Below are 72,089 nucleotides of genomic sequence, written 5' to 3'. Positions count from 1 at the left end.
ATGAAATGCTATTAATTCTTTTGTTAAAGATCTATTACTTTAATTCAAATATATAGAAAGCACATATTCCTGCAAACATACACACACACACACACACACACACACACACACACACACACATTCATTGCAGTAGAGTCACTTGACCAGTAAATATGGTTGATGAACGAGGTCCTGGCAATGCATAAAAGAACAAGCTGTGGGGATTCTCATTAATCTTCTATTAGTTTCTGCTGTCCTCCAGCTCTAACGTTCCTTGCCTTGTAAAGTATTTGTGGTTAAGTGGAAAAGTTTTTCTCTCCATGAAGCAATGAAAGCAATGTCATCTAGCCAGATCCCAACAAAAGCCACAGTTCCTTTTAAAACCTTTCATCCTTAGCTGTATCATTGGCCAGAGTCCGAAGTGATGAAAGGGAGATACTATTTGTTTAACTGTGCTTCATAATGCAAACAAGTGGGAAATACAACAACCTGGCCTTCTTTTGTGTCTGCTGAGAGTAATATGGTTTTACTCTTAGTGACTGCAAAATTACTTTGCAAACAGATGTTCAGCTTCTTTTTATGAAGATTGCATATTCCTTTAAATACTGTACTTTGATAATGTAGATGCGCTTAGATTTTAAGACTAAAGAGAATTTGTTACTTCATACCTAAACAATACCATTCCAGCAGCCCGTAAAAATGAAGTCCCTAGACCAAGTGGGGTTGGCTGTAATTAAAAATTAACAAATGATTTAAAGAAAAATGACTTCCAATTAGCTTTTGGCATGATTCCTCTTCAGAATAGCAATTAGAAAACATCTTTCATTTTAAGGTTAAGTTTACAGATTTTTCTTCACTGAAAAGGAAAGGCATGTCTAAATATCATCAAAAAGTTTATTCTCAAATCATCACGGCAATTTTCGTATACAAAATTTTATTTACACCAGTAAATGTGACAATTTATAAATGACAAAATAATTGGATTCCAACAATGCTTCAGTCATTTGTATAACCTGCAGGTTCTCTGTAAACCTGAAGTTCGAATATTACTCCTTTAGAAACATCAACTTTAAATATCTAATTTTTCTTGACTGAAAACAAACTGCATTCATTTTTTTGAAAAAATACTTCCTAAAATTGGTGGTAATGGCCCAAGAGAGAAGAGCAATCACACATGAAGAAATGGTGTGAACTTATAAACAAACTTTATTATAATATGTATATATGTACACAGACATATATACACACATATGTACACACATATGTACACACATGCACACATATACACACAGACATTTGTATATGAAATACCAATTGAAGACTTGAAAGAATATATGGGTAAAGCATATAACATATGCAGATCTGTGACTTTCAAAAAATAGGCCACACATACCAGGGTTTATTCACCTGAAGAAAAAAATAAACTAGTTAAAACTTCAGATTTTTTAAAACCATACAAGACCCACTGAAACAAACTCTAGATGCTAGGGTCTCCATTAAGCTGTTTTAACAAGCCACCAGGTATCTGGTAAGCGCTAATGTTTGAGATCTGCTTTATACAGCACTCAGTTGATAGGAAGCATTTCTGAACCTCCATCAATGTAGTCCTAGATTTTAAATCCAGCAAAAGTGAGAGCTAAACTTTGGTTACTTGACAACATGAACATAAGGGTCTCTTGCTTCATTATCCATCTTGTCTTCCTCACCAATCATGATGTTTTGAAAGTTATATGAAGAGAGCAATTATGGTTATTTTGAAAATCTGTAAAATAAAGGGTGACCCAAGAACAAAATTTGTTCTTTTAAGACCACGTTAGCAAAATATGGCATTAATGCTGTTCAAAAAAACAACAACAAAACACAGGGACATTAAAAACATGAGAGAGAATGCAGAGAGAGAGAGAGAGAGAGAGGCTCAGAGACAGAGACAGAGAGACAAAGAGAACATATGAGCATATCCTCAAGGACTGATATCAAAGCTATCCGACAGAAATAACATTGATTGCTCCTACATAACTCTGGTTATCAAAAATTCAGCTAATAAAGACTTAATATCTTCCTTCAGAAAACCTCACGCTTTAGCAATACTTGTGTGAAATTTCAGTAAAGAATCAAAGTTGGATCAGTATTTTTGCATGTATGTCTATGTTTTGTTTTGTTTTTTCTTTCTTTTCGGCCAGTCCTGGGGCTTGGTCTCAGGGTCTGAGCACTGGCCCTGGCTTCTTTTTGCTCAAGGCTAGCACTCTGCCACTTGAGCCACAGCGCCACTTCTGGCCATTTTCTGTATATGTGGTGCTGGGGAATCAAACCCAGGGCTTCATGTATACAAGGTGAGCACTCTTGCCACTAGGCCATATCTCCAGCCCATGTATGTCTATGTTATCTTCTCCCACCAAAAGGACCACTCATACCAATATATTAATACAGAAATGTCTCAGATTTCTCCAGTTTCTGTAACTTGTTTATTTTAGTTAAGTAGCTATGACAGAAAAAGCAAAATATCACATTTTAAACATGAATTTCTGGTAACTGTGAGAAAATACTGGGGATATTATATACTGAGAGATTTTTTATTATCATCTCTACTTCTGGTAAATAAAAAAGGCAAATAATGAAAAATAAATTTAAAAAACACCTAGTTTTTACTATATAGACATACATTTAATTATTTCCTATCTTATTGATGATTAAATATTAGTTTGCCATCTATTGACTTACCTATAACTTTTAAGAACTTAAACAGGTTTAATTTATTTGGGCTTGGTTTTCTTACCTAAGAATTGATGATAAATTTACTCAAAAAATTTATTTTCTATAATTGGTGATATTGAACACACTTGTCATTAAAAGTATATAGTGCTTAAAATAATACCTAGCTCATGAAGATTATTGTGTTATTATTGTTAATATTATTCACCAGTGAAATAAACACAAAGTCCTCAACTGGCAAGAAAAAAAAAAGAAGTATCTAGCACCCAATTTAATATTGCCGAAGTATCTAGCACCCAATTTTATATTACCAGTTGCTATTATTGTTTATGTTTACCTTTTCAAAATTATCTGTTTTAAAATCAGGTACTGTAAAAAGTCTTGTTGTGGAATAATATTGTAAAAATGCATTTTAAATTCTGGAAACAGCCTTTCTTTATGCTGGATTTTAAAAATTTATGACCTCATACTTACTAAATTGGAACTCTGGGATTTAAACCACATCTTCAGTCTTGGTTTCTTTCTCTTTTCTTTTCCTGATTATTTTCTACACAGCTATTATGAACTTTCTTGCCTGGGCTAGCCTTGAACCATAATCCTTGTATTTGCAGCCCCCAGAGTAGCTACAAATATTTGTGTGAGGCCACAAGCACTTAGGTGGATTTTGATTCTTTAAAAAAAATAGACTGTGTTGTGAAATTTATTTATAGATAGTGGTTCCTGGAATAGTCATTTGTTCTACTAGACATTAATGTGCTTTTTTTTTTTTTTTAAGTAGTCCTAGGATATGCTGGAAAGAGCTAGGAATGCCAATAGTTAAAGAATTCTGCACAAAGTAGTCTTTCTCTGAAGATGCAATTTACACACCTACTGTTCATTTTTGGAATGTGTATTAAGTCTTTCTTTGAAAGTAGTATAATAAAATGCACATCAGGAGTGGGAATGAGTCCATTCTCACCATCTGTTCCTAATTTTTTGAGCTAAAGACTCTGTATTATTAAACCACTGTGTAAAATATAAAAATGACATTAGAAATCTCCGTTAAATCTAGAAGAGTTCAGAGAATTTCAGGTTATTTGAAAATATATTGATAGTTGTATTACAATAATAGGGAAAATAAAGCCTGCTCCCTATCTCAGGTAACCTTGAAATTCATTCCCCTAACTTCACACAACTCCAATGATCTTCTAAATACATTTTTGGCTTAATTTAATACATATTTAATTTCTATGTAGGCCTGTACATTTTTTGTGCCCTACTTCTTTTATCCTCATTTTACATAATAAAAATATGAACATATCTTGAGTCCTCAGATTATCAAACTTTAAGGCTCAGATGATGCCTTGAAAGAATTTTGAATTTTGGTGTCTCTCTCTCAAAACCTCCCAAATCCAGACCAATTGATCCACAAATAGTAATTACTTTGACTTACTTTCCCCAGGGAATATGAACTGCAATGTTTGTATTATTTTTCTTTTCTTTTGGTAAGATCCTAGACAACTCCAAGAATCATGTAAAAAGAAAAAAGTCTCAGTGTTGAGAATGCATCATAAGCATACACAGGTTTCAGTGGGGTTTTAAAAGATGCAAAAATCTGTGTGGAATCAAAATATCTCCATCATTAGTCCTGCCAATATAGTACAAACTTCCCCATCAATCATTATTCTATATTGGGATGTAATATGCAAATTTGTACTGGCTTACCTACAGTCAATATTTATTCAGCCTTTATACTGAGACAAGCATGGCAGGAAGAGAGTTCACATAAATGTAAAGGCTCTCACTTAAGTAGGGTCTGCACTGCCTTATCTCTAATCAAAGCATGGTCAGATGGATATTTAATTATTTGGAGGATATGTTGTTTATCTTCTAAAGAGATAAAGGCATAAATGAATTAAGTAAAAGAACTTTGGGGAAATGTTTTACATCTTGATCTGTTTGAAAAATCCTTCTTGGTAGGTTAGGATATTTTATTGATTATATTACTCACCATTTTGTCTCCATTACATTGGTTTTAATGAATATACTTTCTCTCCATCTCCTTTAATGACATCACAAAACCCAACTAGGTTTTCTTTTTGCCTTAATGTTAAATCTATGTTTGAACTAATAAATAACAATTGAACTAAGGGTCATAAAATTACTCACATAACTGAGTACTTAAATATGTAACATATTGATTATACTGTTTTTCTCTTACCGTACATAATTTTCACAACAGCCTTGGGAAGATGATGGCATTTTTGTGCTTATCATAAGGAAAATGTAGTATGACTTGTTTGACAGGATTGTTCTTCTTCTTGATAAGACAAATGGAACAAAAGGAGAAAAATTTTTCTAAAATTAATCTTTCAGTAACCTGCACTATTTCAACTGTGATTATCTGTTGACCACCCTAATGTGTTTCTGTCTCTCCTTCCCCCTTCACTCTCCTCCAAGACTTTCACTCCCAGTTTAGAAGGGACTTACTCAGTTATTCTCAGAATAACTTTCATCATAAAAATGAATGGAATTTGTTTGTGTGAGTGCTCCATATAAATTCACCATTTGCCTTCATGGAGGAATATTATTGCAGATATTTCTCTAGAGCATGATTAAGGAGATGAGGGCATGAGAATGGGATCCTTTATATTGTTTTATCATAATAGCAATAACAATTTAATCAAGGTCGCAAAATGTTCTGTTTGCTTCACGAAGGAAATGGGGAAGAAAAGAGGAAGTTATTTTCTATCTCATTTTGAGTCACAAGATGTAGATGCCTTGATTGTGAAAGCTGCTGAAGTGGATTTGCCAGGTTAACACCTGGAGTTCTTAAAAAAAAAATCAGTGGGAGAGAGAGTGGAGTTGGGAGGGAGAGAATAGGTAGAGGAAAGGGGGAAAAAGGAGAGTGAGAGGGCGGAGGGCGATTTCATATAGAGACTCTTAGGTTCTGGAACTTTCCCCAGAAGTCCACTCACAGGAATGTCCACCTCAGGATGCAGTGCCTAAACTGCTGAGTCAAATCTGGAGAACTGGGGTAGGGAGATGGGACCTGGAGCCTGCTCAGCTGCAAAGCTGTTTAGAAGAGGCTTCTATTCCAATTTATTTTTGGTCTCGTTTTGCATATTTTCCCCACAGATGAAAGGGTACACCAGCTGATTAGTTTTCATGGTATCACAATTTACTAGAATGCATAAAAAGTAGTCTCTAGGCAGGGGTGACTCATATTTATTCAGGTCTTATTCTATATGTACTTTGCAACCATGAACCAATATAATCTATGCAATCACCTGTATGAGGTAGGGATTTCTGAGTTCTGAGTGATGAGGGAGCTTAGTTTAGCTATTTGAATACTTTGTCTGAGATCACAGTTACAGTAAGGCAGAATGTGTCCTTGGTCTTTTATGAAAAAACCTGCATTGCTTGTTAATGCCCCAGTAGCTCTCCATTCTTTTTTATACTATAGCATGGTTTTGAATATCAGAATTTTTGACAGCATGCTCAAAGTTATTAAAAAGATTCAACAGAACACTAAACATGTTAGCAGTAATTACAAGGCCATCACTATCTCAGAATAACAATGTCTATAAAAGGACCTACTGTTCTCTCACACAGGCCAGTGCTGGAATGGGACTGTTTACTGCCCATCTAAACAAGCACTGTTATATACTCACCAGGGAAAGTTCTCAGACGTTACGCTTAACCTGAGCTTGCTCTTTTATCTTACACTTAACATTAAACTCTAATTAATTCTTCCAAAGCACATCTTGTACTCAGCCAGGAACTGTAATGAAAGACTCTCTCATTTCCATGTCCACACAATAGACCATGTGTAGCAGTATGTACACTGTGTGTTAACAAAAATTAAACAGAGTTCATTGATCAAATATATCAGTATTATAGAGCTTCCAAGCATATTGTGGTTGAGTGACAGGTATAGAGTAAGTAAAAACTTCAGAGGGTTAGAGAGGAGTCATAGAAATCTTGACAGAAGCAGTGACTTTGGCTCTTGGCCATGAAGAAGGAGTAGGATTTTGCTTTATGAGTGAAATGAGGAAAGCCATTTCTTATCAAAGAAGCAATTTAGAATAACAGACAGAGAAGGCCATAAGAAAGCACTCTTAGGATTTGCTGAGTAGGTTATATTAAATAGAGGCAAGTTTTCAGATGAAAGGGTTGAAAAAAAGAGAAAAAGATTCAAATTAGTAACAGATAATTTGTAAATACACCGATAAGATATTCTTGAGTGAAGGCTTTAAGAATAAAAGAGATGCTCTGAGTAAATATACAGAGACAATAAGCATGAGCTAGTATTTTCCTGAACAAAACTGGCATATATCTTATGAAGATTACTCTAGATGTCAAGATGTGCAGTAGAAACAAGTCTTCATAAAGAAGTGGGAATGGAAGGAACCCATGTGACCACTAGGGATTCTTTATTTCCCTCACCTACATTTTGAATCTCTTATCTTTCCAAGGAGCATTATTTCATCTTTTTGAAGTCTTCAACGAGTCCATTCTTCTAGTTTGTGAACCTCATGAAGAAAAAGAAAATAAATGAGCAAATAGGAACCAAAATATCTCCTTTATTATCAAGAAAGCCTGGGTTGAAAATGTGGCTATTTTTTTTAGGCATATGATCTTTTTTTTTTCTTTTGCCAGTCCGGGGGCTTGGAGACTCAGGGCCTGAGCACTGTCCCTGGCTTCTTTTGCTCAAGGCTAGCACTCTGCCGCTTGAGCCACAGCGCCACTTCTGGCCGTTTTCTGTATATGTGGTGCTGGGGAATTGAACCCAGGGCCTCATGTATACGAGGCAAGCATTCTTGCCACTAGGCCATATCCCCAGCCCAGAATATGATCTTAATATAACATTTGAAGTCATAGTCAAGGGCAAAGCCAACTTTCAGGAGATGAGGCCTGCTCCCAGATAGGCAACTTGCTCTCAAAAGAGGGTAAGTAAAGCACGCTCAAAATTTCCACTGAAAGAAAACACTCTATTCGCAGGAGCTTGGAGGAGTGCAGGCAGCAAGTGAGGACAGGATAAAGTACCACTAATGGTACTCACTATATTGTAAATACTGGGAGTGGAAACAAAACTCCCACTTACTAAGTCTTTTAGCTTTTAAGTTCTTTTTGAAACTTCATGTACCATTCACTGTCACTTTAATTATTAGACATTTTGCTATTTACATTTGTATGGCACTACTTTCCTTTATGCATATTTCTATTCTAATTATTATATTTGTTTTAAGAGCATGTTTTCCATAAATACAAGAACATATCTAAAGTTAGGTGATTTATAAAGAGAAGAGGTTACTTATTTCATAGTTGTGACTATTCAAGGGCCTGCACCTGTAGCATGGTTTGATGAGGTCCTTGTAGCTAGGGAAATTACTGTGGTGAACGTGTATAAGCTAGGAAATGCTCACATTATGGAACAGAAAACCTAAAATTAAGACCAGGGTGTAACTAGAAACATTTGTGAACTATGATAGTCTTTTCTGAGGACAAGCTTCAATGATTTAAGGATTTCCTGTTAGCCCCACGTTTGAAGCTTCCAATAACACTTCAGTGTCACATTGAGGACCTATCTTCTAATGCATGAATAATTAAGAGACAAAATAAAATGATATTAAAATCAGCACCTATTTTTATGGGAATATGTGATCTTTACCAGATTAGAGGATTTTTTGTCAAACTTCTGCCATAATTTTTCACATAGGCCACACTGACCTTATTTTCTTCACAATTAATATTCTTCACCTTCTCCTTATTAAATTTTCACCGGTGAGTAACAAAATTCATCTTGCAATGATAGCTAAACTCTACAAGAAGATATATCTTGCAAACAGGTGAGCACAAGCATTTAAGTTTCAAATATATACTTATGTTGAAATGTAATGCTTTGATTTTACCAGTAATATTTTGGTGAAATATAATACACACGTATGTGGTACATGCATTCACACACACACACATATATACATATATGCCTATATATTCACAAAAGTAGATACATAAAATGTTTTTGTGGAGAGGAGAACCATTATCATTTACGAGAAATTTTTATATGTGCAAGATACTGGTGAGAGTCTGAAAATAATCTTTTCTGCCTGAAACCATTCACTGATGAGAATACTGTAGAGGTAACACACTATCTTTAATCCCAAGTGGTATAGAATATTCACAAGTTTAATAGGACCTCCAAGACATAAAGGAGGAATGTTTTAATTTGAAAAAGTACATTTGTATTCTATGATTCCCTTTATAGAACAGTAAATTATGATTTCATCTTCTTATGTTTGTTCTTTATAAATACTTTAAAGGTTAAGTAGAAAATTATTTGAGATTGTGTGATAGTACTTAGGAAAAGAGTAAAAAGTTTTATATATGGAAAGTATTGTGTGTATGTGTGCTCATGCATCCTTGTAATCATTACATAGGTAATAAGTATTGGGATTAAATACCTCAGAGACCCAAAATAATTATATTGAAGTGTGAATGATAAGTAATTTTTTTGTTCTGCTGTTACCAGGTCTGAGGATATTGGGTTATATTACATTTATATTTTAAAATAATGTAAACAACTTTTTATTATTCTGGGTAGAAAAAACGTTAGCTCTGGCCATTTCTTTATATAAGAGCTGAGTGCTCTGGCAAATTTTATAGCTGGAGCCTGTCAGAATAACTTTTGACATTAAGGACTAAGATTAACCAGTGTTTCTGCTTGCGAACTATTATGCTCCTTGGCTCATTAGGAAGATACTGGGCTCCAGGCTTGGGAGCATTCCTGAACAGTGTTGTTTCTGCTCTGATTCTGCATTAACCTCAGAGTTTCAGTTGTTCTTTTATAGAATTATAGATGTAGACTGAATTATCTAAGAGTCATTCCAACATCAACATTATATAATGATATTCTTGAATCATCAGTGCTAGGGATTTTCAGAGTATCAAGATATTTTTCCAGAATATTACTCATAGATGATTGTTAATCTTCAGTTTGAACATCTCTAGAGAGAGAAAATTGGAGTTTGCTCCTAATATTTATTGAGTACTTAAATTCTCATAACATTATTAATGAAAAACTTTGTAATATTTAAAGTGATTCTCCTTACTTTGAACTTCTGATACATGAACATACATTTTTTACATAGTGATAGTCATTTCAATTTTCTGAAGCTATAAATTAGTTGAGTTTTTATGATTTCTAAGTTCAAAATACTCAGAAAACTATTATTAGTTTCATTTTTCTGAAATGCTTGTCTTATCTGAGATAAAATATTTTAGATTTGACTTGAATTCTATTACTTTGGGTATTCACTGGGTAGATATTCATTGTCCACTTTAAATTCTATCACACAGAAAACATTAACAAAATTTAAAAAAATTACTTCATTATAGGATCACCATTGATTCATACAAAGAATGCAATATAGCAGCTAGAAATGGCGGGGGGGGGGGCGGTTGCTCTGTAGTCCTGTATAGAGTGAAAGGTTACTGCTACAAGCCTCAATTAGATTTTCCCACCTTGTTAATTTGAAATGCCCCAGAATGTACAGAATTACTGGACCAGAATCATTCCAATAGCTAAAATAATGAAGACCCCACAATTCCTATATCTGATTCCTGAGAGTTTCTCAATTAAGGATGTATTTTCTTTCCTGATATGATTCTTGCATTTATCCTTTCAATTATCTTTCATTTTTATTTGAGGCCTTAGCTTTGTGTTATGTGCCATATTTAGACAAAAAACCATATTACTTGTACACATGGATATTGCCAAGTACAATGAAGAAAGGTTGCTGATTTTGCAATGAATAGATCATTAAACTTTGAAAATGAAGTTTCAGAAAACAAAAAGACACTATAAAATTAAATATCAAAGTGTGTCAAGAGGAAGTACTTTATATATCTGATGTAAATGTGTATAATATTATATTTATGAGTTAACAATTTAAAATAGTCTCTCTAATAGAAGTTGTAGTTCAGCACTCATGTAGCTCTTTTCTCCTGCTGTGGGGACTGAATAAAGACAAGTAAAGAAGTATTCAACAAACTAGGTTTTGGAAAACCAGGAGATCATGAAATTAGTAACCTGACAATGATCTTAACTGGGAAAAGAAGTGAAGGAGGAGTATGTCATGATTGTACCTACCAATTAATTTTAGGTGATGAAGGATAGACCTGGAGATCCTACCAAAAGTACATAATTATCTTCATTTAAAATCACATCTACTATAAAATATGATGCATCAAGGTCAAAGAAAAAATGAGAGGGTTATATGTAAAAATTTAGAAATTTCCAGAGGGTTGTTCATGTTTGTAATTCCAGCTACTCAGAAAAAGGAAAGCGAGGGATCAAAGTTCAGGATGATTGTGGATTAGGACATTATTGTTTTGACAACCATTTTAGTCACAACTATATGGGAACATGGTCAGAAAGCCATTGTTTATGGCATATAGGTTAAAAACTGAAGAAGGATTAAACCTGAGATTTCATACATTATGTTTGTTTTCATATGATTTTGGCAGCACATTTATGGTGATAGCCCTTCAAGACACCGTGTATTTCATGTGAGAAATTAAGCTTTCAAAGATTAGTTTTAAATATGGGTAGCCTACACAATGGCAATTATCTTATGCCCATGCCTTCCATGATCTGCAAAAACAAAACAAACAAACAAACAAAAACAGATGGAAGAGTAAAATATTAACAAGATTGCATGAAACAATGTGTTCAGTATAGCTTCAGCATATCAGGCTAAATGATTGAATAACTAAAACATATTTGCATAAGATAATATTATGTAGCTATATAATCAAAAAAGGTTTGTAACTATCATAGAAAGCACTTTCATGATATATCAATACACAGATGATAAAATGAAAAAGGAGATTTATAGGGTTCTGTCTCTTAAAAAAGACAGAGTTTAAGGAAATGTACATGAAAGTTTTCATATTTAAAAGCAGATTTTCTGGAAGATATAGCAGGTAATAGAGATGTCATGGGTAGAGTAGTAATGAGGTAGAAAAGGAAAGGGACAGCTAGAATAAACTGTATGCATAGAAACTTATACCTCTCTGAAAAAAATCATTAAATACCAACTTTACTTTCATATTAATATTTAATATAACACCAGAATATTAACATATTACACATTTTGTATTTTAAATAAATGATTTAACAATTTAACTACATGTGGATTTAAATAAAGGGGTCTAAAATGTGATACAATTGATTTAAATAAAGTTAACTGTATTATCTACAAATAAATTGACCATCTTGGAATCATACATTTCTTTAAGAATTCTAGTTTGAATGCCTTGTGAAACTGTACCTCCCCTTTTTTTTTCTCTTGTATTCCCTTCCTGTGGTTTAACCCCCCACTATCACTGTATCAGATCTTAGTACCCTGGATACTGTATATATGTGTATTAGAAGTAGAGAAGGAAAAGGGAATTCCAAAATTGAAAGACAAAGGATAAAAAGACAAACAATTCCAAAAGCAATACTTACAAAACCATTTGATATAAACCAACCGTACAACTACTAGTGGGGGGTGGAGGAGGGGGGTGACGGGGGCAGGGGTGGTGGTGAGAGAGAAGGTAACAAGTTGAACAAGAAATGTACTCACTGCCTTATATAGGAAACTAATTCCTCTGGAATTCACTTTGACAATAAAGGGAAAAATGGGGAAAAAAGAATTATAGTTTGATACACGTATATACAGTATCCAGGGTACTAGGATCAGATACAGTGATAGCAGGCTAGGGAAGGGAAAGGGAATACCAAAATTGAGAGACAGACAATAAAAAGACAAACCATTCCAAAACCAATACTTACAAAACCATTTGCTGTAAACAGCTGTACAACTCATGATGAAGGGGAGGGAAAGTGGGAGGGGGAATGAGGGAGGAGGTAACAATGCCTTACATATGAAACTGTAACCCCTCTGCGTTTTAGTAGAAAAGCAAGGAAACACACATATATACTCACTGAATACAATCCCATGTGTATTTTATTTGTAAATGACACCCACATATCTTATTTTTTTTTACTTCCTGGACAAATATTAATTATATGTGGCCTGTATACATTCTTAAATATAATTGATTTAGACTTAAACTGTAGTCCTTAATCTATGGTTTTATTTTGAGCCTACAATAAATAGTCAGTTTGTCTAATTTCAAATCCCAAACCTCAGACTTAGTACTCGTATGATCATAAACCTTTTATGTATCCTATCTATTGCGTTGCTTCAAGCATAGTAATATGAAGTAATTAAATAAACATGTATACTTGTTTTAGAGTGTATGTAATGACTTAAGATGCTGCTTGGATTAATGTTTGTAGACAACATTGCCTAAGTGTGAGCCATTAGATCCAAAATGGACTGCAAATAGTTGGAATAACTCCATTCATACATCAATATGCATTTTTTCTATACTTTTAAATCTATCTAACCATCTTAGAGCAAGGTTTAACCACATATACAGACTATCTTTCTTCTAAAACTGGTCTTAGCATATGCTGAGAAGGATTGGCAAAATGATTTTCCATAAAATACTATTTCAGTTTAAACTTTGTTTTCCATCCCACCATAAACAATAGAATCCCTAGCCTACAGGAGAGATAATTACCTGAAAGAGTTCTGTACATTGAAACTCCAAGTTACAGTTCATTAACTTAATTAATTTTTCATCGTAATTTGATCCCTTAAGCCCCATTTCAGTTGCAATTTCTTGTGGTGTTCTGAGCTAACCAGTGAAGCAAACAAAATATAGCATAATATTCCAGCTGTGACTTATATTCATACACAAGAGACAATAACACCAAATTCATCACTAGTAGACAATGTTAGACAAAATAAATATAGCAAAGTAAAATAAAGGAAGTCAATATAGCAAGTAAAATAAAGAGAAAGAGGAAAAATGATGTCCGAGATAACTAAAGAAAATGAAATACACCAAGACAAAATCAAGAAATAAAAAAGGAAGGGAACAGGTAAGGGTAAGGAGAAACAATGTTTAGTAAAAAGATAAGCAAAAAAAACAGAGACAGAAAGAGAAAAAGGAAGAAGGAAGAAGGAAGAAAGGAAGGGAGGGAGGGAGGGAGTGAGGGAGGGAGGGAGGGAGGGAGGAAGAGAGGGAAGAAGGAAGGAAGGAAGGAAGGACCTGAATGCTTTGCCAAGAATTTAAAAATGAAGGAAGAAATACCCCTTACAAATATTTTGTAATATTTTTAATAGAAAAGTTTAAAATACTTGAACTGACAAATATTAAAAAATATATCCACTGTTTCTTGACATCGCTACGGCTATCATCAGCAAACTAGCAATTTAGGGGAAACACTTTGGTGGCTGAGAGATTGGAAGACTTAGACGGTCCTGTGGGGACTCAGGTGGACTCTGAAATTTGGAAGACATGTATGAACAAGGCACACAGTCCAGGATCATACACCGCAGATACTTGTACAAATCTTAGCATGCCTCACTTCCCCTCCTCTTTCAGAATAGCAGTAAGGAAATTTCTCATTTTCATTGATCTCTGAAGGGTAAAAGGTCACTGAAGAGAGACTGAAATCCCAAGCTGTCTTGCATGTGAGTATGGAATGATCAGATGCATACATGGCATGCTTTGAGAAAAATGTGCTAAAAATTCAACACAACACTTGGGCCAGGATCATGAGGTCTTCATGAATAAACATACCATGAGTATCAAAGAAGTAACTTTTGTACAACTGAAGTACTTTTTAACTACAAATACTTAATAAAAAGAATTTCAGCTCTTTAAAAAATTTAGTGCACCAAAAATATAAAGCAATGGGCAAAATTGTAGAAATGTTGAAAAGAATGACTAAAGTAGGAATGGTGCCATATAAAATGAGAATATTAGAAATTAATAGGAAATAAAAGAAGTAGTGAAATGTAAGAAAATTATAGCAAATTGAAGGAGCCTGATCATCGATTCAGAACCTCCTGAGATTGATTAGGCTTACAAATAACTGATAAAATAACTAGAATTTAACAGCTCTGTATTTCAATTTTTCAAGTATTATTGGAAATCTATCTCCTCATGCTGGTGTATAGATGACACGAGTAAATGAATATAAAGTTTCTAGAAATTTTTTTCAGCATCTATCAATGTTTTTCTTTCTTCCTACCTACTAAAGAGTAAGCTAGAATTCAAAGCTGGATCAAAAGTGCCCCTTTCCTTATAAATTGGCAATTTTGCTTCAAAAATGTATTATGGACCTTAATGTTGAGATATGAGTTGCCTAAATGCTAGTATTGGGAAAACTTAGCTAGGAATACTAGGCGTATCAAGATGCGAAGGTCCACTTATGGGTACATGTGATCCTAAATGTAAACTAGTGTCCCAATGCTTCTTATATTCACGATCTTCTCTAGGAAAGAATAATCCAGGACAATATTAGTTAATTTTGCAGACATTTTATACAATTACTTTGATCATATTTGATATTCATCATTCTGGAATACTAATTAATGTTTTCTTACATTCACACAATATTTGGGCTAAATTAATATAGTTTCAGAAGCTCATCTTTTCATTTAGAAATTTCACAATTCTTGCTCATTATATTTTTTAATGTCTTATGCTTCTTAGTGAAGTATTGTAGTGTTTTTCTTTACAAATGTTTTGTATACTACTTATTCTGGATCTTGGTTGTCATGGCAACTAACATCTTAGATACCAGCAGGTACCTAAGAAAGCTTTTGATTTGATCATGTTTATATTTTACTACTGACACATATAATTCTTTTATTTTAACATATTTAAAGTTGTGTGTTAGGTCTTGTATTTTAAAGATAGACAATTGTATGCTCTGGAAGTCTTCCTTTATAAATTATTCCTATTATTCATAAAATTGACAAAAACTTTCAACCTACTATATATCATGATAGGTGACCATAAACTTCCTTCTTCTGACACGTTTGAGTAAAAAGAATCATTGTACATTTACTTTTATAACAATTATATTTGTGTTTGTGTCAATTCCTCATTTTGCGGGATGATCATTTTTATTTTTCTTTATTGTACTGAAATATTTCATTAATAAAATTCCTATTGTGCACCCAAAACTTTATCTATACATTTATCCTAATTAAGAAAGATGTTATATCACAGTTGTAACTACTTTCAATGTGCCATATGTAACTGTAGCCTCTATTATTGATGATCTTCTTGTATCACCTTCCTGTGGTTGTACCTACACTTTCTCTGTATCTTATCTGAGTATATTGGAAACCAGGTATACTGGTATTAGAACTAGGAAATTGTAAGCAAATACCAAAATCGAGAGACACAGGGTTAAAAAAAGACAAACAACTACAAAAACAATACTTGCAAAACTGTTTGGTGTAAATGAACTGAACAACTCATGGAGGGAGGGAGGGAAAGGGGGAGGGAGGAGGGGGGAATGAGGGACTAGGTAACAAACAGTACAAGAAATGTATCCAATGCCTAATGTATGAAACAGTAACCTCTCTGTAATTCAGTTTGATTATATATATATATATGAAAGATGTTATTCTTTTAATTAACTTGTGAAAATTTGAGTACTGCTACTTTGTCTAACCTCAAAATTATGATTAGCTGGATACTTGTGGCTCAGGTCTATAATCCTAGCTACCTAGTAGGCTGAGTTCTGATTGTTGCAGTTTGAAGCTAGCACAGGTAGGAATGTCTGTGAGTCTTTTACCTCCAATTAAGTACCAAAAAAAAAGCTGGAAGTGGAATTGTGGTTTAAAGGTAAGAACTAGTAGCAAAAATGCTCAGAGATAGAAACCAGATCCCAAATCAAGCCCCAGAACTGGCACCAAAAATAAAGTAAAACAAAGTTTTTAAAAAGTGATTATATCATAGTGTATTTACATGTGTGTGTTACTTTCAAAGTTTTTATAAACAATGTTGGGGATATGTAAAGAATATGTTTTGAAGTAGTGTTACTGTAAAACTACCATTGTAAAACTACTGTCATTGTAAAAGCTAGCAAGGCAAAGTCATTCCTATTTATTCTGTTGCATCTTTCAGGCTCAACTTGATCAATCTACCTAAAGCTAAAATATCTAGAATTCATCAATGATTTCTTTTAACAATCACTCCTCTATTTCATATAATACATGGTTTTTCTTTAATCTATATCTATATGACGTACTTTACCACTTTGCACTGACTGATCTATAGAGGATTCCATGAATTCATGCCAGGATTATTTCACTCACTTCCCAAGTAGCCCTCCTTCCTCCATACTTGTTCACTGACAGCTTTGTGACTGTTCAATAAGAGTCAGCATGACCATATTGAAATGGAAGTCATATTATGTTACTTCCTTTGGAAGTAAAATATCTGGCCAGCCCAATACTACCTGATCTCTATTTCCTCATTAGCTCACATTCTTATATTCTTCCTTACTCAGTTCCAGGCCCACACTCCTGTTCCCTTATCCTCCAGTATACGAAGTAATATCCCAACAGCCTCTTGTCCTTTCTTTTCTCTCTGATGAAAATACTCCTTTCTGGATAGTTGCATATGTCATTATTTACTGCTAAAAAAACAAGTAGTGCCAAAATGTTTGACTTGAACTTTAATTACTTATTAACTCTCACACATTCTTTGGGGTCATCTTATTTGTGGTATTCTAAGCTTTTCAGGAGATTCTGTCAGATGTTGGCTGGGACTATAGATACCCAAATTTTCTGTTAGTTTTAGTAATACACTTGCAAACCATAGCCTCACTATGGGGGCAAGTTGAGTTGGCCATATGTAGGAGTATTATTTTATTTTTCTTGATAATATCTTCCTAGACAGATTGATTGCCTTTATGATATTATAGCTATTATACGCAGGGTAAGTAATCTAAAGAGCAGTCTGAAGTTATCATCTAGCTGGGTGCTGGTGGATCATGCTTTTAATCCTACCTACCCAAGTGGCTGAACTCTGAGATTATGGTTCAAAGTCAGCTTGGCAGGAAAGTCTGTGAGACTCCTCTCTGTAATAAACTACTCAGAAAAGGCTGTAAGTGGCAATGTGGCAAACGTGGTAGAGTGCTAGCCTTGAGCCAACAAAACTCAGGGACAGCATCCAGGCCTTGAGTTCAAGTATTGAAAGTGGCACACACAGGGGCTGGGGATATAGCCTAGTGGCAAGAGTGCCTGCCTCGGATACAGGAGGCCCTAGGTTCGTTTCCCCAGCACCACATATACAGAAAACGGCCAGAAGCGGCGCTGTGGCTCAAGTGGCAGAGTGCTAGCCTTGAGCGGGAAGAAGCCAGGGACGGTGCTCGGGCCCTGAGTCCAAGGCCCAGGACTGGCAAAAAAAAAAAAAAAAGAAAGTGGCACACACATACACACATACACACACACACACCAAGTTACAATGCCTTTTATGACATAGACTCAGATATCAAACACTGTTTCCTCAACAGTATCAATTCCTCCCTGGTCACCTTCTTGGTGTGATCTTTGTTGATCACTTGGTTGGAATTTCACCATAAATTTTGCTCCGTATTAACTTCTTATAAATCTCTCTTGCCATTATAATTTTTAATCTAGCAGATGTTTAATTGCTCATTTTATTTGTGATCATGTCTCCTCAGTAGAAAATAAAAGAGGGACTCTACAAAAAGTGGGAATTTGTTTTATTAATTTCTATAAGTACCTAGAAGTACCTAGAAGATTGGCTCATCAATAAATTATTATGATCATTAGTTTCTGCACTTTCAATATGCTATTCTCTGCCTTATTGAAGATATTAATTTGGCCATTGTATTTTTCTCTACATAGTTTCTTCCAACTTAGTTTATTTTTTCCCATTTGGCTGTCTGCCTTATGACTGCCCTTTTACTCAGCTACTTAACAAAATATAATTTTTGGAAAATTTGGGTTCTAGAAGATAATTTGGTGGTTCTATTATTTTGGCTTATTCTTTTTAGAATTCCTATGCATTTTCATATACCCAATAATTTTCCTATACAGAGACTCCTAAGATCATTCTGTTTTAAGGTGAAATGGGACCTCACAGTTGTGAGACTGACATTCAAGCTCGTTTATTAAAGAGAGTAATACGAAGTGCTACACACTGTGATTTTACTCGGCCTGTTCAGAGCGTCATTACCACAGGAATAAGAGATGGAGCTGCCGCTATGGACTTCGCAACAGGAATTTCTTCTGACTCATTTTACTCTTTAATAGGGCAAGGATTATTTGGCAGAAGTAGTTCCAACAATTCTCCTTGAACAAGTGCTATGGAGGATGAAAACATGTAAAGCAAATAGATGCAGAGTTCTTTTGGGACTCTGGGATCGTACATTGCTGTGTTGCCATCCAAAACCCCATTCTGAGTTGCTCTTGAATGTTCTCAGGCAGAGTACACCTGGTTAGTCAAGGAAAAGTCACTGTGGATCATTATTAAGTAGCAAACTCATTATACTGAAGCAGCTTGAGATACTTGGTATGCAACTATTCTTTCCCCTGCCTACTGAAAGTTGTAGGGATTGTCCTTAATTTGTATATTAAGAAGGTTATCTTAATGCAATTTGAGATAGAAGTCAGTTCTGTCTATACGGCTGAATTATTTGATCAGGAAACTAACATGATACACTTACCATTTGGCCCTTGGAGAGGTTATCCAGATCTATCCACAGAAGTCTTCATACTTATATATTTCTCTTCAGGAGCTTAAAATTATATAATTTCTTGGTTAAATACCCTTTACTCTTTCTAATTTTATGTTGAATATTCTGTATGCTTACAAAGGCTATACGTTATGCTAGCATTTTATATGTAGTGTCCAGTGTAATGTATAGAAATGAACAGGAGTTAAAAAAAATCTGCTTACAACATAAAAAGTCATGTTAGACAAAATAAAAGTCCTGTGAGTTGAATCAAAAAGTTTCTTTTAAGTCTATATTTTATCATACCACTACCCTTTATGCCCATGGCTCTAAATGTGTCTATTTTGTGATATCCCTTTGTTGATGTGGTAAAAAGAAATATGTACATATAAAGAAATACTCCCAATACAACCTTGTCAGGAATAGCTAAATGAGTGTTATTTAATATAGGAAAAATGATCAGGTCTTCAATGTAAATGTGTATACCATTATATAAATATTATATTAAAACAGATATATTTTTTTCCATCTTTATCAAAGACATAGCAACAAATGCCTCCATGCCAAAGGATTATTTTTTAAATCCTGACCTACAACATATAAAATATCCAAGTAGGATCATTAATAACAAGACAGATTGCCAAAGGACATTACAAAATATCCTGGTTTTGCTATATCCTCTGAAAAGGAGAACTACCATCTTGGTGTTATAGATGTAGCTTATTTCATAAAGGCAAATCATCTCCTAAAATTTCTTTCAAATATAGAAATAAACCATTTGAAATAAAATATTTCAAACACATTTTTGACATAAGCTAAATGTAAGCCTAGAATAATTTGCTAAATGTCAGAAGAAAAGGAAATTTAGAATAAATAGCTGCTTTTAAGCTTAAATGTAGTATTTCTTGAATCTGTGCTTTAAAAACATCATCGTGGCTGGCTAACAGAACATATTAAATCAAAAAGATTTAACATTGTGGTTAATGTCTGTGTTTTATGTTCTGCATGCACCTAGATATTGCAGCACATATTTTACATATGTAATTCTTCTTTGGGACTACTTTAAAACTAATGTACAATATGCTGAATTAATAATGCTTATATGTGTAATATACATAAGGAGAGTATGGAAAAAAACCTGATGAAAGGTGATATGTATTTATGAGGTGCCAGATGTTTGCTTTAAAAAGTACTTTTTATTAACTCACACTAGTGAGATTTGTATTGAAGTGGTCTCTTTGTGGTAATATATTCTTTGAAATATGTTCTGTGTGAACTAGGCACAATGGGGTGAATAAAAGAATATGTACCTGCCTACATTTTATATTTTTTTTTCTAAAATTGGACTACAGGGGTGCAATTTTTAGTGCAGGTGCAATGGATTATTTGGAAAACAGTCAAAAGAGTTATACATCTTATATGCAACTGCAGGTGTTAAAATATACATACTATTGCTATTTAAAATATTTTCTTTTCTTTTTATTATGGAGGTAATCATGATATCATACATTTAAAGATCATGTTTCTTCCAAGGTGTTCAAAACATATTGCAGTCATCAACTATTTTACATTTCAGTACCTCCCTTGAGAAAAACAAGATAAAATTAGTCACTCCATTGAAGCCAACTTGGTATTAAAAGGCTGTTTCTGAGAGATTCTTCTGGGGTCTTTTGCTTGTGTATTCCACATCATCTTCGTTTAGGCTACTTCTACTGACTAGCAATGTCACCAGCTCTCTACTGATGAGTTACTGTGATTAGTATACTCAAGATAGTATTCTGAAAACCAAGCACTGGTGATTCATTTCTATGATAATAGCCACTTCAGAGGCTGAGATCTGGAGGATCACAATTCAAAGGCAGTGCTGGCAGACTTATTCATGAGACTCTGTCCCCAAAATGAATAGCAAGAAGTAGATCTGGAGAAATAAGTTAGATGGTTTAGGACCAATCATGAGACCAAACCAAGCAAGTGCAAGTCTCTGAGTTCAAACTCCAGTACTGCCAAAAATCAAAGTGAAATTAAACAACAACTAAACAAACAAAAACAATGTCTTCCCAAACAGTACACGCAATGTCCCCACTACATAATTTTATTGGATAATTTGCTGAACATTTAAGAAGTTTAAGTTAAGTTACCAAGTAACTAACTTTCACAAAGTACCAAGAGTGGACTTGTCTCAGATCTAGTTTACTAGCTTGCTCCCTTTCTTACTCTGACATGTTTTCTTGTATACAGAAATGTCCATATCCTACCACATCTCAGAAGGTTCTACAACTACTCGAGAAAAAAACAACAACAAAATAAACAACAACAAAAAACCCCAGACTTCAGCACTTAATCTAAAATCAATTTCCTTAGGTCTCAGAATACGCTTCTGAAGGTAGAAGTTTCCATTTCTCTCAAAACAGGTTATCACCCCAGAGTTCAATCTCAAGACCAACATACCAAATTTACCATTATAGTAGAAGTCACTGTCTAGGTTATTCAACCTTGAATGATACTATGCATTTGGTTGACATAACCTGGACAGTCTAGACTGAGTTGAGTTTATTTGCCTTCATTATGGTATTAGTATATATTATTCTCACTTTCATTTGGGGATCCTTTTTGTGTGATATATGATCCTAGGATGAGAGGTAGCAGACATTTTAGCATAATCCAGCCTCTAAGTCTCATCTGCTTGAGATGGGTTTAAGTCATATGATCAATCATTGTACTTACTCAAACAATTACTAATTCTTTAAACAAATATTACAAAAGAATGTCTGTGTATACATCACAAGGTACACTAAAAATGTTAATACTGGGCACTGGCTCATACTTGTAATTCTAACTAGTCAGAAGTGGGATCAGGAGATCATGTTTTGAAAACAGCCCAAGTAAAATGTTCAAGAGCTCTCAAACTCAATAGAAAAAAAAGTGGTTTGATTCTGCATGGTTATCATCCCATTATATGGGAATCATAAACAGGAAGAGAATGGTCCAGGATGATGTGGCATAAGTGCACATCCCTTACTGGGATGCTACAAGAAAGGGCTGGGGTCGAGTGACTGAATTACAATAATGGATTTAGGAAGAAGAAGGAAGAATTTAAATTCTATTATTGTTAAAAGAAAAAAAAAAGAAAAGAAAAACGTGCAAAGAAGTTAGAGTCCCTGATCTCAAACATTTTATACCTTAGGTAAAATAGCCTTTGAGCAATTATCAAAGGCCTGCTCTATTTATTTGTTTGCTTATTATTTATTAATTCACTCATTCACTTTTTGGAGGTGTTGGTATTTGAACTTCAAATGTACTTGAGCCATGCCTCCATCTTATTTTACATATATTTATTTTTATATATTTATTTATTTTTAAGTAGGACCACCTGCTTTGGTCTAATTGATCCATAGTGTGTGAGCTCATCTCAACTTTCAATAGAACATTGATTCCAGGTATTTGCCAACATGCCTAGTTTTTCAGCAATAGTCTCACTGACCTTTTATCTATTCTCCAGAGTAGGCCTTGAACCACTATTCTGATCTCCACCTCTTCACTAATATTATAGGTGAATATCACTTTGCCAAGCTCAAAATATATCCCTTTTATAATGGCACTTCAAATTGTCTGCACATACTAGTTTTTATCTACTATATGCCATCTGAAAGGAGTATTATCAGATGCCCAGCAAAGAGTGCTATCATTTCTTCCTTGATACCTCTCTCTTAGTCTCAATCTAAGCCAACATTTTTCTCTCTGAAAAACACAAAAGATGTCCTTTTAGAAGATTATCTGCTCATGTAGTAATTTATAGCATCATTCACAGACTGCTTGGCCAGAATGATAGAGAAAAATAGTGATGAGTATAGGAAGCTATTATATCTGTAAAAATTTTTGAAAATAAGATAGAGATTGTTCTCAAGATCAGCCTTAAAAGAAACAAAATCAGGCAGACTCCCTGTAATTTGAGTTATACAGAAAGCTGAGATCTGAGGATCAAGGTTCAAAGCCAGCCCCAGGTAGCAAAGGACACCACTCCATAGGACTCCAAAATTAACCAGCAAAAAGCTTGAAGCAGAGATATGGCTCAAGTGGTAGAGCACCAGCCTTGAGCAAAAACGCTCATAGACAGTGCTCAGGCCCTGAATTGAAGACTGAGGATTAGCATAAAATAATTAAATGAATAAACATGAAAATAAATTTGTAATAAAAATGTCATAGAAGCACACTTGATCAACAACTTGTTTCCCCTGCTACTATCTTTTCTCTTATTCAAATCATACCTTGCTTTTCTGTACCAGAAATGTACTTGTGTAAAAAATGTAGAGACAATTTCAAAGATTATTATGACAATAATATGTTCAAAAGAGAAGAAATATTGAAAAATGAAATTCTCTGATTTTTTAAAATAATTACAGCTTAAAAAGAAGTATAAGAAAATATAATTCTTTTTGGAATTTTATTGTGCAAATCATTTATTTGTTCTTTTCATGTCAAAATTATAGTGTTACCTTCTCATTCTGTGTAAATTTATGGATTCCCAAATCCATTAGAATTGGAAATGCCTCAAAATCCTTTTATTATAACTTTCACTAAACACACAGATAGTTTTTTTGACATTTTTTCACTTATGAAAAACTCATATTTTTGAGCATATTTATAGTTTTTTTTATTTATTTGCTTATCTATTTATTTGTGTCTTTCAGTACTGTTCTGTGCACTTTGCTTGAGTTTTCATATCCAATGCTAGAGCTCTACTATTTAAGCCTCAGATCCACTTTCAGCTTCTGGTGGTTAATTGAAGGGAAGAGACTCATGGACTTCCTTCCTGGGCTGGCTTTGAGGTACTGTCCTTGGATCTCAGCCTTTTGAATAGTTAGGCTTACAGAGCCTTGAGACACCTGTGAGCCAGGGGCAACCAGCTGTGCATGTTTATTTTCATATTGTGAAACTTGAGGTGACTTTGTGTCTCAAACTCAGTCCCTTTAATCACCCAGTGTAATCTGATTGGTGCTTTCTTTTTTAAATATTGGGAAAGAAAGGTAAAATGTCATCTACTTCCCTTCCTCAGAATGAAAACTTCTTGTTGGTAAGGTGTACAAGTTGGCATTCTGGAAGAGAAGCAACAGGAGCAAACATGCAGGCAAACATCATATGAAATAAGCCAAAAACAATGGCTAGAGCATAAAATTTTAGAGCAGCAGAAAAGAAAATAGGAAGAAATTGGAAACTTAAGGTAGTTGTTTTGCTTGTGGGTAATTAGCAAAGGGGTTCTTGTTGATTTTGGTTTCATTTTTCTCTTTGTTGAAGCAGAATAACACTATGATGAGAGAGCAGATTCAGAAAGACTGACCAGCCACATGAAAGAAAGTATAACATCATCCAGTTGTATGTGAAAAGTTTTTCTGAGTTCTTCTTTCTGTATGTCAGCTCTTCTGCATTCCAGTGCTCCTTATGTAATCTTCTCTCCTTGAATGTGCATTGGATATCGAAAGTTTCTTCCAACAGAATATGGCAAAGGTGCTGAGATGTCACTTACTTGATTTGGTTTCAAAACATTATGGCTTTCTTCTTCATAGTGAAGTCTCCCTGTTGTCTTTTGAGCTCCCATATGCTCATGCACCTTGAGAGGCCTTTGTGTAATGAACTGAGAGCTGCCTCAAGCCAACCACAAATGAGGAACTGAGGAATTTCATCCAACTGTTTACAAAAAACTAAATTTTGCCAAACACCACATGAGTTTGGGAGTGGATCTTGTGCCACGTATGACTACTTCAAGACACAGGGATTGTAGCCTGAAGATGTATTCAAATACAAAAATAAAGATTTTTATTCAGCAATAGGCAAATAACACACAGATGAATGTGTGACATTTTGAACGCACACATCAAATTGACAAAAAATGATACGTTCTTAGGGTATCAGAAGGGCTTAACATGGAACAGAGGCTATAAAACTTACATAACATAGATATGGAAATACCATGATCAAGATCTCAGTGATAAATGGAAACAATAAGTGCAAATGTTTACATTACAAATTTGATTTTTTTTACTTTATTATGTATATATAGTTCATTTATTCATATTTTCCAGTAAAACATAAAACTGTTGTCATCTTGACCAAACTACAATTGATAGAATACTACCATGTTCCTGGGGACCACACTTTATACATTTTATAACAGATTCATAGATGCAAAGCATGTACAATGCTAAAATGTTTAAGATGTTTTTTTAAGCAGGCAGAAGACCAGCAGGATGAGGCCTCTAATTGGGACCTCAAAACTTCAAACACTGATTAGACCTTATTTTCTGATATATGCATGCTATTTTTTCAAGTGAATAATTCATCCCAAATAATTGAAGTTTCAGAGTAGATCTTTGAAACTACAGTCAAAATAATAAGAACCAAAACAAATGCAAATATCAAAAGCAATGACAACTCAAATCAGAGCACTTTATTTTATTTTATGTAGCCCCAAATTATCCCATCTTACTTACTATAAAGAAATTCATTATTTTACTTTGTTACTTTAAATTTTGCTAAATAACTACTAAAGTGATAAATGTGACTAGATTTCTTCATTGGGAGAGCTATTAGCACTTTGGAAAAGTACGGAAGTCTTAATGTGTACCCTGTGAGACACATGAGATAGGTATTAGAATTAGATTGCTTTAGTGATAAGCTGACAGGGATTTTTGGTGTATTTTCAATGCTAAAGAGCAGAGATTCAAGTTGATGTGAACTTCAATTCATTGAATTTGGCCTTCCAAAAGATGACACTGTGGAAGAAAGCAAGTCAGAAGAAAAAAAAAATTCACATTTTCAGGGCTTGAACCTCAAATTCAAGCAATCTGAGCCTAGTTAATATATTAAAGGTGAGCCCCAATTCCTAGTGATCATGACTGCTGGGTTGAGTCAAATAAAATTCTTTAGATATTTTTACCACTGGGTAAGAGGAAGCAACTTAGTGCAGACCAAAGCTACCAGAAAATCTGAAAAAAGGGGCTGGGGATAGGGCCTAGTGGCAAGAGCGCTTGCCTTGTATACATGAAGCCATCGGTTCAATTCCCCAGCACCACATATAAAGAAAATGGCCAGAAGTGGCACTGTGGCTCAAGTGGCAGAGTGCTAGCCTTGAGCAAAAAGAAGCCAGGGACGCCCTGAGTCCAAGGCCCAGGACTGGCAAAAAAAAACAAAAAAAAATCTGAAAAAACATTTACAGACTCATTAATTTAAAGCCATTATTGAACTCTGTAAGCCACGAGGACAACCCTGGTTGGGGCAGGGAGCTGGGGGTTGGGGGAAGGCAGAGGCAGAGGGGGAGAATAAATTTTGCAAGGATTTGTCCTCACTCTGAAGTTGAGATGTCAGAGTGTCCAATGCACAGGACAATTTTGAGAGAAGTGAGTGAAAAATTAAAGATTTAAACAGGTTCCATGGGACTATATTGGCTTAACTGGAGGTTTCAGAAAGCTCAGATATATGGCTAGTCTCTTGCTCACTGTATTCACTGAATTCCAAGGCTGCACAGGGCTGAGGTCTATGAACTAGGACTAAATACTGAAATGCCTATAATGTGAGGGAGTATTCTATATTCTTGAATTGTAAGAGAGTATTTATGTCAGTGCTCTACAACTTGATCGAAACAGTCAGTGCATTTTGTTTAAAGAAATTAAGCAGATAGGAAATAAATAGAAAATACAAAAACCAAACTTTGAAGAGACATAAAGTCTCTTCAAGTTCTATTATGACGTTTTATTTGTAGTACAAATCATTTATTATTTTGTGTATTTTGATGAGTTTAGAAGTACATATACACTCAAGGAATATCACTAAAATCAAGATGACAGGCATCTATGACTTCCAATGTTTTTCTGTATCCATTTACTGTGTAGGAGTGTATCAATGTGTGTGTGTGTGTGTGTGTGTGTGTGAGAGAGAGAGAGAGAGAGAGATAAGTGAGAAATAGAGAGAGAGAGAGAGAGCAAAACAGAGGTGCCTATTCTTTTAAAATTTATAGTACACGAACAAGGGGGGGAAATGAGGGAGGAGGTAACAAACTGTACAAGAAATGTACCCACTGCCTTACGTATGCAACTGTAACCCCTCTGTACATCACTTTTTAAAAATAAATAATTATTCAGAAAAAAAATATAAGCCCATGACTAAATGAACAGTCAAGCAACACAGCACAAATCTGTGGTCACCTGATTGAGGAAACAAATAAGACCTTATTGCCATGGGACACTAAGATAATTCAATAAATTATCTCATGTCACCATGTAAGCATATGGGAATAAGGAAATCGACCCTTATGTTATATTTGCACAAAAATCAATACCAAGTGAGGTAGAGATCTAAATATGAAAAGAGAACCAATAACATTTCTAAAAGGCCAAATTGGAACATGTCATCTTGACCTAAGAAAGATAAAGGTTTACTTTACACAAAACTCTTAGCCTTAGTGAACAGAAAGAAATCAGATTAAAGCAATAAGGATTCTCAGAAGATAACATTTAAAGACTGTTACATAAAATCTCCATAAATGAGTAAAAAGATTGTGTAGCATGAGAGGTTTGAAGAAATTGTAAAGAACTGTAGCAGATCAAGGAAGAAAATGTATAAAAATACAATAAAAAGGAATAAAAATCATAGGAGTAATTATCATGAGTTAGCACATAAGTCAATGAACATTCAACCATATTAGTCATCAGGGAAATGTAACTTGAACCTACACTAAGATATCATTACTTTCCCAGCAGATAGAACATAATTTGAATGAAAATGACAAAATTTGGTAAGATTTTTTGGCAGTAGAATTCTTATGCCTTGCTTTTAGGAGTGTAAATGAATATAACAACTTCAGAAAACAGTTTTTTGTCATATGAAAACAGCCTTGAGGATCTGTGTACTTTTTGGTACAGAAATTCTATTTAAAGGTTTGTACAAACCAGAAAATCATGAACAGTAGAGACAAGAGAATATGAATGTTTCACAGCATATGAGTATCAGTTTAAAACTATACAGTGACAAAAGTAATTCACGTATATTATATAAAAACAGACAACAGATACAAAATAATATAAACTATAGTGCCGAACTTCTAGAGTACTAAGAAGCAAACATTTTGGGTTAGTGACAGGAATAGCAATTCCTTTTGGTGAAGAAACAGAAGAAAAGACAAATAATTATGAAGGGAAGCAAGGGGAATTCTGAGTAATATTGTATTAATGATGAATGTATTGTTCCAAAATAATTCAAAATATTAAATATTTTATTAGTTTCTCTGGGTCATAAATCAGGTTCAATTTATCTGGGTGCCTCCCTCCATCCTAATGATTACATTCATATGTCAGAAAGTATGGTAGGTAGATATTCCAGTCTTCCAGTATGGCTAAAATAGCTCCTAAGATTAGTGATATGGTTCTGGAATGCTTCAGAAAATCTACACCCATTCTCAGAAGGGTCTCCTCAAGACCATACCATAACGTTGTAAATGGCGTTCTCCAACATGAATGATTTCAACAATAACTCAAGAGAGATAAGAAAGAATCCAATTTCTTTCTTACCCAGTACCCCAAAGTAACAACTTATTACACCTTCATTATTGCATTTGCTAGACTAAAACCACTAACTATACATAATACAAAAGGGCATGCATGACAGGAGGATGCAACATTGAAGATCATCTTCTAGGTGAAAGAAATACCATGAAAGAATATAAAGAAATACCATGAAGGACAACAGCCTATATTTTACCTTAGTGGAGGTTTTATGAGTGCTTGTTTTATGTTAGTCATTGGGTGGTTTATTTATATTACAATTATATTTTAAAACATATTTTTAAATTTTTAATTAAAATTTACACAATAGAAATAACTCCTAATATCATGTACTTAGGAAATAGAAAAGAAATGCTTTGCAATACAGAGAATTATGAACTTTATTTATATTGGCAATATTAACTAAATTAGGAATTTTTTTAGCTATATGTAGATAAAAACTGTTAAGTTCTTATGAATGATGATCAAAACAATTAAAATTATTCAAGTAGTATCCCTATTCTTGAAAGTTAAGGAGCTTAAATATAAACAATGATTGAATATTATTTAAAAATATAACAGTGGTGAGTTTGCTTCTAAGGCACAAACATGTGTTTTATAATATTAGTGTTAGCCAGGCACTGGTGGATCTCACCTGTAATCTTAGCTACTCGGGAGGCTGAGACCTGAGGACCACACTTTGGAGACAGCCTTGGCAGAAAACTCTGTGAGAATCTTTCTTCAGTAAGCCACTCAGGAAAATCCAGAATTGGCTCTTTGGCTCAAGTGGTAGAGTGCTAACCTTGAGCACAGAGAAAGAATGGGGTGGAGAATGCAGTAAAAAATGAAATGTAATCCTACAAAATTAAGAAAAGTGACAGAAGTGGTGAGTTGGGAGGGATGATGAGAATATTGTAAATGGTTACATTGATCAAGATGCCAAATTTTTATACAAGTATTTAAACATAAAAAAGAAAAAACTCACAAGCAACAAGCATGAGCACAAAAGCAAGACCTTGAGATTCTCAATTTGAAGCCCTACTACAAGCAAAGCAAGATATGAGGACAGAGGATAAAGTTCACATTGAATTAATCAAACTTCTTAAGTATTCAGAAGAAACAGATTTATGCTATCATAGTTATTATTTTTAACTTCTAGTAAAAAAAATCCTTTCAATGTAAAAAAAAAAGTGAAGCACACATCACATTCCTCCTGTAGTTTCCTTTTTTTTTCCTCTTTGCAAATGAGAAGTTTTGTGTATGAGGAAATCGGGTTTCAAGACACACTTACATTGTGGTAATGGTACATTTAGGAAGATACAGAAATTAATAGGCGAATGCACATTCCCTTGCAATGGCATTCTACGTGTGGAGCAGGTCCTGATTTAGACTTAGGAAAATAATATGCAAAGAATGTGCCACTCTTATGAAATTTTGAAAGCAGGGTTTGAAAACTACTGACTTATGGCTTCAAAAATTCATTTGAGGCAGAATATATTGAAATTGAAAGACTATTACATGAGTAGCTCATTGTACATGGTGATAAGAAAGCTATTACTTACCTTGGCTGAGCACCTGTCAAGAATTGCTCTTGAAATCATCTTGGAATGGCACACTCGTGCTCTACTCCAATGAAAGCAAACATTTTTTCTAGCAATCTATTCTGTACCCTAGAGCAGATATATGCCTATATCTTCTTCTCTGTGTTCATGTGAGGAAAACTTTAGGACCATGTAAGAATTAAGACTAAAGGTGATGGATTTTATGATCCATCTGATCCTTTCTGATGAATTATTGATAAAATTATTATACTGTAGTTGATATTTTCATCAGCCAGCATAGATACAGTTGTAAATGATTCTTGAACTTCAGTGACCTATAAGAACAATGTTTTGTTTTGTTAGTTTAACTGGGCCACATTTCCATTACAGATTAGAGGTAGTTCTTCTCTTTCCTCGCTCTCCTCTACAATTTGAGGAGCTTCTTTTAAGGGTATGACCATTTTGATTACAGTGAAAAACAAAAGCAAGGTGGCAGATCACAAGATAGTTCTGAAACCTTCTTTGCAGAAGTGGTACATGCTACTTCACTTTTAATTATTGGCTGAACTATAAATGTCTACTTTGTTCAAGGCCCATATTCCAGACAGAGCAGCACATGACCAAGGGTCATGCTGACTGACTTCCAATGAATGGGTCATTTTCTTTTCCTATGCTTATTTATAGATGTGTAAGCGCACTATATCTACCACAAATTAAGGGAAAATATACAACCTTTGTTTCTCTGGATCTGGCTCTTGCTTAATTTATTTTTTCCAAGTCTTTCTATTTCCTTGTGAATGATAAAATATCATTCTTTCTATTGGACAAATAAAATTCCATTGTGTATATGTACCACAGTTTCTTGGTCCATTCCTGCTTCAAGAGGCATCTGGGCTGATTCCTTTTCTTGCCTATGGTAGATAGTACTGCAATGAACATGGTTAATCTGGTGGTTTACTATAATCCTGTTTGTGTTTTGTTGATTAAATGCACAGGAGTGGGATTGCTGGGTCACAGGGACTCTCTATGTTTAGTTTTTAAAGCACCCTTCATACTGCTTTCCAGCATGGTTGAGCAAACTTACATTCCCACCAAAAGTGTGATAGAGTGCCCTTTTGGCCATATCCATGCCAGCATTCGCTGTTGTAAATTCTTGATAATTGCTATTCTAATTGGGCAGAGGCATAATCTCATTTCTGTTTTGATTTGCATTTCCTTTATGGACATTTCCTTTGTGGAGCATTTTTTCATGTGTCTATTGGCCATTTTTACTTCTTCTGTGAACTCTTTTAGTCATTAGCTCCTTTATTAATTGGTTTGTTGTTTCTTTGAGGGTTTAATTTTTGAGAAGTATTTTGTTTTTGAGCTTCAAGTATATTCTAGATACTAGAAACTTCTCTGACTAATAGATGGTAAAATATATCCCATTCTGTGCACATTCTATTTAGCTGTGCCTATAAATCTATAAGCAAATATACTGAGTAGTATACGGGTGGTTACAGATTAATTAAGTGATATATAATAGACTCTATGGAGAGCTCAAATAATAAGACTAGGTAACACCCAACAAAATCAGCACCAGGAAATTGAGAAAATCCAAGAGGGGGAGTGGGCCAAGGGGAGAGGGGTGGCAAAAGAGTAGGGAAATAGGGGGCAATGTAGGCCAAACTTCACTGTATATACCACAAAATTAAGTAAAGGGAAGGGATGGGCTGAGGGGGGTGAGAATGTTGAAGGGGTGACATTGACCAAGATGGATTGTATTTATAAACTGCTTTGTTATATGTCACCTCCTTTGTGCAACTACATAGAGATATATATATATATATAGAGAGAGAGAGATAATATATACTTATATATAATATATTTACATATAATACATATATATTAAATCCAGAAAACTTAGCTATAATTAACTCTTACCCACAAAGGATATTTATAGCTGACAGACTCAATAATTCCAATAGTTTGAATAATGGTTTGATCTTCATTGCTTTGGTGGAAGAAGATCTTCTGGGGAGTAGGGCGGCAAGGCAGCTGATGATAGGTATACATTTCCTGGTTCAAAGAATAATGGCATTCTGTGAGTGTTAGCTCACCAGCATATGTTGCATAGAAGCAAGCTTTAAATCTTTGTGGCATACCTTCTTACCCATATCCATTTGAAAAGAGGGAAAATAATGTGCTTGTGAGAGATCATCAGGAGGATGGCGCATGCTCTATTCACAAGGTTGATTATTATCCTTAGATATCAGTATAATGAAAGAAATGACTATGGTTATGATAGCTATAAGACTGATGAGTTTCCATAAATATCAAAAGTTACTTTTGTGAGATAAAAATGAAATCTAGTAATCTCTCATTGTTTTTGGTTGGTCAAATGTTTTGTAAACTGAATCTAAGGAAGTCTTGGTTGGAACTATATGGACAATTTTGCTAAAACACAGAAGACCCAATATCTTCTGGGGATAGGTCAATCATAATGTCTAGAACTTAAGGCTATTTTTGTAGTAAAACTATTCTTACAAGATCTTGGTGTATCCACACATTATTAACCACCCTCTGCCAGTAAACACACACAAACACACACACAATTATTGTTCCAGGTCCAACTGTCATTTGAGTTACTTTGTCAGTGTTTTATATCAGGTACAAGTGGTGAAATTTATCCCTTAATAACATGCAAATGAAAACAAATCCTGTACTTGACAGCTTTTAAAAAGTTTTTCTTTTGGGGGGGGTTGGTTATGGAGCTTGAACTCTGGGACTGGGTTCTGTCCCTGAGCTCTTCTGCTCAAGGCTAGCATTCTACCACTTAAGTTGCAGCACCACTTCCAGTTTCCTGGTGATTAATTGGAGATAAGAGTCTCACACACTTTCCTGCCTGAGCTGGCTTTGAGCCTCGATCCTCAGATCTCATACTCTTGTGTAGCTAGGATTACAGGTGTGAGCCAGCAGTAAAAAGTTTTTTTTAATGTTATATGTGTATACACATATGCACAGATATGTATATATACATACATATGTATGTATGTATATATATACATGTATGTATGTATGTATATACACGTATGTATATATACATGTATGTATATATATACATGCGTGTATATACATACATATATACGTACATAGGTATATATAATCCAAATTATTTTATTGTTTTATCATACATTTATTAAGATATAATTTAGATAAAGTAACACACATAAAGTCTAAATTCTCAGTTCTATGAGGTATGACAAGTGTATAGCCAAGGTATATTTAATATCACTCAAGTCTTCAATATCATAATGGACTCTTGCTTTCTAATTTACTAATATTCTAAAACAACATGGAATAAAGATTTGAAAACAAAGTTAATTTTTCTTCAAATGTAGCCACTGATTAAACTGTGATCTTAATTTAGGCATAAATTACTTCAGTCTATCATTTGTTGGTAGAATTGAAAGCTTAACAGTTCTTCTCATATCGAGCAAATGATCAGGAAGGTATTGCTTTCCTATCACAATACTTTAAATTTAACTTAATTTTTAAACAGCAAATAATGATTTCATATGATCATAGTCTACAATATGGAACTATTATGAGAAAATTTTAAAAAGAAAACAAGTCAAAAGAAAAAAGAATATAAATTGAGTTTATTTCATATATCAGCACATAAACATTATGTCAGATTTCAATAGAGTCATATTTTCAACATAAACAATATGGAAGTAGAAACTCTGAGAGAAGCATATTCTTGACATCAACTAAAATTTACTCAGAGCCAGGATTACAGGCTTGAGCCACCATTGCCTGGTTAGTTGCTCTAATTCATTAAGATATGCATTCATTTTTTGCACCAGTCACCGGAATTAACATTTCACTTACTATATTCCACTGAAGTTGCTCTTGTGAAAATCACCAATGTAGTTCAGCTAGCTAAAACCATACAGAGGATAATTCATCTTCAATATATATCAGTGATTATTTCTTTCTCTCTAATAGTTGGCTTGCAGGAAAACTCACTTGTACTGACTGTGTCATCATGCCTTAATATTCCATTCCATCTGAAACCTGTGGTCCTGAACTTATTGGAAAAGGTGTGAATATGGTACTAAGTTGGGCAACAAGTTTACATCACTGGTGGCCTTAGATGAAAAAGAAAATAGAGAGAAGTGGACAGAGGGAAGGTGATGCAGAGGGACACATGGAGAGGTCCTTGCGCACGTGGAGGCAGCTACAACTAAGGCACAGGAAGAGGTACTGGAAGCTAGAGGAAGCAGGCTTCATTTGTAATGCTTCAGAGGTAGAACATGCAAAAATAATATCTTTATTTTGGTACTCTAACCTCTAAAACATTGAGAAAAGCCTCATGTGGGTGACTCATGTTTGTAATCTTACCTACTCAGGAGATTGAGATCTGAAGTTTACACCTCAAAACCATCCCACTCAGGAAAATCCAATGAGACTCTAATCTCCAGTTAACTTTGAAAACAAAATCTGAAAGTGGGGCTGTGGCTCAAGTGGTAGAGTATTAGCCTTGAGCAGAAATATTTAGCACCCAGGACCCGAGCTCAAGTGTCAGGACTGAAACAAACAAACAAACAAAAATTAAAATTAAACTGTGAGAGAAGCAATTTTTGTTGCTTTCAAGAACCTGGTTTAAGATACTTTTTTTTTTTTTTTAAATAGCAGCTTTAGGAAATGAATAGACTTTGCTTGCTGGTGTACTTCTTCCTATTTGCACACCTTTTCTCATACAACTTTACTGCTTCCTGCTTTCCTCTGACCTGATAACATTCAACTTCCTTTTCATTCAATGTGAATTGCTTTTCCCTGATTAAATTTTGTAGTGGGTTATGTAATTTCTCTACTGAGATTCTCTCATGTCTCCTGTTACTATAATCCCATGGTTAGAGAAATGTGGAGGTGGGAAAATACAATGTGGTTTTATTTTCAACAGCCGCACCTGTAGATCGTAATTTGCAGAATTACCCTCAAGATATTGCACTTTCCTTTGTCTCCACTACACATTAAAGGGTTCAGAGAACTGTATTAACACAAATGTACTTTAAGTGGATTAGTATGGTTGTTCTTTGGAAAATAAAATTTAGAGGGGCAGGGAAAGATTGATAAGATTTATAGAGAACTACTGGTAGTTCCTTGACACTGACATCTCCATCTCAAGCCCCCCCCCCCACATACATACACACACATACATACACACACAGAGGCACGCACACACAGAGGCACACACAGAGGCACACACACACACACACACACACACACACACACACACACACACACACACAAAGAGTGTCTGTCCTCATATATGATAGAAAAATTAACCAGGAAAGAATACTCTTAAATCATTTGTTGTGAACTTAGGAATCATTAGTAATTGAATAGATTTTCTGAAAATACGTAAGGGTGGTGATTTCACCCTAAATTTATGCTCAATTTTAATTCTTTGAAATGAATCTGCATCTGCATTCTAAATGAAATTTCGTTTGTGACTGCTTTCTTCATTTTTGGTACTGTTTTATCATTATTATTTCTGCTTCATTACGACACACCTTTTAAATTTTCCAAACAAAGTAAGTCTGTGGTGTCATGGTAGGTGGTTGACCTTAAGGAGCAAAACAACAACAACAACAACAACAACAACAAAAACAACAAAACCCAAACCCACAAATGATTTGAAATTAGAAATATTACCGTATATCAATCAGGATGTCATGTGTTAAACAAATTGTGACACATTTGTACACTAAATGTGACATACAAAATAATGAAACAATAAAAGAAATAAAGTAAAACCTATGTTGTCCTGTGTATCAATCCCCAAAACAGAGTTGAAATGTCAATGTAGGAAATTAGGTAGTACTAAGTGCTTACATGAATAAAACAAATATAATATACCTATAATTATTTTCAGACACTAAAATGAAAAATAAATATATAGAATTATGCAGACAAATTCTGTTCCATTTTAATGGGCTTTTCTCCATAATTTACTGATTTATTTCTACAAAATTGCTGTCCTATTATGTGCTTTTGCAGATAGTTATTCTATTTTAAATATTATCAATGATGAGTTTTTGATACTACAATACTTTCTTCTATTATCTGCCTTTTGTATTACCTTTCTACATCATAATTCCAGAACAGTAGGAAAAGCAATAGTATTACCGGTGCCCGGCAATATTTTAAAAATTTATACAAGACTAAATCATTTAATAACCATTTTAATAATAAAGAAATTCAACTCAAGAGAAGTTAGAGGATTGTCTAAGAACATTCATCTAGCACATTAACTGTAACTGTTTCCTCTGGTTTGTGTTTTTGAAGCTTACAAATTGATACTGTACTTGGGTATAGCACTTAACAATTGCATATTAATTTTTAAGTATTTCTTGTGAAGGTTCCCTATTACAAAGTCCATTGAATAAACATCTGCTTTCCTTTCTGAGTTCAGTTCCTTTTAAATTATTTGTTAAAGTCATTTATATCAGCCTATTCCAGTTCGGCTGACACGGTATTTCATTTCTGTGTCCATACTGTATACTATGATTCATTGAATAGATAGCAGGGTATATCTTCTGCTTTTCTCTTCTGTTTTGTATCTCGGTCTAGTATGCATACATCTTTATTTCTCCATGTGTATTTAAAGTTTTTCTTTTTAAAATTTATTTATTTCAGCAATATTGGATTTGAACTCCTACTTGCTACTCAGATGCTTTTACATTAAATGTTTGAGGTCTACTTGTGGAGAATTATTATTATTATTATTATTGCTTAGGCAAGCCGGAATTGCCATCCTCCTATTATATTTCTCACTGTAGTTGTGTTGACAGGTCTCACCACCGTATTCAGTCTTATTGTTGACATGGGGAGGTCGTTTGAGTTACTTTTGGCTCAGGCTTAATGACCTTAAATTGTTACTATGACGATGATAAATACAATATCATAATATTTCAAAATAACTTACAAATGTATTACGTGAATTTGCAAAGCCTATGAAAATGACATAATTCCAAATGCAACAATAAGCTAACAATATAAATCTGAACCAAAGGAATAAGTGAAAGAATTCAGGGAGAAGAGCCAAAAAGGTGGAGAGGAAAGTGTTCTGAAGTCTTCTTAAAAATATTAACTGAGAAAACTAATTCATAGATATTAAAGTACAACAGAGGGATTATAGTGCAATCGTTTAAATAATTAGAAATAAACATAATGAAAATTTCAAGGAAATGGAATTAGGCAAATGAGATATCTGATATATATATTTCTGATATATATATTATATATATAAATCACTGAGAAGAGAATCAAAGCCAAATGATTGCATAATATTTCAATCAACAACTCCAATAAAACAGCCTAGAGAGCATGATAATTACAGAAAAGACAAATTTTATCTAGGTATTTAAATCTGAATGGAATTATGTCCTCACGGACTCCTCCCTCTCCATCCACAAGGCCTCCCCCCTTCTCTGTCCTCACTGGACTTTCCTTCTGTGCTCTGCACATCTATATCTGGTGCAAGCCAGCGGGTTGGTTGTCCTAACACACACTCTTCGGCCTGAACCTCATGGTCCCCCTTCAGCAACCCATACTACTGATACCAAAATCCAAGAGGGGATCATGTCAAGATTTGCTGTATCCCCTCCACTCCTCTTTTCTAGGATCAGTTCACCTCCTGCATGCTCCTCCTGGAATCCAAACTGCCAAAACCAACCCCATGTTGGAGCTCTCAATTTACCATTGATGGCTGCACATTCATGACACCTTTGACGTGGGTCACACCAGACACTTTGCCATTTGGCCAGTCTTTTCTCATTTCGGGAACGCCAGAATAGAGAATCTGACTCTCAGCCAGAGAGCCATCGGTTGGACTGGGACACCTTCTACCTATGGCCTCTTTCTCTCTACGTCCTTTCAGGCCCTCTCTGCATCCTCATGGGCCACTTATACTGGTGGAACCTCTCCATGCCCTTATGGAAACCTCTCTATGCTCGCTGTGTCCTCATAGACTCCTCCCCTCTATGTCCTCATTGACTTCCTCTATGTCCGTATAGTCCCTCTCTATGTCTTCATGGATCTCCTCTATGTATGTCCTATGGATTCCCTCCCCCCATGTGCTCCTGGATTCCTCCTCTTACACCCACATAGGCTTCCCTCTTCTATGTCTTTAGTGGACTTTTCTGTCTGCCATTTTTAGGTTTTTGTTTTTCCCTGTTTTGTTCTTCAGCCTCTGCCTCCTAAGACTTCTTTAGGATTTCATCAGCATTACCACCTTCATCTTCAGTTGCCTTTCTCACTCACTGCATCAGAAAGCTCTTGCTGTGCTTCCTTTGCTCTGCCCACAGGCGAATCACCCGAGTTCGCTGAGCCATGGCGTCCTGGAATCTGTCAAAACCAAGCTCAGAGATGCTGTTCCCAGTGCACACGGATCTCTTCAACGCGAGATTTTGTCCGCCATTCCAGGGACTCCGGCTCCACTAGATGATTTTCAGATTTCATCCAAAGATGTACACACATGTTTAGCATCAAGGAACTGTTACAGCTGCTTTCTCCCAGGCCTAAAGACATCTCCACTGTTCACTCCTAAAACCCAAGCCCCTTGGCCAGCAGGAAGTAGCCAGAGAGAGTCAGCCTCCTTTATAACTATCAAAAGGCTGGAATGTTATGTTTGCCTGGGAGAAGGGTCCCCTCCCCTGCCCCACCACCCCATGAATGACAGCATGTATCCGTACTAGAAATCACCTACACAAAATCACCTGTAACTGTTAATTACCTGACTTTCCATCACCTGCTTGTGAGTCAGCAAAAGGAACCCAGGCTCTGAGGTCACTTCTGAATCTACTTAGGTCATATCTCCTCCTCCTCTTTCCCTATAAAATCTCTCTCCACAAGTAGTGGAGCTTTTATAGGGTACTGACTACATGCCACAAACTACACACTACGTGCTGCACACTACTCTATGCACACCTACATCTGGTGCAGGCAGGTGGATTGATTCTTCGGGTTAACTCTCTTCTGCCTGAATCATGTGGTTGTCTCAGAAAGAAAGAAAGAAAGAAAGAAAGAAAGAAAGAAAGAAAGAAAGAAAGAAAGAAAGAAAGAAAGAAAGAAAGAAAGAAAGAAAGAAAGAAAGAAAGAAAGAAAGAAAGAAAGAAGAAGGAAAGGAAAGAAGGAAGGAAGGAAGGAAGGAAGGAAGGAAGGAAGGAAGGAAGGAAGGAAGGAAGGAAGGAAGGAAGGAAGGAAGGAAGTCAAATCTCCTCTACATTACTTTCACAGGCTGCTTTTATGCCAGAAGATCTTGAAACAGATTTTACAGATTTTCAAATTATAAAATGTGAGCTTTAAAAAAAAATATTTGGCCTCATCTTTTTTTTAGTTAACAGCAAACCTTTGTGGACATGAGAGAACAATGAGAATGTTGCTCTCTTGTGTCTTCTCTGATGGACCAATTATGCAACAACAACAACAAAACAAAACAAAACCACCTCTCCATGAGTTGTTTATTAAAGCTTTGTGTTCATTCTTGAAGAGTGTGTAATGTAAGTTTCTCTCTAGAACTAAATAGAAGGCAAAAAGATTGCAGAATATATAAAAATGGAGAATCAATGTCCCTGCTAAATAAAAGAGAGCATGGGGGATTCCATGGATAATAAAATAAGCTATTAATTGGAACTAAAAGGCTAGCACGGGTTTGACAATGAAAAGCAGTGCAAGAATTTGTTTTTATTTAGTAGTGTTTGAGAGAACATGACTGAGTTAACGTAGATAATAGCATATATTTTAATAACATCAAAATAATATACATGTGAAAACGTTTTAACTTTGTGTGTGTGGTTGTGTGTGTATGAAAGAACAGCAAAACTACACAACGCATACCCCACTAAATGGACTTATCCACAATTGTAATGATGAAAGTAAATAAGCTATTGAAATACAACATGACCATCTCAGGGGTAATAGCCAGTAGAAAAATGCTTTCCAGGTATGCGTAAGTCCCTGGGTTCTAGTCTCAGAACTTCAAGCAAATAAAAATAATAATAAAAAATGAATGTAATCAAGTAAAAAATGATTCAAAAACCATTAGAAAAAGCTAGCATTTGACAAATTGAGCCAATGCAGACATGAGACAATAATAACAGCTGCATATAAGTAAAATATATTTGTCCTATAAAATCTATGAATTGACTAGGATACACAAAATAAAATTTTATAATAATAATAAAGTTACCTTACAGCTTTTCTCCAGATTATAATGAGATTTCTTTGGTAGTTCACTCTTAATTTTGTGAAAATTTCTTTTCTGTTTCTTTGATGTTAGTTTAAATATTAGAAATAGTTTGAAAGATTTGTAAAAGAATTTATAAGCAATTTAATATGAATGTGACTTCCTTTCATTTCATGTGTATTCTACGTTAATATGTTAAATTAAGTCATTATTTTTAGAATAAACATTATTCATTACACTTCCATCCAAGTAGGAAATAAATTTACTTTTAAGCTATATAGCCTCTAGTATCTTTTCATATAAGTTTGTGAAATTTCATCTGTTCATATTATTTCTTTTTATGTACTTTACTTTTTAAATATTTGTGTGTATTTTAAATTAATTCAGATTCTATATATTTCTCACATATTTTTAATATGTGAAATATTTTGAAATAGTTTCACATATTTGTTAGAAAATAGTAGCAATTTTTAGTTTTCATTCATTTTAATTTTCACTGGCTATTGGGAAAGGTATTTTAGAGGTTTTGTTTGTCAGTAATGGGATTTGAAGGCAGGGACTCATACTCCCTAGGCAAGTAATCTACAGCTTAAGTCTTAATCATTTTTGCCTTGAGTTATTTCCTTCAGAGGCTCTTAAACTTTTGCTTATGCTAGCTAAGACCACAATTTTTTAATTTACATTTCCTGCATAGATGGGATGACATACATGCTACCTTATTTATCCTTTTATTGGTTAAGTCTTTTATTTTACACAGAATGGCCTTAAAATGTCAGGTTCCTGTTTTCTCCTTATAAGTGACTAGGATCCTTGGAATTAATCATTAATTCTGGTGTCAGCTATATTTTGTCAGACACTTTATGATATGTTTGATACTTTAGTAAAAACAGCAAAATATTATTGTTATTATCATTATCAACTTTGCACACAAACTACAAGTATATAAGAGGAGAGTAAACAAACTGAACTGTGGAAGTGCTACAAAAATGCAGTTACTATTGTAGTAATTATCGCAGAGCTGTAGTAAATAAAAATTTTGTGTGCATTTTCTTCTTTTGAGGTCTCTCTTAAAATAACTGATTGAATGGTTTAAGTAACAAGTAACATGTTATTATATCTAATCACTATTCTTTGACAAAACTACCTAAAAAAGTCAAAATGTGTATTTGTGTGATTTACTCCATTGGGAAGATATTTACACACAAGTCATACTTTTCATGCAAATCAAGCACTGTTTAAATTTTGTTTTGTTAATGGTGGTAGAATGTGGGACAGAACCATGTTACCCATCTGAGTAAATTGATATAGCTGCAGTTCATATTAATTTTGCATTAGTAAGAAAGACAAATATTACCAATCATTGGTCTGATGTGGATTAGACTATCTTCATTAACATCTTTAGCATTTTAAGTATTTTCTTAACTCATACCTTAGCTATTCAAAGCAGATATCAAGAGTTATCATGCATTTGAAAAAAGATATGCCATGCAGATTGTAGTGATTCCCTGGAGAACCCAAGCTTCCTTTAGGAAGATACTAGGCCTTTAACAAATTCTTGCTATTCAACTGACTTTACAATAATAAGTATTTGTGTTTTAGTTGCAAAATTTGTGGTTGGATAATTCAAATAGAGAGGGATATTTTCTACTTCTCTTATCGCACAAATGTAGTGTTCTGCTCAGCTTCAGATGATATTCTTCAATACTTCTGGAATCCCATTACTATGGATCTATTCTCTAACGTTTACTTACTTCAAGCTGTTACTTTCCAACATTGCCTTTTTGATCTCTTCAACCTTGGTAACTATTATCACATTAAGCAAACTTTTACAATTATTAGTATTTAGAAAAGAACAACCCAAGGGCCAATTAAATGTGTTGGCCTTCTTGTGGTCTATAATTTTCCCCTTTCCTATTAAGTAGTGGACTTCAACTCTTCAGTGACATTCTTTTGATTCTTATGCACTTACACTAAGTGTTTCCTTATTTCTTTTTATAACCTCTGTTAATCGGGTTTCATTCTGTGACTCTGTCTCCTGGCTTTGCCCTAACACAGACTAAGTAATGACTCTTGTTACTTTTTTTTTTACCTTATAACTACATTTTCTCTGACTTTTTAATATAATTTCAATAGTGCCCTATGCTCAAGATAGGGCACTCTAGGTTTCTGAAGGTGATTTCCTGAGATGAGACATATAATCAAAATCCTAACTGCTTCTGTTCACAGCACTTACTGGAATACATTGTACACTAATCATTATGCACTTTAAAAATGTCAGAAATTTGAAACATTTATTTTGAACAACAAGTGAATACTATTATGAATTTCTGGCTTATTTCCAGAAGTATTTTCTATTAAAAGAAAACACATGGATGTACTATTAAATAGGCACAAAACTTACAGATTTTCAATGTTCATTCACATGTACCTTCAGTTTTATATATATATGCTATGTATGTATATATGTGTGTGTGTGTGTGTGTGTGTGTGTGTGTGTGTGTATGATGATGATGCAAGAAATGAAGGAAGGCAGAGAGAGAACCCAATAACAAAAAGTATTACACTGTCAAGTAAGGTATAGCGAGGTCTATATTTTACACAATTCATTGTAAGCAAATTGTTCCAGTTTTCTTACAAGTATGTTCATGAACAAGTGTGGCAGTGAAATTGAAGACATAGTACTTCAGAGACTACAAAGGAGCAATTTTCTCCCAGACATTATTTTTAAGTATGGTCAGCTAAACATATAGCCAGTGCTTTAGCAGTGTGTGGGAACTGCAGGAAGCAATGTGTTGTTCAGATTCAAAGTGACTGCTTATGGTACAGTCTATGGTTACAAACTTTTTGCATATCCTTGGCTTCTACCACTTACAGAGGTGATTAGTTAATATCCTCTATGTTATTTTTGTTCAGAATTAGAAAAAAGAGACAGACACACACATACACACAGAATCTCAAGCATACATTTAGTGAAGTTAAAAATTTTTTGTTCACTAAGATCTATTTTAATGCAAAGTAAGCTTTTATTTATCTTTTCTTCAACTTTCTTATTCTCTGTAAACTCCATTTGAAGTCCTAAAACAATACAAAACAAAATTTAAAAAATTACAACCCATTTCTTTTGGAAAGTAGTAAATATAATTGATTACTTAGCTCAATAAAAGAATGTAGAGAAAGGTATTTATTTTGATTTATAGCTGCATGTGTTCTTAAGCTTTATGAAAATTCTTCTCTTAGAAACAGAAAGGATTCCCTTGTTTTGATGAGAAAGAGCAAACATGATCTTGTTTTGTTCTTGTTGGATGTGCTGTGCAATTTAATTCAGTGTCAGGAAGTTGAGAGACAATGATTGAGTATATTTTTTAAATGACCAGTTTTATACAGATACAGATATATACTAAATCAAGAAAACTTGCTTGATTGGATTATGGAAAATTTGGTATATTCAACATTCATAGAGTCACTTAGATAGGGGAGTACAACTGTCCAGCATAAACATTGTGCCGTTGGGCATCTGTTCCTATTATGTATTTTTATCATTTTTAGGAATATAAAAGAATCATGATTGACAACTTCAAACCTAAATATGCCACCAAGGCAGCACGAGGGCAGCAATGGCTCACAAGAGAATGTGAGAGATTGAGTGACTGTCAACGATCATAATTGTGTGCATAGTACCAGTAACACAGCAGAGACCAAATGAAAGTTTCTGTCTCTATGGGCCTGAAAGTCCGACGTGACTATACTGACAACCAGAGATACTGCTTTAACAATTTTTTTTTTTTGAGAAAAAAGTTTCCTTTCCTTTTCCTTTGCCAGTCACTTGGTAATGACATCTTTATAACTTTATAACCACTACAGAATATAATGAAATATTACTGAATACAAAAGAAGAAATCTTAGTCAGTTGAAGAAGTAGAACAGAAAAAGTAAAAATAATACTTTAGCTCTCTCTCTATATGTGTATATTTGTATATATATATACACATACATACTCATATGTGTATATGTTCACATATGTATATATTTACATATATATGTGTGTATATGCACACTCACATTATACAAAGATAATGTCTGTAAATATTTACTTATTTTTCAAAAACAATTGTCAATTTATTACACGTACATCTAAATTTAGTAATTTTAATTTAGTATATAAATTTAGTAATTTTAGACATTGACATACCTTTATAGTTTGAAGACATTGCTATTTTTAACTTAATATGTTATTAAAAATCCCCAGTGTTTTAAAGATGATTCTCTATGATTTTGGAAAACTCAATATTACAATTGGCCAGAGTGCATTAAAAAGTCAAATAAATAAAGTTCCTTTTTTTAAGGAGTCCAGAATAAGAATATCTGAAACTAAACATTTTGGTAGCAAGTTGAGAGCTAAATATCTATTATTATTTTTACATTGTCCTACTTGTTCAACTGCATTAGATTTACTTCTTTTTTATTCAGTAATATCTCATTATATTCTGCAGTGGTTTAATGATCTCCCTTCAAAAGGAATGTGTGTGTGTGTATAACCATATATATATATATTCATATATAGATAGATAGTTACACACACATACACACATATTATAATGTTTGGCAAATTTTTTAATAAATTTAAGAGCATTTACTGATCTAAATTAATAGAAATATTTTTCTTTTTTAAAGATTTGATGTTAAATGATATGTTAATTATCTGAGTATAAACAGGTACTGTTAAAGATTAAAATTGTAGTTGTAGTTTATATATATTTCAAGGCTAGTCTCTCATCCCCATTTTGTTAAAACTAAAGTCACTATGATTTCCCAAAATTGATACTTAGTAATCACAAATAATCACAACACATTACTGTTATAATCTTGACACCGGGATTCAATAAAAATTAAATTAGCCATCTACAGGCAAATCAGTTTCGGCTACTCTGCTTTACTTGAAAAAACTTAATGCATAATAATGATAAATATGGCCCATATTCTTTCTCTTTTACTCTTTATAGACTATGTTGTGCCTGCCTGTCATAAAGTTGGACTTATTACTTTTGGGCAAGTAAATTTTTGCATGCAGTAAGCATTCATGCTTACTATATTGATCTTATTATACTTTTCAGGAGTCAGTGAATTATACATACTAATATAATTAGCAATCTATTATTTCTGTTTGTTTTGCTTTTGGTGAAGATGCTCTAGAAATCCCTGTATTCTTGTCTATATTTCTCTCATTTTAGTTTTTATAACTATAAGAATAAGCCTTATTTCTTTAACAACCTGCTAATAAGAAGTCCTATAAAAATGATCCAAACATTGCCCACATTCAGTTTTCATATAGCACATTTATATTCCAATCCTGATTGCTTATATAATAATTTCTCCAAAAATAATATCCAATGACCTGGATATATTGATTGTGCAAATAGTTACTTTTCATTCTGCCACAGTTGATTTAATGTATTTTATTTGTAATTAATGAGCATGTAGCATTGTAATCTGGTATTTTGAGATGCTATTGTGAAGTGCAATATTCTTCCATTGGCCCAAATAATTTGATGTAATTAATAACCTTATTTTTTACTTTGATTTGCTTCAACTACCATTTCTTTAAATATTGTTTCTGGTTAAATATCTGTTAAATACTTCAGCATACTGTGACTAAAGATTCTTACATTTATGAGCAGAATTTCCAGGTTCCAAGAGAAGAACAGAAAAATAAAGTCCCCTAGAACAAAACATTAAATTCAGTATAAAAGTTATAGAAGTACACTGAAGAGTGAAAGATAGAAATCTCTGTTAAATTATGCTTTCCAAGTTCAGAAAAGCAGGGAGGGTCACTCAGCTTGAAACTGGGAAACCTAGGTTCGATTCTCAGAAATACTACTTACTCATGTTATGGAATTACAGGAGCCACTTAGCCTTGCTTAGCTTTGTTGCATTGTGAAAGTCACTTAGCCTTTTTAACCTTGGTTTCCTCATTTATAGATGGAAGATAAATAATATCTTATTTGAATAACTGTTATGAGAATTAACTGAGCTATTGTGCATTTAAGTGGTTTGCATAATGGCTTTATTTTTTTAAATAAGCATTTTTTCTAAATGATAAAAGCCAATTAGGTTCTTCAAAATTAGACAGTACAGAGATGACTATCAGGAATGGATATAAAATGAGTTACAAAACTGAGCTCTCACATATATTCAATCATTTTTATTTTTGCATTGTTTTAATTAGCATACATTTGTAGTATAAGGAAATTTCTTTGTGATAGATTATATTTCATCAAGAAAACAAAAAATAAATTCTGGTGCAGATTCCAGAAAAAGAAATCTTTATAGCCTATTGTTGGGTATGTAAATTATTAAAAGCACTATGGAGGTCAGTAGGGAGATGGCTAATAAACTGTCTTATGATCATGTCACATATCTCCTGCAAGCATACTTTAAGAGAGTAAGTGATCATATAGGAAAGATTCACATGGAATCTATCTTAAAGATCACATAGATATTGATTTAACTTTGTAGGGCAGGCCGATAAAATAATGAAAAAAAGATTTATTATTTAACTGGTAGATTAGACATTCTTATTTATACTGTATTGTAAAATCTTGGGACAACTAATGAGTAGATTGTAATATCTCACTTTCCCATATGAAAACATACAGAAATACAGGCTAAGTATGTTTCCCAGCTGACTCAATCCATTTACACAGAAAATACAGAAGAGTAGTAAAAAGACTTAGACCATCATGACAAAGGTATTTTTCCCATCAACCCCGCCACCCCCCACTACAACTACAAAACTCTGTGCAGACACATAGTGTCCATTTACTTCTACTTTTATTGGATCTCCTAGTAGCTAGTAAGACAAATAGAGGATAAGGAGAGCCATCATTTTTAGTGCTATTTAAAAAAAGCAAAAATAGCTTGCTTTTTTGTGTTTGTTGCTGTTTTTGCTTTTTGGTGCCAGTCTGGGCCAAGGTATGGGTGCTGTCCCTGATCTGCTGTGCTCACGGTTAGTGTTCTGCCACTAAGCCACAGATCCACTTCCAGCTTTTTTGCTGGTTAACTATAGATAAGAGTATATGGACTTTCCTGCCCTGGCTGACTTCAAACCATGATCCTCAGATATCAGCCTCCTGAGTAGTTAGTATTGTAAGCATGAGCCACTGGTGCCTGGCCCCCAAACCATCATTTTATTCTATATTTATTAAGTAAAGCAGGTTATTATTACCATAACAGTTCAAACACTGACAGGTTGGATGCAATTTTTCATGACAGTGTAGCAGAAATAATAGCTATCATGTAATTTGAAGAATAATTGATATCTTCTAATAAATTATCTCAAGAAAATAAAACAATAGTAAGAATTTGAGGAACATGTTTAAATAAAATTTCATCTTAATATAAACAAATCACCTAAATAATCCTTCTTCTGATGGTCATACTCATCCCTCTGCTTTAGACCAGCTAGAATTTTGAGAAATGATGTGTAAAATAAGCTATCATTGATTATAAAGGGGGCATGGCTGTAAGACAAAAGGAAAGACAAAATCACATACTATTAATATAAAAACAATTACACCGCAATAAGATTTCTCCAAGTTAGTTTCTCCAAGTTAGATTGCAAGAAATTCCTTTTATTTAAAGCCACACACAGGGCTGGGGATATGGCCTAGTGGCAAGATTGCTTGCCTCGTATACATGAGGCTCTGGGTTCAATTCCCTAGCACCACATACACAGAAAATGGCCAGAAGTGGCGCTGTGGCTCAAGTGGCAGAGTGCTAGCCTTGAGCAAAAAGAAGCCAGGGACAGTGCTCAGGCCCTGAGTCCAAGCCCCTGGACTGGCCAAAAAAAAAAAAAAAAAGCCACACACACACACACACGTATCCTAAATCAATGCAGCCAAAATTAACTTACATCACAGACTGATTTGTCTTACACGCATAAAACTTTCAATTTGCCTCAAGTTATTGAAGCCAAGATCTCGAAAGGAATCACTGAAATAAATGGGGTAGGCTACTGCTCTATTACCATTTCTCCAGCTGCCGGAGGCTTTACTGTGTGGGACCATGTCGGAGAAGTTGAAAGGAACATAAGATTTGAACGCATTATGAGGTGTGATAGCTTTGCATGTGGTGTGTGATAAAGGTTAACAGACTCCTCTTTCCATTTGGCTTTTCAGATTTGCACATACTTTCAGAAAAGGATTTCCAAGAAGCTTCTAGTTTCTCTTTTTCTAAATTTATTCCTGCTAAGAGGTGAATCTTTATATGCTTCAGTCTAACACAAAGATCATGGATATGGTACCTTTCCTAGGATTTTCAGGAAACATATGGAGAGCAAATTATTCAGGTTGTAAAAATTACCGCTTCAGATTTGGTTCACTTGACTTGTCATCCTTCCTGTCATTCAGTTCTCTCTTTTCACCCATCATGTAAACATAACTTTGGCACAAAGTCTTGCTGCTTAAGCTGATGAGATCTCATGGGCTCTTTGTGTGTGTAGGTGTGCACAAATGTACTGTAAAATGTGAACTTCTGTCTTAACATAGAAAGTATTTAATAATTGGTTCTTTATTTGTAGGTAAATAGAAAGTCAATATTTATTTATTTTTATCAGTACCTTATGTATGTTGGAAGCAAAAAGATTCAAATAATTAAATCATCACTGACATTGATGAGTGTGAGTCTATTAGTGAAGAAAATGTCCACAGATAAAGAATGATGTGTAAGGTAGAATGGACATGCCAAAAGGTAAGTTTAAAATCATCTGGAAAATTAAAAAGTAGAAAAAAACTCTGGAATTGCAATTTAGAAGACCTATTGAGAATGGAAAGATTTGAAGGTAATCTATAAAAGGCACCCCAGATAGTTTGAGAGCTTTAGAATTTGAAACATTGGCCAGATGCCTCTCAATGGGCAAATGCATCAAGTAAATGTGTATATACTCACAAGGGAATTTTACTCATCCATTAGAATGATGATGTACCATTTGTAAAGAAATGGAAAGACTTGGATAAATTGTGTTAAGTCAGGCCCAGAGAGACAAAGGAAGGATATTTTCCTTTATACGTGGAGACTAGATTTATCCTGTGAGAAAATACATTGGATGGTATGCAAATGGACACACATATACTAACTGTATTGTGATAGACTAAAGGGAGATCTAAAATAGGGTAAAGCAAAGTCAAAGTTCAGCAAAATAAAACACCAGAACATGGATACTCAAAAAGGGTGATGTGGGGGTCAAGAGGAAAAGGGTAGGCAGGTGAAAAGGAGAAGAGAAGGAGAATGTAGTCAAGAATCCAATGTATACCTCCAAAATTAAGAAGAGTGAGGAAAGAGATGGGGAGTGAAGGGATGACAAGAATGTTGAAAAGGGGAACATTGATCCAGATACACTGTATTCACAAACTGCTTTGTTAATGTTAACTTTTAAGTACAACTACTTAAAGTTAATTAAAAATGTAATAAAGTGTAAACAAAACAAAAAGAAAGGGGAAAAATAATCATAGGGGCAAAAGCTGGAAATCCTTCAGCAGTTTTGTATAGTTGTAACTGGAACATTTATTTATTTATTTATTTACCACTAGGCCATATTCCCAGCCTCCTCCCTTACTTTTATTTTTATTTTTTTACTGATTCTGGTGCTTGAACCCAGGGCCTGGGCACTGTCCCTGAGCCTCTTTGTGCTCAAGGCTAGTGCTCTACCACTTGAGCCACAGCAGCACCTCCAGCTTTTTCTGAGTAGTTTATTGGTGATAAGAGTCTCAGGTACTTTCTTGCCTCAGTTGATTTCCAACTAGGGTCCTCAGATCTTAGCCTCCTGAATAGCTAGGATTACAGGCATGAGGCACCAGCACTGGGCTCACTCTTACTTTTAAATGGAAGAGGTAAGTCTCATGTTAAGGAACTTAACCTCTAGTATACTGTAGGTGTGTCAGGAGCAGTACTTGAGCTAAGCCCAGCTAAGCTAAGCTTAATGGTAAAGTTGAAGCTCCAGCCAGCATGTGGTAGATAACATTTGGAGTTTTTGATGCCCTGGATTTTGTAATTTTTGATCTTCTTCTCCTTCTCCTCCTTTTTGGTGTTTTGAAATAGAATCTTAATATGCAGCCCAAGATGTTGTCAAACTCCAGATCCTTCTGCTTCGAGAGTGTGCCACTGTGTCCAGCCCGACATTCCCGCCCCCCTGCCCTTCCAGGACCTCTCAAATTCCCAAGAACATACACAAGCAAAAAATCCTCCCAACAACACACTCATCCTCTTTTCAAGTTGACTTTTATCTCCCCCTAGCTCTGAAAACCTGCCAAGAACTAAATCTTTGTCTGGGACAAATGAGATTACGGTTCTTTGGGGAGCAGGGGAGAAAGACAATCTTCACTTCTCCCTGGCCAAGGTTGTTCCCTTCTCCCCCCGCCTCCCCAACGGTGCCTGATCACTGCAAGGCAGAGGAGCCTCTGAGATGCCCTCTTTCTTGTTCACTTACGGGTGAAAAATTGCCAGCAAGAAACAATTAGCATCTTCTACAAGCAGGTCCCAACCCTTCTGGAGAACTGTGACATTTATTATTAAGAGGAAGCTGGATAGTTCTTTTGGAGTAAACTGTAGATTTCTTCGAATGGCTTATGCCTGTAATCCTAGTTACTCAGGAGGCTGAGATCTGAGGATTGTGGTTTGAAGCCAGCCCTGGCAGGAAAGCATGTGAGACTCTTATCTCCAATGAACCACCAGAAAACTGGAAGTGGTGCTTTGGCTCGAAGTGGTAGAGTGCTAGCCTTGAGCAAAAGGAGCCCAAGGACAGTGCTCAGACCCAGAATGCAAGCCCAGGAATGGAAAAAGCAAAAAATAAAAATAAAAACAGTAAAAAGCCCTGCTTAGAATTTTATTTTTCTGGCAAAAAAAACCGGATTATTTTTTTTTCTCAAATTTTTATTATCAAACTGACGTACAGAGAGGTTACAGTATCATACGTTGGGCATTGGATACATTTCTTGTACTGTTTGTTGCCTTGTCCCTCATGCCCCCCTCCCTCCCCCCCTTTCCCTCCCCCCCCCCCAGGTGTTCAGTTCACTTACACCAAACAGTTTTGCAAGTATTGCTTTTGTAGTTATTTCTCTTTTTTTACCCTGTGTCTCTCGAATTTGGTATTCCCTTTGAATTTCCTACTTCCAATACCAGTAAACACGGTTTCCAATATACTCAGATAAGATTACAGAGATAGTGTAGGTACAAACATAGGAAGGTGATACAAAACATCATCAATAATAGAAACTACACATACACATAGGACGTTGAAAGTAGTTACAACTGTGATATATCACTTGTTTCCATAACATGGAGTTCATTTCACTTAGCATCATCTTATATGTTTCTAAGGGTATAGCTATTGGGCCTTGTGATGCTCTGCTATGGCTTGCCTAAACCTGTACTAATTATTCCCAATAAGGGAGGCCATAGAGTCCATGTTTCTTTGGGTCTGGCTCACTTCACTTAGTATAACTTTTTCCAAGTCCTTCCATTTCCTTACAAATGGAACAATGTCATTCTTTCTGATAGAGGCATAAAATTCCATTGTGTAAATGTACCACATTTTCCTGATCCATTCATCTATGGAGGGGCATCTGGGTTGGTTCCAGCTTCTCGCTATGACAAATTGTGCTGCGATGAACATTGTTGTGCTGGTGGCATTACTGTGATTTTGTTTGTGGGCTTTTGGATAGATACCCAACAGTGGGGCTGCTGGGTCATAGGGGAGTTCTATATTGAGCCTTCTGAGGAATCTCCATACTGCTTGCCAGAGTAAAACCGGATTATTTTTAACAAGAAAAAACAATGGGGGAATAGCAAAGCTGCTTTAATAAAAATATAAAGTGTAGATCAGGGACAGGGAGATATAGAGAATGAACTAATTGATGTACTATCAATAATCCAGAAAGGAAGAAATTACAGCATACATTCTGACAACATTGGAAGGAATGAAAAGAAATTATAAAGTAGGCATTACAAAGAAAATATGCATCACATGCAATGTGCTATATATTATAATTGGAAGGAAACTTTTAAAAATACAAGAGTAATGCATAATATTTGTGGTATGTGGTCACTATGAAGAGCTCACTAGCACTGTAGATCAAATTAGTTCACCTTGGTGGTTATAGTCTAGCTACTTTAGCATGAGGTGGGATTAGAAAAATGTGCTTTTTAAGAAAGATCAATATTCATTGCCTAGAATGGGAAAAGCAAGTGTTGGTGCAAAAGTCTGAAACACATTGAAGAGAGAAAAGACTGACAGAATAATGGGGCAAGACCACAACATAGATTTCAAGGATAACTGAGAAAAAAAGATTTCCGGTATGACAATAAAAAAGAGAGAAAAAAAGTAGCAAAATTCATGAAGGTATTTTCAGTCTTAATAAAATTAATTTGAGGTACATAGAGTTTAGAGGTCTATAGCTAAACAACTGCAAGGTGAAATGATCATCACAAAGAACTATGATTTTGAGTGTAGTTAAAATGGGCAGGCTATTTGGAGAGTATATGAGACTGAGACAAAGCCCGAGTTTATAGCTGCAGAACCTTCATGACTTCACAATGACTGTGGGGAAATTGGTCTCCTGTAGGCTCTCCATATCAACAATGTTGTTACAGCCCAGGTGAAATTTGAATACCAACCTTAATATATATGTCATAATGATTTCTGATAATGTGTCTATTTCTTTGTTAGGAATACTTTTTCTTCCATTTTTTTAATTGTTTTCTCACAGTTCGGCTAAATATGTATTAGCCTTCAAGTCTTTCTTCAGGAATATGTGAAAATGTAAGCAGATTCTATTTAAAGGTCCATTTCTACTCCTATACCCTTTAGGTCATGTTTTCAAGTTAATACTTTTCTTTCTTAAAAGAAAGATAAAATACTTACTTGTCCTATTTTTATTTAGGAATTTGCAGCCAATTTGCCATGTATTTTTTGTGAATAATACAAACTTTTACTTATGTAATGTATTTTTTATTTAATTTTTTTATAGGTGATGTACAGAGGGGTTACACTTATGTAAGTCAGGAGTACATTTCTTTTTCTTTTTCTTGAGCCAAGCTTCCAGCCCTGCTCTTTGCTGGTTTGTTGGGAGATGGAGCTCTAGAGGGATTTTTCTGCCTGGGCTGGCTTTGAACTGCAAAACTCCTTTTTATGTCCAAAAAAAGAAACAAGGAGACCAAATAGAAATACAGTTATTCTTAATTGCATACAATACTTTTAGGATACTAACTGAGGTCAAGACATTGTAGGTGTCACTAAACCTTTGTGATTATAACAAAGAATGCAGAAACTGGTGTCCTTTTAGTTCTGTATTTAAGGTAGTTTACAGATTAAACAGGAAAAATGACATTTGAGCTAAAAGGTGCTCATTTGAAGGACTTTGACATAAACATTTAAGTGAACTTCAGTTTACACAAACACTTCATAGATGGGACATAAAAGAATGAGATGGTAGTTTTTACTGTAAATCATAGTCAACTTAATTATATACCAACTTTACTCAAGCTCTGTCTTTTAAGACATACTCATACCATCTGCAACATACTCAAACTTTTTGGCATTTGTCTTAATTCCCATGGAGTATACTTTTAAGACAATTGCTATTTTCCTTCCTTATCCAGAGGAAACCATTTCTTGTTTCCTCAATTTCCCTTTCCAAGGCTTTCTTTACTAACGTTTTTTTAAATTACATTTTTCTTACTGGTTCTTTTTATTACTGCTGACTAGAAGAGGATCTGGGCCTTATCCTGCTGCAGGACAGTGGCTGCCTCTAGTGAGTCTGCAAGGCTGTTAAGGAGGGAAATGTAATCCGTTTTGGTGTCCTGACAATGAATGATGGCTGCCTGCTCTGGGAGCAGTACAGAATCCAGGCGGTCCTGAATAAAGGTGGCATTGATATGGGATCCTTTTAGAGTTAAAATCCTCTCTCTGGGCAGCATGGTGGAGGACGCATGTTAGAGCGACCAATTCTGCCTGCTGTGAGGTGGTATGGGGGGTTGGGACAAAGATTTTACTTCTATGTGTACAGGACGGCTGGGTTCCTCTAGGTTACATTGAATAATGGCATATCCTGTGACATAGGGAGAGCATCTAAGAGAGCTGCCACCAACAATCCAGTCAGGGGCCCCAGGGATAGGCAGGTCTGAGATGTGGGAGAATGAGTTTAGAGAAAGATCTAGGGTATCTGGAAAGGAATGTATGAGAGGATCTGGTTCTTGGGCTGAGGTGGGCAAGAGGTCCTGGTTTTTAGAGGGGGAGTTTGTTCAAAGAATAGGGTAGGGTCAAGGAGAAAGGTATGAAGAGTCTGGATTTGGGAGGGAGACAAGGAGAGAAAGGCTTTGTGGCTGAGGAAATCCTTAAAGGAGTGAGAGGTTAGAATATGGAGTGGAAGTGCGCAGGCGCACTCCCGTTCGCGGTCTCCCCCCACCCCCCCCCCCGCCCCAATTAAAAAAAAAAAAAAGAATATGGAGTGGGCTGTGGAGGGAAATTTTTTGGGCCAGAGACAATGGGGCCACCCCCTCTGTCACCTAATCCAGTTGCTTGGATAGGTACACTATGAAAGAATTTGTCCCAGCCGCCCCAGGGGACCATGCAGAGAGAGTCAGGAGGTAGTCAAGGACAAGAGAAGAGTAACTGACAGGAGGTCTATTAGTAGGACCAAATCTCCCATGGCGTCTGTACATTTCTTTTTGAAGTGTCAGCTCTTCCCTCATTTTCTCCCAGTTTTTCCCTCTCGACCCTCCTCCCCAACAAGTTGTATAGTTCATTTTCAACAGTGTCTAGTGAGTGTCACTGCTGGATTGATTCACCATTTCCCCACCATTTCTGTGCTTCCCCATCTTCTCCCAAATCACATAAACTCACATAAAAGACAAAAGGTAACGAAATAAAAAACAACAACCAAAGGGAATAAAACAGAAAAAAAAGACAAAAAGTAAAATTAAAAACCTCTTGTTTCCATTTCTTTTAGTTCATTTCTATAAGTATCATGCTACATGGTCATATGCACATACATATTGAGCCATTGTGATCCTTCCCTAAGAATATCCTCCTTCGGTCTCAACAATGCAAATGTTTAGGGTTATTTAATTCATCATGTCCAATTGCAATTTATTCATATTATACTTTCCATGGGGCTAAGTTTTAGGTTTTTTACTTTTTTATTGTCAAAGTGAAGTACAGAGGGGTTACAGTTTCATATGAAAGCAAGTATATTTCTTATCTAACTTGTTAGCTCCTCCTTCATTTTTCCCTGCCTCCCCTCCCTCCCCCTTGAGTTGTACAGTTGATTTACACCAATTGGTTTTGTAAGTATTACTGTTGCAATGGTTTGTCTTTTTATCCTTTATCTCTCGATTTTTGTATTCCCTTTCCTTTCCCTAGTTCGAATACACATATATACAGTATCCAGGGAACTAAGATCAGTTACAGTGATAGCAAGGGTAAAATCATGGGAAGGGAATACGGGAGAGAAAACAAAAGGGTTCAGTTTCACATGGCATGTTGAAAATAACTACAACAATGATATATCACGTGTTTCCATAACTTGGAGTTCATTATCTTTTGTGTTTATACGGGCATAGCTCTTGAGCTATTGTGATCTTCTGCTATGACTATCCTAGACATGTACTAATTATTTCCTGGGAAATCAGACTCCCTGCTTCTTTGGGTCTGGATCACTTCACTTAGGATGATGGGAACCCTACTACACTGATAGTGGAGTGTAAAGTTGTTCAACCACTCTGTCAAGCAGTATGGAGGTTCCTCGGGAGGCTAAACATAGAGCTACTCTAGGACCCAGAAGCCCTACTTTTGGGCATCTACCCAAAAGATTACAAGCAAGACCACACTAAAGCCATCAGCACAACTATGTTCATCACAGAACAATTTGGCATTGCTAAAATATGTAACCAACCCAGATGTCGCTAAGTAGATGAGTGGATCAAGAAAATATGGTACATATACACAATGGAATTCTATGCCTCTAGCAGAAAGAATGACACTGCCTCATTCATAAAGAAATGGAAGGATTTGGAAAATTTTTTAATGTTTTGAGATTCAAAAGATCTCACACAAATCTGATTACAGTCTCACAAACAATCCTTAAATAAGCTTTACTGCTCTTTCAGAAAAACTGGGCTACATGAAGATTAAATAGTTTATTCCATTTAGGTCTCTATGTTGATTTTGCCTAGGAGTGGGAAGTGCTGCCTTAAATGCTCTTCATTTTGCCACTCCTTTTGTGTCCCCTTTATTAAATTGAAGGTTGGGTTCATATATAATAATTAATCACTATTAGAATTGGTTTGACTTTAAATGTCATTGGTAGATCCTCAAGTACTCATAAGATTTCTGTCTGACTCTAACTACTTAAATGAGAGGAAAAGCACCACATTCTTAAGGAATTAGTATTCATTTAGTAATTTATAACTTAAGTCAGTCTTTCTAAGTTCTTTCTACATTGTTCATTTCCCACATTAAGAAAACACCAAAACTACCTCAGCAGTTAGAAGAGATGACTTGTCTCATAGACACTGACTGACAAAGTTATAACATTTTTTATTACAGAAAATGATTAAATAACTCATTTCAACCTAGTTAAGCACAAATACGTGGAGAGATCAGTACTGGTAATTCTGTTACATTCAAAATGTGTTAAAATAATATAAAAAGAAACACTTCTCTCATCTCACTTAGTACATAATATGTGATCCCAACATATATTTTCCTGTCCAGTTACATACCAATCCGGAAACTGCACATGGGGAAAGAAAAATCACATGGAACATAGAAAGTTATTTATCTTTGGTATATCAGAAATTTGCTTTTAGATTCTTGGAAAATAAAGATGACCACTTTTTCACTCATAATGAAGTAATTGCTTCTCTTTTATTCATTATCTCATTAAGACCTATTGCTGTATTCTATCTTTGGGGAAAATGGAAGAATAAATAGTTCACTAACTTAAAAAATTGGCATGAACCACTTAGTAGGTAGTAAGATAAGCTTTTAATCGAAGTATAATTTTATTATAGCTTGTTGATTTTTTCTCTTTTACTGTTGCTTAACTTTCAGGACACTTAGTTTGAAGAAATGAAGATAAAAAAAGGACATCCAAAATGATATTGACTGCTCAATGTTCCAAAATTTGAACAGAAAAGCACATTCTCCCTAGAGCCAAAAATTGATTTGGTGTTTCATGGATTCCACTATACGCTCAAAAGAGATAAGATCAATTTGCATGTCCTAAATCACTTATAAACCCAAGATTGCCACTGTATCTAGCATTCAATTACATGTACTTTATTTCTATAATTTTCAGATCATATACAATGCCTGATGAAGAAATAATTTAACTTTAATTCCAAGCACTTAATCTTTTATATCATCTGACAGAGCCCTTGTTTTATGTTTCCTTTAGCATTTTCAAAATGTCCTACATCAATTGATCTTGACCAGAAAATATTTATTGCAAATGGCCCCAAGCCAATAATATGCCTTTTGCTTAATAAAACTGCACTCTGAATAGTTTAAAAGGTGCATGTATTTAATGGCATCTATAATGCCTGCTGCTCTTTCCTGTGCCAAGTTGCTGTCTAGTTCAAGGTGTTAAATAGCATAATGAGTTTGGACTCTTCTAATACTGAAAATAAAGACCCAAGAGAACTTCCACTAAGAGAGAGCTTTAAGATGGGAGATGACAGGTCATCCTGCATATGACTTTTTCAAAAGCAGAGAGCTTCTAACTTTTCAAGGCCATGTACATTCCTCTAATTCATTAGGTGGTTAGAAAGCTTTGTCAGACAGAATTGTAAAGAGCCTGAGACGTGTTCTAAACACTGACATGCGAAGATTTGAATTGTTCTCATTTTGACACTGATTGGGAGAACAAAGCTTTTACTCAGGCCAGGCAACTTCACAAAATAGCCCTTCTACAGCTACTTAGTAAAATCTATCATGTGTTAAAAACAATAAGTTGAATTTCTTCAGAAACTCTAAATTGTCATTTTAGTTAGATAAGATAAATATTTTTGAAGTTACTGAACTCTCTCTGGTTTGTGATAGGAAAGATAGTGATGATGAGGTATGATGAAAAAATTCAAGATAATTCCCATGGAATATAAGCAGAATAACAATTAGATAAAAAATGATATTTTAGTTTCAGTTTTAAAAGTTAATTTTTATGATCTATAAGGAAATTACAGCTAACAACAAATTATGTGAGGAAAATACTTAAAAATGATTCATTTGTCTTTTAGATATATTTTCACTTATTAAGTTCTTTTTTTTTTCAGGCTCCAGTAACTCATGCCTATAATTCTGAACTGTTTAGGAGGTTGAAATCCATAGGATCCTATCTGAAGCTAGCCAAGGCAGAAAAGAGAGAGACTCCATCAATGAAAAACAATTATCAAGATACCAGAAAGTAGGTCCAGCAAGCACAGGTCCTAAATTAAAAGAAAGGTCCATGGTATACACTTAATAATCAGCATTACTAATTTCTAGCATAAAACGGAAAGATTCGGATCAAGAAGTGAGACTTAATGTTGATTTTTCTAAAAATAACTTCATAGTAAACTAATAGGAATGATGTAACTTGTGAAGAGATTTCTGATTACATCAAATCAAGCATTGGAGATTACTGTCATGTGACTACAACCAGCTTCACACCAGGATCACTAAGAAGAGTAACTGTTGTTTCTCAAACTAAGTTCTGATGAAGAATATACAGAAATAACTGAATCAAACAAATTTAAACAGATTTTATATTTTATGGTAGGAGCCAGGACTATGAAAAAATTCACTGAGTGTAATGAAAAATAACATCAGTAAACTTAGAATGCATTTTAAAAATTGCTTATTCTCTCTTTAGAGTTGCTGTTTAAAGCCCAGAACTAATTTTGCATATTCTCTCTCTCTCTCACACACACACACACAGACAAAAAGCAATAGGAGCAATAATATACAACAAACCAACCAACAATTTATATTTTCATCAAAATGATTATCTAAGGCTCATTTGTTGAGGTTTATACAACAGTCACATTTGTATAAATTTATTTGAAAATGATGTTACAGCAGAATTTCACTTTTTGTGTGTGTAACAACATTCAATTGATTTCATTAAGATACATGAAAATTTAATATTAACACACCTGTTTTCTTAATAATTTTCTCAGAATAAATATCAGAACAAGATTACTAGAGTCATAATGCTAAAACATCATGAAAATAAAAACATGTAAATACGTAACTATTATGGAAAAATTCTAGAACTATAATTAAAAGTAAATATGTAAATAAAATTTTTTATGGAACTGTAAAAGTGTCATTTACCCAATACCTACTAATGTGTAATTATGAGGCATTTCATTCTATTTATAACTAAGGAATTTGTCATATGAATGGTGAACTTGTTACATCTAGATACTCATAGGTTTCATAAAGTCCTTGAAAATATTTTACAGCTGATTTCAAATTGTATGAGTTGTTCTAAGTAGTTACTTGATAATTTGTTTTTTTAATTTATAAAATAAAAAGAATTATATAAAATAAAAAGAACTACAAGAAAGATCTATTTTGATTAATTTTACTTTGTGTATTATCAGTAAAGCATAAAACAATGTTAGTAATGGGGACCCCCCCCCCAAGGGAGGGGAGTACAATGTAACAGGGTCCGAGGGTGGGGGGATTTCCCCATCCCTCCAAGAGTCCACCACTCAAAGACAGTCTCAAGTAAAAAGATGAATTTATTGGGGAAGTAAAAAGTATACTGACTGGCCAGGGTCAAGGCCCAGACTTGGGAGCTGAAATCGCAACCATAAAAAGCAGGCTGGTGTAGTCCCATTTGTCCAAACTTTCTTTGATTTGTAGTCTTTCTGGGTCTTTGTTAAGGAAGTTCCGTCCTGTGCCAAGGAGGCCAAGTGTTTCTCCTACTCCTTTCTTTAGTGTTTTCAGGGTGTCTGTTTTGATTTTGAGGTCTTTGATCCATTTGGAATTGATTTTGGTGCAAGGTGATATATAAGGATCTAGTTTTAGTTTGTTGCCTGTGTTGAACCAGTTTTGCCAGCACCATTTATTAAAGAGGCTATCTTTCTTTCAGACTATTGTTTTAGCTCCTTTATCAAAGATTAAGTAGGCGTAGTTCTGTGGGTTCATTTCTGGGTCTTCAATTCTGTTTGATTGGTCTTCAGGCCTGTTCCGGTGCCAATACCAAGCTGATTTTATTACTATAGCTTTATAATACAGCTTGAAGTTGGGTATTGTAATTCCTCCAGCACTGTTCTTTCTGTTTAGGATTGTTTTTGCTATTCTAGGTCTTTTATTGTTCCATATGAATTTCAGGATTGCTTCCTCTATTTCATTAAATAATGGTGTTTGGATATTAATGGGTATTGCATTGAATTTGTAGATCGTCTTTGGCAATATTGCCATTTTGATTATATTAATCCTCCCAATCCAGGAGCATGGGAGGTTTTTCCATTTCCTTAGTTCTGCCTTAATTTCATTTTTCATGTTTTTAAAGTTCTCGTCTTTCATTTCTTTGGTTAAGGTTATTCCTAGGTATTTTATGTTTTTTGATGCTATTGCAAAGGAGTTGCTTTCACAGCTTCTGCAGGGCAAAGGGCATAGCTCGCAAGATAAACAGAAAGCCCACAGACTGGGAGAAGATCTTTACCGGCCATTCAACAGACAAAGCTCTCATATCTAAAATATATGCAGAACTAAAAAAAAATACCTTCATCCAAAACAAAACCGCAAAGAACCAATAGCCCCCTCATCAAGTGGGCTAGAGACTTAAAAAGAGACTTCCCTGATGAGGAAATGAGAATGGCCAAGAGACATATGAAAAAGTGCTCTACATCACTGGCCATAAAAGAAATGCAAATCAAAGCAACATTGAGATTCCATCTCACCCCAGTAAGAATGTCCTATATCAAGAAAACTAACAATAACAACTGTTGGAGGGGATGTGGCCAAAAGGGAACCCTACTTCATTGTTGGTGGGAATGTAAACTGGTTCAGCCACTCTGGCAAGTGGTATGGAGATTCCTCAGAAGGCTAAACATAGAACTCCTCTATGACCTAGCAGCCCCACTTTTGAGTATCTATCCAAAAGACCACAAACATAATCACACGAAAGCCACCAGCACAACAATGTTCATCGCAGCACAATTTGTCATAGCTAGAATCTGGAACCAACCCAGATGCCCCTCAGTAGATGAGCGGATCAGGAAAATGTGGTACATGAACACAATGGAATTTTATGCCTCTATCAGAAAGAATGACATTGCCCCATTTGTAAGGAAATGGAAGGACTTGGAAAAAATTATACTAAGTGAAGTGAGCCAGACCCAAAGAAACATGGACTCTATGGTCTCCCTTATAGGGAATAATTAGCACAGGTTTAGGCAAGTCACAGCAGAGGATCACAGGAGCCCAATAGCTTATGATCACATAAGATAATGCTAAGTGAAATGAACTGCATATTATGGAAACAATTGTTATATCACCGTTGTAACTACTTTCAACGTGCCATATGTAACTGTAGCCTCTATTATTGATGATATTCCTGTATCCCCTTCCTGTGGTTGTACCTACACTATATCTGTATCTTATCTGAATATATTGGAAACCGGGTATACTGGTATTAGAACCAGGAAATTGGAAGGGAATACCAAAATCGAGAGACACAGGGTAAAAAAAGATAAACAACTACAAAAGCAATACTTAGAAACTGTTTGGTGAAAATGAACTGAGCAACTGAACAACTCTTGGGGGGGGATGGAAAGGGGGGGTGGGGGGAATGAGGGACGAGGTAACAAACAATACAAGAAATGTATTCAATGCCTAATGTATGAAACTGTAACCTCTCTGTAATTCAGTTTGATAAATATATATATATATATATATCAAGCTCGCCCTCCAGGGCCGCAGCCCAGACTGTGGAGCTGGGACCGCGCCCCCACATGTGGCCATCCAGCCTGGTTATGAGGCGAACATCACAGTCAAACTTGCCATACACAGGTGGCCAATGAAGATACAGCACTTACAGAGCATGCTAGGCTGCACGCAGGTGGCCAATAGAGTTACAGTCTGTCTCATAGTATCTGTTTGGACCAACCTATCATTCTAGTTAGAATTGGTGCATAGGTTTGACATCAGATGAATACGCCCACTCTGGAGGGCACATGGATTTGAAGTCAGGTGGATACACCTACCCATGGGAGGGCACAGGTTCCCTTGAACCTCCCAGGCCTCAGGTGGTCAATTTACATAACATCATAATAAAAGGGAGCTTCCCTTGATAGGGTGGGAGACATCTTAGTGAAGATGGAGTTGGCTTCTGCTCTAATCTGAGCTGGAGTCAATCTTATGCCCCTCTACAGTTAATGATGGCACTGGCCAGATTTGACCACCCTATTACAGTTACAAAGCATTATACATCTTATTAGTTGCTATTTCTAATTAGTATTTTCTTTTTCAAATTGGTACACTCATATTTACATTTTTATGTATGTTAAATGTTAATATTTTAACCCTTAAAAATCGGATTTTTAAAAATATTTTACCAGCACCCTTTCTGCATTTGGGTTTTATTGATGGGATATTTTAACACAAAACCTTACATTTTTTAAGCTCACATGTAATTGTTCTGTTTCAATTTCTCCCATTTTTGTTTTCTAGCCATCTTGCTACTTCTGCTTATATTTCTTCTAGTGTTCACATCTGATGTCTGAGTAATTTTAAGGTAAGAAGTTTAGTCAAAACATCTTGGTAACCTGAAGAATATGACCATTTATATCCACTTACTCCTCCAACTCTAGCTCTATCAGTCTTGTCTAAGAGTCTATTTCTGTAATTGCTTATTACTTGAATGTTAAACAAATATTAAGCCTATGTACAAAAAATACTACTTAGAGATAAAGTTACAAAGGGCTTTCCTTTCTTCTCCTTTTCTCCTCTTTAACTTACACATTTTGCTTACCTTATTGTTTCTAACTTGTTTCCTAGAGAAATAGTCTTGAGAACTCTAAAATTTCAAGTAATTAAACATTTATATTTTTGTGATACATAATCTAAAAAATTATTTCCTCCTCAATGATTTCTGTCTCACAACCCTACTGCTATAAAAGGAGTCCTTGAGTCTAATGGGTATTTGAAATTATAGAGTTTTTGCTTTCTTTTACATGGGATCAAGCTCTATTGAATTGAAGTTTTCTCCTGGAGTTGTTAATTGCTTTTATTTTCTTTTGCTGAGAATAATATTAAAGCCTGATTTGTTTTCCTTAACTATGAAAACATTCATGTTCACAATGAAACCATTTGGTTTTGGTATTACTATTCCCATTTCATTCTAATTTTCTTTACAGCACCCCCCAAAAGTTTCCTGCTTTGAACTAGGTTGCCTTCTTTACAATTAATCTGTGGCTTTCAAATGCTATTGCTTTGTTTCTCCAAGGTTTCTGATTTTCAAATTCACACCCTTCTTATTTTACATCATTCTTCATGCCCTCTATGACAGTACACTCAAAGGATGAGATCAATTTCTCACAGACGCTGCAACTGCTTTATGCTGTTGCTTTCCTTTGTAAGAATGTACCTTGGTGCTTGCCTGCAAAAGATAGCCGGGAAGTAAGAATCTTTTCATGAATGAAATGCCTTGGTCTGTCTTCACATTTCAGTATTTGAATACATAAAATATTCTATTCTTGGCTGGAAATGTGGCTTAGCAGAGAATGCTTGCTTAGCATGCACATAGCCCTGGGTTTGATTCCTCAGCAGCTCATAAACAGAAAAGGCCAGAAGTAGTGCTGTGGCTCAAATGGTAGAGTGCTAGCCTTGCGCAAAAAGAAGCCAGGGACAGTGCTTAGGGCCTGAGTCCAAGCCCCAGGACTTGCAAAAAAAAAAAAAAATTCTATTCTTAAAGTGTGTGGTCTCAGCACATACAACTTTAATTTTTATTGTACTTAAACTACTTTTCCCCTTGTACTGTCTTCCTGTGTTTACATTTAGTAAATAGTCCTTCCAACAGATAAAAATCACTTCAATTTCTTATCTCACTTTCAAATTTATTAATCCAAAATGTGATACATTTTATAAGATTAGCATCAAAGTTTGTTTTGCTTCTAATTAGATACCTTTTCTATGCTTACAGATGAAGAATTCATTTTATGCTACAATTTATCAGTGGTGTGTCCTCTGAAATATTTTAAAATAACTATGTTTAAGTTTTAAAAATTAAAATAGGGGCTGGGAATATGGCCTAGTGGTAGAGTGCTCACCTTGTATACATGAAGCCCTGGGTTCGATTCCTCAGCACCACATATATAGAAAAAGCCCGAAGTGGCGCTGTGGCTCAACTGGTAGAGTGCTAGCCTTGAGCAAAAAGAAGCCAGGGACACAGGGACAATGCTCAGGGCCTGAATCCATGCCCTAGGACTGGCAACAAAAACAAAAAAAAAAAACAATAAAAATTAAATTATTTTTGACATGCAAATTTGTGCTTTTATCTGTGCCATATTCAAAAATTATTGATGAGTTCCTGTGTTAAATACAAAGTATTTGATGTCTATTTTATTGCTACTATATTTTAATGCTATTATTACAATAAAATAAATTTATAGCCAGGTATGATGACCAATGAATTTATTCACAGCACAAAGAGAGACAAAGGGAGAAAATCTCATGTTCAACATCATCCTGTAACTTGAGAACATCTTTTAAAAGTAATCAAAAGTTAGGAATTAAGGATAGTGGTAGAGCACATTCTTGGAACATGCAATGCCCTGGTTTTGATTTTGAGCACTGCTGTAAGACAATTAATTAATTAAAACAAATATGCAGCTGATAGATAGATACACATAGGTAGGTAGATGGGTGGATGGATGTATTTATGGATATGTTTTCACAGTACATTTAGTACAGTGAAATGAATTATAAGATGAAAGCATTGATTTTATGCAGAACATGTTATGTTTTACATATAGTTCCTACATATTATACAGATCCACAATGTAAAGTGTACTTATATTTCTATGTAGTATGATAACATATAACACTTTCTGTGAAGAGCCCAGTGTCTGTGGCTTGTGCCTATAATCATATCTACTCAGGAGACTGAGATGTGAGGATTGAGATTGGAAGACAGCCAAGCAGGAAAATCCAGGAGACTCTTATCTAATCACGGAAAAAGCCAGAAATAGTCCTTTTGGCTCAAGTGGTAGAGTGCTGTTCTTGAGCAAAAGGAGCCCAGGGAAAGAGCCTTGGCCACAAGATCCAGGAATGAAGGCTTGAAAAAAAAAAAAGGTACACCAATGTTTCTATAAATTCTATAGACCCTTTAATTGATATAAATGCCATAGCTAAAATTTCAAAGTATTTTCATAAAATTAATTTTGAAGTTCATCTATGAATTTGTGTCGAGATAGTATTAATTATTTATTATAAAATCAGATTACAATCCAAGTCCTGGTGGCTCATGCCTGTATTCCTAGCTACTCAAGAGGCTGAGGTTTGAGGACCATGGTTTGAAGCCATTCTGGGCAAGAAAGTCTGTGAGACTCTTACTGTCAATAAACTACTCAGAAAAAGTCAGAAGTGGAGGTGTGGCTCAAAGGGTAGAACACTAGCCTTGATTTACAAATAAGATTAAAGACAGCACCCATGCCCTGAGTTCAAGCCTTAGGACTCTCAACAAATAAAAACAAGGGCTAAGAATATGGCTTAGCGGTAGAGTGTTTGCCTTATATGCATGAGGCCCTGGCTTTGATTCCTCAGCACCACATAAACAGAAAAAGATGGAAGTGGCACTGTGATTCAAGTGGTAGAGTGCAATCCTTGGGCAAAAAGCAGCCAAGGACAGTACTCAGGCCTTGGAGTCCAAGCCCCAAGACTGGAAAAAATAAAATAAAAATAAAAATCTCTTTAAAAAGTCTTTAGTCCAATTATTAATGAAGTTGTTGTTCTTTGGTGGTTAGTTTTGGGGATGTCTACTTCCTCCTCCTCCTTCTTCTTTTTTCTTTCCTTTTCCTTTACTTCCTCTTTTCTTTTTTTTTTTTTTTTTGGACTTGGAGTCCGAGCAATATCCTGGTTACTTTTTGTTCAAGGCTAGCACTCTACCACTTGAGCCCCAGTGACACTTCAGGTTTTATCTATATATGTGGTGCTGAGGAATCGAACCTAGGGCTTCATGTAGATGAGGCAAGTCTACCACTAGGCCATATTCCCAACCCCGGATGTTTAACCTCTATGTCTCTTTTAGATATGTGCCACTTGTCTGATGTGTAGCTAGTAAAGATCTCCCATTCTGTGGGCTTTCTATTTATTTTGCTAGCTATGTCCTTTTCAATTCAGAAACTCTTCAGTTGGATGTGATCACATTTATGCAGTTTTTCTTTGATTTTTAATGATTCTGGTTCATTACTTATAAAGTTTCAACTTCTGCCAAGGAGACCTAGTATTTCCCCTATCCCTTCAAGTACTATTTTCAAAGTATCTGGTCTTACACTGACATATTTGATCCATTTGGAATTGATTCAGGCACTGGGTGACATGTAAGGATCTAACTTCGTTTTTCTGCATGTGTATAGTCAGTTCTGCAAGCACAATTTGTTGGAGAGGCTGCCTGTCTTCCATCCTGTGGTTTTGCTCCCTCATCAAATATTAGATGGTTATAAGTCTGTGGGTTCATTTATAGTTCTTCAATCCCATTCCATAATATATCCATATATATTCCATAATTATATATTTTGCATATTAAATATAAATTATATATTTATAATTTTTACATTAATGAAGGGTGTATTTATAAATTTAATGTTTACAGTTATGATTATATAAAAATATATTCACACATATTCTTATATACATTACATAATTCTATTGTATATTTTATATATCCTATATTATATAGATTATATAAATATATATTATAATTACATATAATTATACTATACTATATTATATATACTATAATTATATAGTCATATCTAATTATACATTAATTGTATATGTAATTATAGAATAACATATAATTATATATAACTTGTAACTTTATATTGTATATATATATCCTGTTATGGTAAGACAAATTCAGTAAAACTAGGGGTAAGAGAATAAGGAATTTCCCCTGCAGTAAAATCTGAATGATGGGAATGAGAAGTCAGCTTTGCATGTGAGTGCGTGTGTGTGTGTGTGTGTGTGTGTGTGTGTGTGTGTGTGTTCTGGTACTCTCAGGGATTTTTCTGACTGGGCTTATAGACGGCACTCAAACACTTGAGTGACATCTCTACTTCTAGCTTTTTTTTCATATTATTTGGAGTTAACAGACTCCATGATTCTTTTGCCCAGGATGGTTCCCAATTGCAGTTCCGATATCTCGGTATTTTGAATAGCTAGAATTACATATATATCAGCCACTGGCACCTGGAAGGTAATCAACATCTTAAAAAGACTATTTTAGGAAGAAAGAAATCAGCAAAAATCTTCACACAGGTAGTTTTTAATTTTTAATGGAACTTTATAGGTTTTATCATTCTACCATAAAGTTAGGGGAGAAACTTAGAACTTTTTGCTCCTTGAGATATATTTCTGTGCAATTAGCTTTATTTAAGCTGTTAAATTGTGATAACACATATCAAATAAAAACTCCTAAGGGACTAATTGTCTTATTTGTGTTTCTTTGGTAGTTATTGATTATTTGTCCACTACCAGAGTTTCTACACTTTTTACACAGCACTTAAATATTTGTTTAAAAGAAACACTTTTTATCATTTTCGCTAAAATTTATTTTTATCATAAATGAATGTATGTTTATGACTTTTCTTTTTTTAAAAAATTTATTATTTTATTAAACACTTGCAACTGCACAACAAAATTACTCTCATTGCTACATGTTTCATACATGCAATGATGTATTTTGATGATATTCATTCCTCTCTGACTTTTTTTTTAATATGGGTTTTATTTTTTATTTTTCAAATTTTTATTATCAAACTGATGTACAGAGAGGTTACAGTTTCATACATTAGGCTTTGGATACATTTCTTGTACTATTTGTTACCTTGTTCCTCATACCCCCCTCCCAGCTCCCCCTTACCCTTTCCACCCATGAGGTGTTCAGTTCACTTACACTAAACAGTTTCGCAAGTATTGCTTTTGTAGTTGTCTTTTTTTTTTTACCCTGTATCTCTCAATTTTGGTATTCCCTTTCAATTTCCTAGTTCTAATACCAGTACAGACAGTTTCCAATATACTCAGATAAGATTACAGAGATAGTGTAGGTACAACCATATGAAGGTGATACAAGAACAACATCAATAATAGAGGTGACAGCTACACATGGGACATTGAAAGTAGTTACAAATGTGACATAAAAATCATTTCCATAACATGGAGCGCATTCCACATAGCATCATCTTATGTATTCATAAAGGTAAAGCTATTGGGCTCTTGTGATCCTCTGATGTGACTTGCCTAAACTTGTACTAATTATTCCCAATAAGGGAGACCATAGGGTCCATGTTTCTTTGGGTATGGCTCACTTCACTTAGTATAATTTTCTCCAAGTCCTTCCATGTCCTTACAAATGGGGCAATGTCATTCTTTCTGATAGAGGCATAAAATTCCATTGTGTATATATACCACATTTTCCTGATACATTCATCTACTGAGGGGCATCTGGGTTGGTTCCAGATTCTACCTATGACAAATTGTTTTGTGATGAACATTGTTGTGCTGGTGGCTGGCTTTACTGTGATTTTGTTGATCGTCTTTTGGATAGATACCCAAAAGTGGGGCTGCTGGGTCATAGGGGAGCTCTATGTTTAGCCCTCTGAGGAATCTCCATACTGCTTGCAAGAGTGGCTAAACCAGTTTACATTCCCACCAACAATGAAGTAGGGTTCCCTTTTGGCCACATCCTCTCCAACAATTGTTATTGTTAGTTTTCTTGATGTATGACATTCTTACTGGGGGGAGATGGAATCTCAATGTTGCTTTGATTTGCATTTCTTTTATGGCCAGTGATGTAGAGTATTTTTTCATATGTCTCTTGGCCATTCTCATTTCCTCATCAGAGAAGTCTCTTTGTAAGTCTTTAGCCAACTTGATGAAGGGGCTGATGGTTCATTACGGTTTTGTTTTGGAGGAAGGTAATTTTTTTAGTTCTGCATATATTTTAGATATGAGGCCTTTGCCCATTGAATGGCCGGTAAAGATCTTCTCCCAGTTTGTGGGCTTTCTGTTTATCTTGCAAGCTATGTCCTTTGCCATGAAGAAGCTCTGCAGTTTGATGCAGTCCCATTTTTCTAACCTTTCTTTGATTTGTAGCCTTTCTGGGTCTTTGTTGAGGAAGTTCCATCCTGCGACAAGGAGCCCAAGTGTTTCTCTGACTCCCTCCTTTAGTGTTTCCAGGGTGTCTGTTTTGATTTTGAGGTCTTTAATCCATTTGGAATTGATTTTGGTGCAGGGTGATATATAAGGATCAAGTTTTAATTTGTTGCATGTGTTGAACCAGCTTTACCAGCACTATTTGTTAAAGAGGCTATCTTTCTCCCAAACTATTGTTTTAGCTCCTTTATCAAAGATTAAGTAGGCATAGTTGTGTGGGTTCATTTCTGGGTCTTCAATTCTGTTCCTTTGGTCTTCAGGCCTGTTCCGGTGCCAATACCAAGCTGTTTTTATTACTATAGCTTTATAATACAGCTTGAAGTTGGGTATTGTAATTGCTCCAGCACTGTTCTTTCTGATTAGGATTGTTTTTGCTATTCCAGGTCTTTTATTGTTCCATATGAATTTCTGGATTGCTTCCCCTATTTCATTAAAAAAGGGTGTTGGGATATTAATGGGTATTGCATTGAATTTGTACATAGCTTTTGGCAATATTGCCATTTTGGTTATAATAATCCTCCCAATCCAGGAGCATGGGAGGTGTTTCCATTTCCTTAGTTCTGACTTAATTTCATTTTTCAAGCTTATAAAGTTCTCATCAAAGAGGTCTTTCACTTCTTTGATTAAAGTTATTCCTAGGTATTTTATGTTTTGGGGGGCTATTGCAAAAGGAGTTGCTTTCCTGATTTCTGCCACGGTCTTCGGTTCATTAGCATAGAGAAAGGCCGTTGGTTTTTGAGGTTTATTTTATATCCTGCAACTTTGCCAAAGTTTTGGATCAGCTCTAGTAGCTTGGAGGTAGAGTCTATGGGATTCGTTATGTATAGGATCATGTCATCTGCAAATAGAGAAAGTTTAACTTCATCTTTTCCTATTTGGATCCCCTTTATATTTTCTTCTTGCCTAATTGCTCTGGCTAGGAATTCTAGTACTATGTTGAAGAGCAGGGGAGAGAGTGGACATCCCTGCCTTGTTCCTGATTTTAAAGGGAATGGCTTTAGTTTTTCACCATGTAGAGTTATGCTTGCTGTTGGTTTGTCAAAAACTGCCTTGATTATATTCAGGAATGTTCCCTGGAAACCCAATTTTTCCAGGGCTTTTAGCATAAATGGGAGTTGGATTTTGTCAAACGCTTTTTCCGCTTCCAGAGATAAAACCATGTGGTTCTTTACCTTGCTCCGGTTGATGTGGTGGATTACATTAATTGACTTGGGTATATTAAACCAACTTTGCATCCCTGGGATGAATCCAGTTTGATCGTGGTGTATGATTTTTTTGATGACCTGTCGATTGGCCAGAATTTTGTTGAGAATTTTTGTGTCTATGTTCTTCAGGGAAATCAGTGTATCATCTTCTTTCGGTCATGAGTCCCAGCCTGGTTTCGGGATGAGGGTTATACTGGCTTCATAGAATGTGTCTGGTAGTGAACGTTCTCTTTCAATTTCATTGAAGAGTTTGAAAAATATTGGTGTGAGTTCTGTTTTGAAGGCCTTGTAGAATTCTGCAGTGAATCCGTCTGGACCTGGGCTTTCCTTGGATGGGAGATCAATTATTGCTGTTTCTATTTAAATTTTGGACATGGGTCTGTTTAGAAGGTTTAAATCTTCATGGTTGAGTTTGGGGATATGAATTTTTTCTAGGAAATCATCCATTTCTTCCAAGTTCTCGAATTTGTTGGCATAAAGGTGTGCAAAATAGTCGCTCATTATTTTCTGATTTTCGGTTATTTCTGTGGTGATGTGACCTGTTTCATCTCTTATCTTGTTTATTTGAGTGTGCTGCCTTCGTTTTTTGGTCAGGTTTGCCAGGGGTCTGTCTATCTTGTTGACTTTTTCAAAGAACCAACTCTTTGTTTTGTTGATTCTTTCGATGGTTTATTTCATCTCTAATTGATTTAATTCTGATTTGATTTTAATTATTTGCTTCTGTCTGTTGACTTGGGGTTTGGCTTGCTCTTCTCTCTCCAGAAAATTAAGGTGCTTCCTTAAATTACTGAGTTGCAGTTTCTCCAGTTTGTTGATGTATGTACTCAGAGATATAAATTTTCCTCTGAGTA

At 34.9% G+C, this 72,089-nt stretch overlaps 1 long non-coding RNA gene across 1 annotated transcript; it reads left to right on the top strand.

The window, feature by feature from the left end:
* Positions 1–49,503: 49,503 nt before the first annotated feature.
* LOC125357263 lies at positions 49,504–62,001 on the top strand. Its single transcript, XR_007212101.1, has 3 exons — positions 49,504–49,596; positions 52,778–52,783; positions 61,948–62,001. It is a non-coding gene; the product is annotated as an uncharacterized LOC125357263 (long non-coding RNA).
* Positions 62,002–72,089: the final 10,088 nt, after the last annotated feature.

The sequence above is a fragment of the Perognathus longimembris genome, chromosome 9 (assembly GCF_023159225.1).
Source record: "Perognathus longimembris pacificus isolate PPM17 chromosome 9, ASM2315922v1, whole genome shotgun sequence".
NCBI classification, from domain to species: domain Eukaryota; kingdom Metazoa; phylum Chordata; class Mammalia; order Rodentia; family Heteromyidae; genus Perognathus; species Perognathus longimembris.
Note: the sequence above shows the minus strand (reverse complement) of the source record. Positions and strands in the feature narration are given on the sequence as shown.